Raw genomic sequence first — 64,870 nt, forward strand, 5'->3', positions numbered from 1 at the left:
TCCAGCCGCACATCAGAGCCGTATTTGAGCTTAACTATCCACTACATGAGCAACTGGGAGCTACAGAGTATTTTGAACAAGTTTGCACAATACGTTTGCAATTGACATGTTTGCACTTTAAATATGTTTACAATATTAATTTATGTTAAGTTACTTGAAAAACGAGAAAAACTGATTTTTGTAATTGTTTCTCTCAGGGCTTCTATCATCTCTGGTGTGAGTTTAAAATATAAGTGTGTTAGCACTGTGCTGATTATCCCTAATATGAATAAATGTTTATTTATTCAATGTTTCTCTTCTTTAATACGCAGTTGAAGTTATGCTATTCATGGATAAAAAATCGTGATAAAATCGAAATCGTGATAAAATATTGGAAAAATTGTGATATTCTATTTTTGCCATATCGCCCAGCCCTACTGATTAGTTAGAAAGTGGGAAATCTAGGAAACAGTTTTTCTGGAAGACGGAGAAAACATGCAGCATGCAGGAAGGTTAGAGAGAGAAAGGGCAGGAAATTATTCACATAAAATCAAGAAAACTAAATAAAGTGCTTGAAAAGAAAAAAAGTAGGTAGCTTTATCCCCAATACACATTTTTACCAGTGAAAAGCAATAATATATAAGCATTTAATATTTATACATGTGATAGAATCAGATCACCCCAGAAGTCAGTCCCACATTCAGGGCCGTATCAAGGCATTTGGGGACCAAGGCAAATATAGGCTTGGAGCCATCACCACCTCACTTCCTGCTCAGTTAATATGAGATGGCAGCGTGCTGAGAGTACAGATTGTTGTTGCTTTTAGTTAATAAACAATCATTTTAAAGCACTGTTATTATATCTGACTGTTTTTAGCAGCAGTCCTAGCTAAGACACCACATCACTTTCCACTTATATGTCATGAGCTCACTGAGCGTCACATTACCAGATTCATATTGAAGTTGTATTGGTGAAAGTAACTTAAAGTAATGCAAAAGTAGTGTAATGCCTTACATTTTAAAATCAGTAATATTGTAATGTAATCAATTACTTTAAAATGAGTGTAACAAGTAATAAACAATGCATTACAGTTTTGAAGTAACTTGCCCCACACTGGTAAGTTAAAATGTATTATTGTTTCTGAGTTCTTAAACAGTTATTACCACGTAACTCAGGTTCAATTCTAGTTTTTATTTTTATTAATCATTCCCAGTAAATCATGCTGTACACAACAATTACACTTTATGACAGTTATACACACTTGATTACACAACAATATACTTTAACTTACTATGTAATTACCATGTAAGTACTTAGTAATTAAGGGAACGTAAAAGAAAGCGTTACCAAATAGTCATCTACACATATTTCCTGTATTAGCTAGGAAGCGATTATTTGGAAACGTTTTAATTAGAAAAGTCTGAGAGATCTATGTCACACTGTCACTGAACATTCATGGACTCACCCATCTTGACTCACAACGCGGAAAGCTGTTGTTGGTTTAGCATCCAGAAAACAGCAGAGAATGTCTCAACTAGTAGAAGCTAACTGTTAGCATTAGCGACTCCACCAGACAGCAAAACTCCTCCAGGCTTGTGTTACTTGTGGAGATAAAACATCAACGTTACAAAGCAACAGGACCTTCATCTACTAGGAACCACTGCAAGTGCATTGAAAAAACAGGTGACTGTTGTCTATAAAAGACAATGACTACTACTACTACCACTACTACTAGTACTACTCCTACTACTACTACTACTACTACTACTACTACTAATACTAATACTACTACTACTACTACTACAGAAATTCTTCAAGCAACACCCTAACTTTTGTTCTATAAAGTTTGTTTAACCCTTATCAATATTATCAGGACAAGTTTTCTCAGTGATTTGGAAAATAAGTAATAAAAAGTCATTCACCTGCAGGAACAGTAGCTGTGTAACAGCTTGTTTTGACCTTTGAAGGCTTGACTGCTTTGAAATAATTCAAATTTATTCACAGTAAGTCATAAAATTAAGAAAAAAATCTGCTAGTTTAGAAAGCATTAAAAGTTACCATCAACTACATTTATTTAAATGGTGTAATTATTGAGGTAGTCATATTTGAGTTTAAATGATTACCTGAGATATTTTTGTACAACACTTGGTCTCTGACTCCAAAATGTCTTATTGGCGTTTTGCTTGCTGACATTTAATTTACACCAGCCCAGTCAATCGGTTCATACTGCTGTCTGCTCCAACAACAAGCTGCGTTCCACTCAATAAAGAGCGTGATGCCATTGTTGGCTTCTAAATGTCAGTCTCTGGGGCTGGCGGTACTGTAACGCTGCTCTGTCTCATACATACCAACAAGAGTGTTCACATTCCCGTTTCTGTGATTTTGTTCCTTTTATGACATCACTGATTGATTTGGACGGAGGTGTCTTGCAGAATAGCATTACTAGACTAATGTTTGACGAGCTGCACTCTTTTATTTGCTTAAACCATCAGCGTTTATCAGAATGAAGAGTTCTGTTGTTATAATAAAACATCTTGTGTTGGCTGTAGTAGTCTGTGTTGTGATTGGAGTGAGCTGTTTTGTTGCTTCTGAAATGTTTAGAGGGAAGTTTCAGAAAAAGCTGGAGTGGATTCAGACCATCGTTATCTGAGTCACATCAGCTGATTGGCAGCTACACTGATGTCATTTGTTTTTGCAGGGCAAGGACGGGTCATGCAGACTGATCTGTATCCTTTTTCTTTCTTTCTCTCCTTGTCTGAACTTCCCCCTTCTCCTCAGGCCTCAGATTTTAATCTGCTTGGATGTTCTGTATTTTTGTTTAGTTTCTATCATCTTTTTTACTGTCAAACCAGATAGAAACAAAGTCTGGTTGTTAGAACAATTGCATTTTACTGTAAAAAAATGATAATAAAATTACATCTCCCTTTAATACAAGTCTTTGTAGCCATAATAAAAGAATAAACAGTAGGAATGTCTTGTGTGAGAATAATAAAATCCAGCCGTTTCAGAGGCCCATCATTCATTCCAACCACCATGTTTCTAAGCCTGAATCTAAAGCTAAATTAACAACACAAACAACACGGCTGCCAACAACACAGTCACAGTTTCACATGTGATTGTGTGAAATTTGCCACTTTTTGGCGGGTGGCTAATAAATAATGCATCAAAAGCATGACAGCACTCACGGTGGCCAAGATGTCTAGACAGTTGGGTGCCATCTTGATCGCAGTTGGATTTATTTTGCGTTGGATTAGCTGTACATATAAAATCAAATTTGTCAAAAGCCAAATGTTTTCATTTATGATTGCCATTTCAACCTGCACCAGTAGCCACTGGTTTGGTCATAATCTGCTAAATTCAGTTTGATATTGGGGTGTCTCCAGTCCTTCTGTGGGCTGCCAGCTCAGCCTCTTGTCTAATCACTCCTGACCTGTTTTGAAATGAGTCTGTCCTTGTTTCTGTGTGGTACTGTCAGTTCTAGGGGAACAAAAAGTGCCATTGTCTTTGATGGCTGTGGCTGGGATAGAAGTAATCTGTGGGCGTAAATCTGCTGCAGGATTGCAATAATCCAGATTCGGTATAGATGATAGCTAAATCCCTGCATTTCTGACCCTCAGGAGAGGCTGACATGGCATTTCTGCTATTTGCTTGTGTAAAGGCATTGATTTTAAAAAGGAAAGCATTTTCTTTCTGCTTATGTCATACGAGAAACAAGATTGGCTTTTGATTTTGTGTGTCCTGCTGCAACGTATTCAAAGTCTATTATCATCATTATAATAATAATTATTATTATTTATTAATATTATTATCATCATCATCATTATCAGCTGTTAGTATATTTATCCATGTCCATAGTTATTTTCTTTTGCTGGTGCAAGTATTCGCCACATGCCTGACAAATGCAGTAATCTCATGCTAAAGAGCCATGAGGTGCGAGCAATCATGCACACCGGGCTGCAAGAGCCAACGATACGAATGGTGATCCTCCGTGGCATGCACTCAAAAGGTGCTCTTTGTTACACACTGAGGGATGCAGAGATAGATAAGATGTATGTGAAATCCATCACACAGCTGCTAGCTTGGCACGGTGATCACTAAATAACGCCCCTCATCCTTGCATTACCCCTCCCACGCTTTCTTATCTGTGCTCCTCAGAGCGGTGCACGTGCAGTCTTTGTTTACAGCTCATTACAAAGATCCACAGCAGTAATCCTCATGATACTCAGATGAGCTAACATCCTTTTAATAATGCTAAGCCTGATTTTCAATATACTGAGGTTGCACTGACGGCCATGTGCAAGAGTGTTTCTCAAAGAATTTGCATCACAGCAGAAATTGGGGGCCACTGCAAATGTTCCTAATTTAAATTCTGAATTAATGTGCATTCTCCAAAAGTGCATGAATAATTAATCAGAAATTATATTCTACAGAAAATATGTAAAAAATCCCCAGTTATTTTTATACAAATTTGTTAGATTTTTCTTGGTTTGCGACATGTATATGTCTTATGTATAAACATTGTAAAAGTAGTAATTACTATTGTACGCGTTGTAAATGGTTCCTAAGTGGGTTTTGTTAGGAGAAACAGAGTTGATATCAACTGATATCACCACTAAATGTAGCACTTCTGATGTATGTAGGGGTCAGATCAAGCAAGAATTTCCCATTATGTCTGCAGAAATAATCATGTAATTAAAAGAGCAGTAGGGTGAAAGTGTAACATTAAGTCACCATGTTTCTGAGTTTAGAAGATCAGAGTAATTTTAACACTGTAGCAAAACACTTGGCCAAGATCAAACTAGTCGTTTGGAAGGATGCTGTCTAGGGATGGGCGATATGGCCCAAAATTTTTATCGCGATAATGTTTGGTATTTATTACGATAATGATAAATGATATATATATATATATATATATATATATATATATATATATACATATATATATATATATATATATATATATATATATATATATATGTGTGTGTACATATATATATATATGTACATATATACGCCTCTCTGAGGGTGTACTAGTGGCAGGGATGCACAAGTACTTTTTGGCTAAACGACTGATGTTAGGGAAGTTCACCTCATGTACCTTTCACCACGCAAGGGGATTGCTTTCACCATCTGCAAGTGGCCCATGCAGGTAGCTGTTTAATTCAGCCTCAGGTTTCTCTGCTTCAGAAAGCGTGTTCAGCTCTGCAGCTGGTTTCTTGAAAAAACCTCCAAGACCCTTCTTCTGTCTTTTACATGCATTCTCAGCTTCTTTGGATGATTCAGGTGACATTACCTGGGTGGCAAGGCCAGCTTCCCATGACATGACTGAAGGGGATTCCACCTCTCTGACCACTCTGGCTTTGATGACCAGGATCACTTCTTGGCTCATATACTGAGTGCGGAAGCGTGGATCAACAATCGTTGCCATGTTGCTCAGTTCCTGAAATTCTTGGTCACCATACTTGGTGTTCATGTAGTCCACTATTGATCTTTTTATTGTCTTTGTGAGATCTGTGTCTTCTTCTTTCCCTTGCAGCAGCTCACTGTTGAACAGGTGAAGGGTTGGCTTCAAGCATGACACCGTGACAAAGTTTTCAGAAGAAAGGACATCTGTAAATTCAAGAAGAGGCCTAAAGGCTTTGCTGACAGAAACTAAAATGTCAATATCCTGCCAAGAAGGCACCAGATGCCTGATTGATCTGTCAGCGGCCAGGATTTGTGAAATGGCTTTTTCTTGCTCAAGGATCCGCTGGATCATCTTTTGCCTTTATCCCCATCGTGTTGGTGATTCAGTCACAAGTTTGTGCTGTGGAAGGCTTCTTCTTGAGCATTTTGGAGTGCTCGCTGCTTTTTCCAGCTGTGCAAAAAAACACTCACGATCTTCTTACAGGCTCCCACAGCTTTGCCAATCCTGGTGTCCCTCATGCTTCTCGCTATAAAACAACAAAGAAACAAGCAAAACAAAACAAGTTAAGAAAAAACTTAAGGTTAGTTTAAATTAAAATAGATATAACAAAAAATGTTTAAAAATTGCATTTAATATTCAATCTTACAGGGGCATTATGGAAGTTTGGCAGCCAAAACATGTAAAGAAATAATAAATTTCTTCTTCATACATTCTCCTGCAATGCCCTGGTCCTGTAGAATGAGTCCTGGCATTTTTACTGTGATTGCCTGTTTTTCTGTAAAATCACAGAAAAAGAGAGCTGCTCGGGTCGAGCAGGCTGCTTCATGCGCGTTCACGCTCAGGCATAGCCCTCTGAACCGTTCTTTGAACGTTGTTTCAGCTGTGATCAAGGATATGTTACAGATATGGAAGACATCACTTGCGCTTTAGCTCACCTAGTAAGATTTGGGGCTTTCGTGCAGAAGACCAAGGTTTGGTTCTGGATGTGAACATGGTTGTTTTAGAATTTCTTTTTTACATTAATGACATATTTTTTTACAGTATGATGCCCAAATTTTTATTTGAGACTCGCCGAACGGCATTCAATTCACAGGTAAAAAAGATGTGGGTTCAACTTTCATTTTGGAACAATTTTTCAAACAAGGGAATGGAATTATCTGAGCATGCAGGATTGACCCATCATAAACCTTTGTCGGCTGTGCTGAAGAGAAAGGTACAGAACCAAATTATTTAATCAGTTAGCTGCGCGTTCTCCTGTCCTCCGGGACACACACACACACACACACACACACACACACACACACACACACACACACACACACACACACACACACAAACACACACAAGGGACTGTCAGCTTCACAGAGCTTCGTCTCAGCTGTTATTTTCGTTAAGGAGTGTGCACGTACAGCATGCGCGCCTCGTGCACGAGCCTCCTATTGAAGCTGCCGTTACGCTTTTGGCCTGAGGGGGCAATCGCAAGCATAAAAATTCAAAACTCCGTAGGTCCCTTTAATGCACATAATATGAAGTTTATATGTGCATTTAATATTAAAGGTTAATTTATTTAAGCCTTCACACCAGTAGTCGATTTGGATTAACATTCAGCTGAGACAAGGTTCTTGAAATAGTAAATGTGGATATCAATTAAAAAAACAACTCTCCAAGTTTGCAAAAAATGTTAACTGTTGCATTTGACTATTGAATAGATTTACTCTGATTATCATAGTATTATACATGAGAAAGGTCAAATGGCATAGTTTGGCTGTGGCACTGCCATTTTCGAGACTTGGCCTGAACTTTATATATAAAAACCTATATGGTCTCTGAAATTGTTGATCCTCAGTTTATTAGAATTGAAATTTATAAGTCAAGATGAGCAAGCCTCCTAAAATGAAGCTCAGGAAAATTGCATTATATATTTACATTGGCTCATGTCTACTATAAACATTAGCTAAAAGAAATAATTACTGTTCAAAACACTGCCTATTGTCTTGTCACATTACTAATCCAGAATACAATTCATAAACACAGTTAATATTAAGCTCGTTTGCTCAGTGTGCTTGCATTAAATATAGAATAAACGTACCAATGGCAATGTGTAGACAATGGCCACATTGCTGAATTTATCATCACAAGCTGCAAAGCCTATAAAACGTAACATTATCTTGAATCAGCAGTCTTCGGTTGCATGAGGAGAAAATCGATGGTGTCACTACTCAAGTGTGACCTGCCATCCATCAGTCTGTGTGCTGACTGGGTCAGCTACTGTAGATGATTGCTGAATGGCCAATTTCCTGTTACCTGTTAAAGATAGAGCAGCACGTCGCCTCTCTCAGCTGTTTGAATCCTGATTTCCCATCAGGGTTACTGGACATGGATTAAAACAAACCAGCATTACATTGCATCTGTAATCCAAGTCCCTGGATAAAATGAGATCTAGGGGGAAATCAAGATTTTCTTTGCTTGTGAAAGCTTTTCATTTTTAGATATATTCAAAATCTGATACTTTCATCCTCCCAGTTAGGCCTCCAGTATGTTTCACTTTTCATGTCTGCAAGTCACACAGCAGAGTATTTACACAACTGCTTCCTGAATGAGCATAGGGTGGAGGGAACAAATACTCTGATGACTAGATTGGAGTTTCTACTCATGCAAGTCCTGCTTTTAGATCAGATGAAATGGAGCCTTTGAAGAAAAATGATACAAAGAGGTCTTAGTTTTTATTTTTATTTTTTGCAGGCGTGGCCAGCTGCTGCTTCTAAGCTCAGTGGATGTTGCCCTGTAAATCATCCACATCCTGTTGATTTAGGTTTACAGCATGTTCTTCCTATGAGCCACTACTTCCGGTCCCAGACAGACGATGTTCAGAAGGCAGATCAACGCTGGTCATCCTGTTGTTACATAATGGCCAGCTTGGAAAACTTGTGTCCTAGCTTACACGTCCATGTTGTTAAGCACACCACCTACCTGAACAACACATGGCAGCAACAGAAAACGCAGGAAAAAACAGTGTGGGAGTGGCTCAGGGGACACAAAAAGGATCACATTTATTTGACCTTCGGACCAAATGAGACAGATCTGTAGGAACAGAGATACAAATGTTCAGAACCAAACTCTCCAGGCTTACAAGCTCAGAACAAATGTCAGTGCTGATTAGTATATTTCAACAGAAGGCATAGCCTGGCAAGCCATCCTATATGTGAGTATATAGTCTGGCCCTGACCCAGTGATGGCTCTGAGTCGTGGGGTGGAATCCGCGGTTGTCTTTCAAACCGTCTCTGCATGCTATTGGACAACAAACGTACTCACTGCTACAGCTGTCAGTCAACAGGCAGTCCACCATACACTGTTGAAGAAGATGCAAATACATAATTTTTCTGAATAAAGACCCAAGTAGCTCTACCTACTCTTGACTCAAAGAAAAGCCCAAGTCTAAATGATGCTAAAGCTGTTTCACACAAGCTGTCACCATCTTAGTTTCACTCAGTCGCAGTAGCATCCTGCTTACCAAACAGTAGGTTTGCAACGATTATAAATTTTGTTGGTACAATTATAGTCTGAGAAATAATCACGGTTTCACAATTGCCACAATTATTTTACATTAATTGATTTCACATCTACATATATAAATCACACACACATTCTATAAGTTATTGATGAAAGGCATGATTACGCTCTATAAAGATTTTGAGCCCCTGAAATATCTGTTGTTCCTTTTCAAGGATTTTGCTTAGAAAGATTCACTCTACTACTGATTTGCAACGCTGATATTTTACCTCCACAAATAACACAAGCTTGGAGGAGTTCTGCTGTGTGGTGGAGTTGCCAATGCTAACAGTTAGCTTCTACTAGTCAGTACGATCTCTGTTGTTTCCTGGACGCTAAACCAACAACAACCTTCCTTGTCGGGAGTCAATATGGGTGAGTCCATGAATGTTAATTGACAGTGTGACGTAGATCGGTCAGGCTTTTCTAATGCTAGAGTTTCACCGTCTGTTTCTATCAGAAGCTAATGCAGGAGATCGGTGTAGGAGACTATTTTCATGTTCAGCCTGCATGAAAACCAATGATCAATTATGATAGAAAATAACTCCTAACCCTAACCCTACCAAACAGATAGAGCACTGTGATTGTTGGCGGCTGTCAGTCAACAGGGCAGTCCGCCATACACTACAAATACATTATTTTTCTAAATAAAGGACTTAGGTATTTCTATTTGCTATTGACTTACAGTACAAAACTGGTGCCAAAGCCATTTCAAATGAGCTGCTGCCATCATAGTTTTGCTCAATCCCACTAACACCCTGCCTACCAAACAGATAAAGCACTGTGATTGGACCGGCACCAGACTGTCGAGGGCTGTGGAGGTTCCAATGGAGCGTGGCTAGACCCAGATGCAGAGCTAATCCCTTTTGCTTCAGCAACTGAAGGTCTAGATTCCTAGGCTACAGAAGACATGGACTTAAAATATATGAGATTTCAGATGGTGAACACAAATCCATGCACACCACTTACAAGTCCCAGTTTTAAGGATGAATTTATTCATGGATTTTTTTTATTTTCTGTGGTCATTTTAAATCGGGTGGAATAAGTAGGACACACTTGATACACTTGCTTTAATATGTTGTATGGTAATCAGATAATCCAGCGCTCTGTTGCCAGGCTGTGATCTGTGGTGAGAAAACAAGCAGGGTCTGGTGAAGTGCAGGAAGATACCGCTCCCCTTACTGTAGGTCCGTTCGGACCGGAGCCTCACACCACACGACTAGCTTGGTCCCCTTTACTTTCTGTTCTTATGTTAATTATGCATAATCGTTTTTGATGCATCCTACTTTTTTCACTTGCTTTACTTGAATGTTTGCCCCACTCTGCCGAAGCAAATTCTTAGTAACGTGAGAGTCTCACTTTCTCGTCAGTAAAACCCGATTCTGCCCGTGATTTAGTGGAACGCTGGCAAAATAAATATGGGACAGGGGCGCTTTCTCATTGGGCAGTTTGGATCCATTCACAACTTTATGTATTTTTTTACTGAATGATGATATTTGGATCCTTGGAAATCCCCCCCCCCCCCCCCCCCCCCCCGCACACGCACACACACACACTTTCTAAATGAAAATAGCTTCAGTTCCCTTCAGTAACTTAGCTCACTGTTTTACTTTCCAATGCACATATGTGTATTAGCTGGAGCTTTTGTGTTCACAAGGAAGGGACCTGCAGCTGTTCTCAGCTGTTCTCATTATGGCTCATTTCTACATCGGGATCTCTTTGTTTTTTGGAGTCAGCCTGCCCCTTCTCTCTGACTTCTAGTTCTCACAGTCCTGCTAATTTTATACCTTCACGTTCGTCTGTAAGCCATGGTTTGCACACAGGATGTGATCTAAACTGTTTCTCTTCCTGGCTGTTGTGTCTTCTGAGTCAGCTTCACACAAGGACAAACCTCTGAAGTGGGAAGGGACCAGTAGGCAAAGGAGTTTGATTTACAGGAGTCCAGGCCAAGTTTTAGGTGATATCAGATATATTGTTCTTGACACATGCTTCTTGTTCAATAAAACACCATGTTTACATTTAAATACGCTGATAAGGAAAGCTTTTCCCAGTAGAGTCCTGCTATCACAGTTCATAGCTCAGAACTGGGTTGGATTTCTTACTGTGGTTTCAAATCTCCACAGTTTACTTGCGACATATATTGGAAACGTTGGTGGGTTTCTCATGAACGTGCGAGAACTCTCACTTCCTGAAGTTGTGCAGACAGACATAACATGCTGCTCTGGGTTTCAGCCAAATATTTACACTTTTAGCTTCAGAAATCCAGTTTTTGTGCCCTTTTGTGGGTCCACATGTTTCCAACATGTCCATTATTATCAGTCTGTGTGTCTTTTAGTGGGTTGTAGTAGATGCAGATGCTTGTGTGTGGAGATGTTTCCTCCTCCCTGATTACCACAATTTTCCTGTCATGAATATTTACCACGAGTAGAGAGTGGTGGGGGTGTTCATAGAGTTGGGACGTTGGAGGGAATCCCCGGCTGGAGGCTTGTTTAATCCCAACTGTCGGTCTGAGCAGCTCCAAGGCGTCTAGGAGGGAAAGCTTTGGGATATGATGTGAGAGCAGGAAGGGAAGGGAGACTTCAGCGCTGAGGGGATGTGCAACGGATCACTGGATGAAGGGTTGTATAATATCTGTGTTCCCACACAGCACTTCTAATGAACTGAGGATTTTTTACTGCTTCGTAGCTAGCTATATGTCATGTCTGGGTCTTATGACTGAGAATTGGATTGACAAACTGTCTACACTGATCCTTTTTTTATTGTTGTTGTCAAACCTGGAACAGTGTATAATCCAAAGTTTAGCCTAAGGTGTGTAGGAGGAAGGATTATAATAGGCAGTGGTGGGCCTCCTGGTGCTATTGACATATTGATAAGCCACAATTTGACATCATATTTTTGCTTATGTCTGCATAAATAGGCTGGAAAAAGAAATAAGCACTACCTTTCCTGTTATTTGGGTCCTTTATACAGGAAATCACATAATCCTTGAGTCACACTCAACTGTCAAAGGTATGGGTCAAGTCTTCATACCTGTTAGGAGTTTTTGTGTCCACATAAGTGTGGATACTTCTATTACTCTTAATAAGGGGAAGGGCTGGGTGATAAATAGAAAATTTATCGTTTCCGACTGTAGCCAATATTATTTTTCCCATGTCAATAAATTCGATAATAAAAAAAGAAAAGATGTGTGTAGATTGTCAAATTTAATGTGTCTTTAAAATGCTGCACCACCTCAAGTCAGCATGAGTGACAGCCCCATCTAGTGGACAACTTTTGTGTATTGTTCATACGTGTAGTTATCGTCCATTTATTGGTATCAAGGTTATCTCCTCAATATACCGTGATACTGATTTTAGGCAATATTGACCAGCCCTATTAGGGGGTACCCCAAGGCTCACACTTTGGGTCCCGTTCAAATGTCTTAGGTGCTTTCACTGCGATTCGTTTTCAGAACATTGTTTTCCTTTGTTGTGCTGATAATCTTCAAATCTGTCTGTACAATAGTCATTTAACTTTTCTGATACCTGTCTGACTGCATCAGAGATGTGCAAACACATCGATGATTATAAAATGACTTTTTTGGTTTTTTAGATCTCAGTGATTACGTCAGTGCCGATGACTCATTAGTGTCCTATCCATCAGCAGGAACATCAGTTCACTTTTTATTCCACTTTTAAATATGATAAACGGCTTGGCCACCTACTCTCAATAGCGTAAAGTTACGTTTAGCAGAACATCAGTCTTGTTTTTTTGCTTTACAAATGGACTTTTTCTGAGCTCATCGGCATTTTTTTTAAATGCATGTGATTGTTGTGAATGCATCTCACTAAAAACAAACAAGAAAAAAATACTACTGTCTCTATGGAAAATAACACAAAACAGGAAATGTATCGTTGCCAAAGGATTTGTTTATGATTGTATCCGATACCCAGTTCTTGTTGTTTACACACGTCATTTTTGGCAAGCCAACCAAGCAAACACTAGAAATAAACGTAAGTGTCATCAAACCATTGTCAGGTTGTTGCTCACGTCCCGAGCAGCAGATTCTCGGTATTCTTCCTCCATCACTGTGTTAATTATAGATCTGAGGAAGCCTTGATGAGTATTAAATCAGGCTTTCCATTTGTTTGACCTCAACAGAAATAACACCATTATTGCAGAGTTTTAGTAAATTAGCCTATCTTGCTTGGGTGCTTTAGAAAATGTCCAGATACTTGATTGATGATGATCTTGAAGACAGATTATCTAGTCAGGATGAGCGGCATTATGATATTATCACACTAACACCTGCTTGTGCTGACCAGGACCCAGTCACTGAAGCTCACTACCCAGAAGCCAAGAAACACCAGTGTGCTTCTACATCAAATGAACAGACAGGAGATCAATTTTGGCTGATGAAATGCTGTTGCTTTATGCACCACTTGTCCTTTAGCTGAGGACATAAACCTCAAAATGGTGGTTGATCAGAGACACAGCTGAAGCAGTCCACACACACATTTCCCTCAGTGTTATTTATCATACTTCCTGCTGCGGTGGTTTTCTTTGAGAGTCAGATTTTTCCTCTGCTGCTCAAGTTTGGCCGTAAACACCATTAATCACAATGTGTCTCAGTACTTCTGTTGCTGCCACATATCTGTGGCTGCTGCTCAGCTCTAATTAAAGCCTCCATCTCTCTTTAACCGAAGAAATTATTTAATGCAATCATTCTGCATTCAGGGTTCAGTCACAGGCTGGGATCATTTTATTGTATTGTATAATCCAGCGCTTACAGCATCCAAATTTTTTGGTGATGTTGATGTTTGAGGTCCGAAATAAAAAAATTAAAGTTTGTCGGGAAAGATTGGCCACAGCAGGAAAGAAAAACAATTTTGTGAAACTCAGCTGTGTTTACTCACCCTGTTAGTCATCTCTGACTTCTCAGATTTATCTTGTGACCCCGTTTAGGAGGTCCTGAGCTTCTGGAGATGTTGTGGGTCTTGGATGTTGCACACAGTGACAGGTCACAGCATGTCTGTAAACACTGTTCCTCTGAACCGGTGCTGGGGCCCGATAGGGACTCGCTGGTTAAAGTAACATCTTCTCTTTCTAAAATTTGTGTGTGGGAGTTTATCTCGGTGTGTGGGAGCCGTTGCCCTATAAATGGATTTGTGTCGGTGTGCTTGGAGATCACAGCGTGATGCTCTAATCTGATTGACCACAGAGATGGATGTGTCAAAGAGAGGTATGTTTAAGTCTGTCTGCACATGCAGGTGTAGGAGGTGTCCATCCGTCCAACCGTCTGCTGGAATGTGTCACTGTGGTGTTATTTGAGCTCAGCAAGGAGGCTCAGTGACGGTTTTAGACGACATAATCAACATTCAACGAAATCCATAGCTTATTAAAATTTATTTTATGGAACTTAAACTGGTCGATTGACATTCCAACCCTCATCTATGGTCATGAGCTTTGGGTAGTGTCCAAAAGAATGAGATTGCGGATACAAGTGGCTTTTTCTCTGCAGAGTTGCTGGTCTCTCCCTTAGAGATAGGGTGAGAAGCTCTGTCATTCGGGAGGGGCTTGGAGTAGACCCGCTGCTCCCCCACATCAAGAGGAGCCAGTTTAGGTGGCTCGGGCTTCTAGATAGGATGCCTCCTTGATGCCTCCCTGGTGAGGTTTTCCGAGCACGTCCAACTAGGAGTAGACCCAAAGGAAGACCCAGAAATGTTTTAAATGGGTGGTCAGATTAGGGCCAATAATAATTATGGTAGCTCATCAGCCCCTCTGAAGTAACTCCTTGTAACTTTGCCCATGAATGAGTGCCAATTTTTTTTAAATTTAAAATAACAATCAGAATGTGTAGCTTTAGCAGGTTTCCCATTCAAGCTTTTTGGATTCGTTTGGATTTTCTGCAACAAAATGAGAAAAAGTACCTGAATAGTTTTCTTGCCTAACACATAAAAAAGCAATGCAACATAAATTGTCGCTCAAATTTGTGGTTGTACAGTTTAATTAACAGGTGACCTGGTGAAACTGTTACAGACACTTTTTTACTATAAATTAACCAAAACATTTTTTGGAAGTTGGTATAACTCATGTAAGAAATTCCAATGATGTAAGAACAAAAGGCCATTTGTATACAAAATGAAATATTCTTTAGAAACTTTAAAAACAGCTTATGTGTGTAGCAACAATAGTGAAGTGATCAGTTTTTGTTTACAAAAAGCTAAAATGTAGATTAATTTTCTTTTCTTTGATAAATGTCTTGCTTGTAGAATAAAAATAACCTCTTTTATTCAGACTCATAAACCACTGACATGAGTGACTTTGCAGGTGTGATTACCATATTTTTATATAGGTTTAGATTAAAAGGAAACCAAACAAAACTCTTCCTTTTCAAGTGTAAGATATTAGGCATATTTCATGCATTAATTCATTAGACTCTTATTTATTTCACTCAAACAAAACTTAAATGTACTCACCCACACTGTTCACTCAGCGGCTTTTATGTGCTGTGATATATTCCTTTGATGCTTTCAACTTCATCGGATTGCTTTAAAGGAAGGTCTTCTATTATTCACTAGTTTACTTGATCTGACTCCGCTCTGTCAGACCTCATATTATTTATTGATGAACTTTTAGATTGTATCTGATTTCAAGAGCTTTCCAGGAAATATGCTATAAATCTAAAACTCTATCACTCTGGATTAACAACATCTTCATCCCACGCTATCTTCTCAAAACGTGGACTTCCTGGCTCTGTCTGTTGTAAGAATTGGTGGTAATCCTCAAGAATTACATCTTATTTAGTTTGATGACACAGAACAAAAGCTGAGTTTCTGGTGGGGAACGTGTGTGTGTGTGTGTGTGTGTGTGTGTGTGTGTGTGTGTGTGTGTGTGTGTGTGTGTGTGTGTGTGATAATTGGGTGGCTGCAGGAGATTTGTCCATTAGTTTATCTTTGCAAGCTGCAGCCTAGTTAGGAGACATAGCAGAGAAACACGCGTGCACACACACACACACACACACACACACACACACACACACACACACACACACACACATCTTTCTTTAGCTGGCCCGATAAAACGGTCACCATAGCAACCACGAGGCATGCTCCACATTGCTGTCAAGTGAAAAACCTTGAAACTCTGAAAATGGCAAAGTTGCAGAAGCAAACAGCAGCCCGTGAACGTTTAGAGTTACAGTTCTGGAAGAGAATCCGTCCTCCACAAACCTCTGCTGCTTGGATTTCCCAGGTAGATAAATCGTGCTCCATGTCCCCATTTTCCTCCTCCCTACCCTCTTTGTGGTCTCCCGTGGTTAAGTGAGAGCTTTATTTAGTAGGTGGCACCAAACTGCAGTACCTCCTGCAGCTAATTCCCAGTTTATCAGTGTTCATCATACAAATAGACTCAAAATGTTTGTTAAAAATAAGACATAAACAAAATACTTGCTGGCAAATGGACAAGAAGTGACATTATTTAAATGATGAAGAAAATCATTCTGGCAGATTCATTAATTGAGGGGGTGGAGGCTTTTTAAGTCAGTAAACAAGGTTGGCCTGAATACAAAATGTTGTGTTTGATTTGGAGAACGGATTTACATTTTAGGATCTCTGAAAAACTGTAACCCTCACTCCAAATTAGCTCAATTTCTTCAGTTTCCTCATTGATCCTTTATGTGCTGCAGCTTTTTAGCATGTCCTCCTCTGAGAAAACTGGCCCCTTAATCTGAACTGTTTTCTCTTCTGCTTTCTGCTGTGTCCTAAGACAGGAAATACAGCACGTCTTTCTCCATCTTGATTCTTCTCATCGAAATAGACACGTCATGTTAATTGTCTAACATGTTCTCCTCACTGTCTCCTAACAGGAGGTGAGCATCTCTTTAAGGATTCCACCGCTGCTCCTTGAGAATTCCGACTGGCTGCTGCTTGATTAACTGCAGCCCGTGAAGCACTGAGACCCACTCTAGGATTCTGGGATCATCCTCTCCACACACTGGGCTCTTGGAGCACACCTCCCTCCTCCCAGACTCTGACCAACTCTTTACTGAGGAAAGTGTGAACAATGTGACCGCTGGATTCAGTCAGAGCCATGTGATCTGCTAATATGGATGTCCGAACCACCACACACTGAATCAACACTCATCCAGGTAATGTAACATACTCCCACCCTCCTCAAACAGCAGCTACACACTACTTTTCCTCAGTCTTTGGGGATCTCCCTGAGAATTTCATTACTTTAGAGTTTCATGAAACTTATATTAGTTGTACTTTGAGGAATTTATCTCATGGTTTCCTTTTTAAGCCATTTCCTCATTTTCTGTATTTATAGCTCCAGCTTGTAGTCAGAACCGGCTGGTAAAAAAAAAAAAAAAATATATATATATATATATAAATACAGGAAGTGGAATAGTGAGATGACATGGTAGTAAAAACGCACTGATAAAATGTTACCATGGGAATCAGAGGATTTTATGGCTTTTGGTTTGCTAATAAAACATAACCACAATACTACAGACGTGGAAAAAATTGTTTGTACCATTCCGTCAACGAAAGAATAACTCACAATTGTCACAGAAATAACTTGAGTCTGACACTAGTAATAATAAATAAAAATCGTATGTTACCAATGAAAGTCAGACATTGCTTTTCGACCACGCTTCAACAGAATTATTTAAAAAAAATTAATTCATGTTACAGGCCTGGACAAAAATGATGCTACCCCTAACTTAATCCTTGTTGCACAAACCTTTGAGGCAGTCACTGCAGTCAGACAATTCCTGTAGCTGTCAATGAGACTTCTACACCTCTGCAGCTTGAAGTTCACCTTTAATCTCCTTAGAAGTTGTCTAAGCCTGTTTCATGAGTTTATTTTTTTTAATAATTCCATTGAAGCATGGTTGAAAAGCAATGTCTGACTTTGGTTAAATTTCATAGAATTTTTATTTATTATTACTTTTGTCTGATTCAAGTTATTTCTGTGACCATTGCGTGTTTTTCTTTCATTGACCGAATGGAACCAACAATTTTGTCCACATCTGAATATAAGACCTGAATGGCTATGGGTGCATTTATAATGGAATATTTCAACAAATTTTGTTTTTCTTCAATTTATTCAATGTAACACAGCTGCATAAGATATAGCAGATATGAGCAGATATGAGCCTACTCCCTGACGAAGGCTACATTGCTAAAACGCATTGGAGTTTTTTTTAAAAGGTCATATGTCACCTAGCCGTTACAATAAAGGCTTGTGAACTTTTTCTATTTGAGAGTGCCTAGGAGTTTTTCTTTTTCTTTTTTTTTTTTTTCAAATGAGCCAAAGTGAGCTTTAGGTTTTTGTTTAATGCTCTTTCTTAACATTTAACACTGAATAAAATTTTCCGCTCTGTTTAGCAAGTTTTGCATACAGTTTGTTGTTTTTTTTTTGTCCAACTGTCCCTACAGTCTTTATGTCACTATGACTGAGATATTGCAGCCTGTTGTCTAAAGTTGATAATGCATTAACATAGCCAAGGGCACCCCCAAATTGCTGGCCCCCCTAGCAAAAGCTAGTGTTAATAAATCATATTAACTCATTCACTGCCAGCCGTTTCCTGATTGCTAAAGGCCTTCGCTGCCAGGGTTTCTCGCCGTTTTTACAGTTTTTTTAAAGAGTCACAGAACGTTGCGCGCTAGGATGATGTCGACGCCAAAACAACGAAAACAACCAAAACAAAGCGGAGACTCACCTCTTACATCAGGAAGAATCCGCGTGTTTCAAGCGTGATCCGTTCTTTCATAATCCGTTGTCGAATTGTGATCAGCAGACGCTCTTCCGGTTCGTGCCTCACCTTTTTTTTACAGGAGCGTCCCAAAACGATCTCCTAACACATGGATTTTCTGCTTCCTGATCATGTGACGTGTGGCGTATGCAGATGAAGATCAGCTTCAGAGCTGAGATGTTTGTTCTCTCAGCGCGGGGGCTCGTTCCGATGCCCAAACAGTAAAAAAATGCAAATTGGCAGTGAACGGTTGGATCTAAAATGACGACTTTAGTCGTCAATGGCAGTGAATGAGTTAATGTTCACTCCAACCATGAATTGATCCTATTTATTCAAGACATAATTGTAAAACAAAATAAAAATAATGCAACTAATGAGTAAAGAAATAATCAGAATAAGAAAAAATACATATGTTTCTGCTGCTCACCGTTTTAAAAAAGTTTTTATCTCCATAGTTTTTTTGTGAACATAACAGGTGAATTTAACTAAAAAAATACATTAAATTTTAAATCCAATTTAAAATAACTTAAATGTATTTTTCTGAAATGTTTGTATGTAAAATTTTTGTTAAATGTTTGGATACGTTCTGTTTTAAAAAAAATAATAAAAGCGAACAAAGGAGCAGTGCAATACAATTACATGTGCCACCCCAAAAATGTCTTTGGCCCCGTCAGGTTACCGCTATCAACATTTTCTGGAGGCGCCCTGACAAATCCAGTCATCCGTAAAAATATCTCATCTAATGAGGGAATTAATTATCCAAAAGTCATGTCAAATGATTGAAATGAAAGCTTTTATCATCCACGGATGATTCAGCTTTGTTTGTGAGATAAGAAGTTATAATGTTTAGCATTTAGCTTCATCAGGTGTTTTTGTGACACCCGATATTAGCCTGGCTTAGCTTTGCAGTTTTGTAACATTCCCAAATATTTTAGTGTCAAATTTTAAAAGGCTTTACTATTATTGGTGTTCTGATTTGAGGCCACATGTGACATAATTTGTACTTTTTAAATACATTCTGAGTAGTTTCTCTGCCTCATGATGCATCAAAACATGGATAATTACCATGACCCCCTAGTCTAAGGTGACGATCTTTGTTCCCTTTTTGCATTGTTTTACAAGGACATTTTGTCATGAGTAAAAATCGTTGAAACCAGTTTCAGCAATAGCTTAAAGCATTAAAGGCTCTTTATTGTTGCATTAACATGCGTTATCTTTTTGGCCTTTTTCTCCTAATCTAGACTATTAAAGCTTTACGGTGACACTCCTCCCTCCTGAGGTGACCCAGGTTTGAACAGCATTTTTAGTGAAGTGATGTTATGTTAAAGTTTTTGGATCCAAGGTTTCTTATTAAACTTTTAAAACAGTCCATAAATACAATGTTAAATTGTACAGTTTGACAAAATTATACATTTAAAACCAAAAAACTCAAATTATTATTATTTTTTATGAATATTATAGAAAACTGAAGAGAAATTAGAAAGAGAAATAATAGGGAAAGAGAAGTAAAGAGAGATAATGAAATGAAACAGTGTCAAGTGTACAAAAAGCAAGTTAAACCCACATCTTGTATCAAACTTGACTCATTATTCAGAAAGAAAAAAAATATTTAGTCTCTACCATCTTGTTTAGTCATCATTGGAAACTTGTGCCTCTAGAAAAAGAACCCAGGGAAAATGTAGATAGATGCATAGGAAACAAATCGTTAGAAAAGAGGAAGTAAAATGTTTTCTGATTGTATTAAAATGTGTGGATAATTGTCCGTCCAGCTGTTTCTGTTTAAATCTTGTTCAGGGTGTTTGTCAAGAGTGTGTTGGCTGTCTTGCTCCCATTTCCTTTCTGGAGCAGAGCGGTACAGGAAGGCTGGCTGCAGAGGAAAGGAAACGGTCTCTGTCAAACAGCAGATGGAGGACAGCATGTGCTTACACGGCAGAAACACGCACATGAACAAAAAGGAGCATGTGCACTCTAAACACGTACAGTAGATTTTACTGTGAGTTTGTCCCAGATCATAATGTCAGCTGTGGAGAAGTTTTCCTCACGTTTGGTTAAATCTGTTGACACTTTTAGTACTTATCTCGGTTTAAACTTTACTCCCCGTATTGTTTTAATACCCTGCATTCATTTGCTTAGTGGTTTTCAAACAATTTTTAAATATTTTGTTTAGCAAAAAAGTGTTATTGTTCTATTTTTAGTATTATTATTGATGTAGTTATCTCTTCAGGTTAAAAGTTAAACAGTGTTGGTGAGATTTAGTAAAAGCCAACATGACATCACTTCCTCCTGTTTCCTTAGTCATGATTTCTGATGTCCTGCCTTGCCTCCATAGCCCTGTCAACAGCTTTTACCACCAGACCAAAACATCTTCCCAAGCACACAAGCAGCTGTGTACTAGGGCTGGATGTTACACATTTTTTCTTCCAAGCGGCCGTCGAGTTGGGCTAATCATTTGCTCTCTGTATGGCCTGTGTGTGTGTGTGTGTGGGTTAGCTTTTCATTTTTTTCCCAATTCATGAAACAAGGCTGCTTAGGAGAGAGGACAATGGGGCTCGCTATGGAGCCCATGGTTCTACTGAATGACTCATATTCTTATAGAATTGAGACAAAGACCCAAACGACAGGGTTACGCAACGTTAATCAACAAAGTGCTGCTCATAATGTGCTCTGCAGGGGCTGTGATCCTGCAAAAGAGGATTGTGAAGAAAGTGCGTGGTTGAGGTTTGTGTAGTGTAATTACTGCGTTTCAACTTCCAGCCGCTTCCACAAGGAATGCCGTCGTTCAAACTGGTTGTCAGTGGTTCCTCTGTGCATCAGGATGATGCAAGGGGGAGATAAAGTTGTTTATGTTTTTTTTTAAATAGTTTTAGTTTGTTCAACCTGCTGTCGCCTGGAGTGTGATAAGGGAGCATAAAGGGGCTGTCATTCCTGCCGATAAATAACCGTCACTGTGAAGGGCCGGTTTTGCTATGGCAACTGGAGCCGCTCGACAGTAAAGTTCCCTGCAGTTTGGGGACATGTCACGAACCAGAAGGCACAGACTCATTTCAAAGAGGAGGGGTTATAGTTTGCTTGCGCGGAGCAGACCTGTCTGCAGAGCAAACAGCAGAGGCAGACTCCTCATCCTCACAGCATGGACTCATATCCCCTCTGGTCTCTCATCTCTTCCTCTCTTCTGCCTCCTCTTCTTTTACTCCCTCATAATCAAGTGGCTTTTTGTTCTCCCGCAGCGGTGCTTATCGCTCGTTTCTCCATGGCTGCCCTCCCCACCCTTCTCTTCTGCAATGAGAGGATGTTTTGGGTGATAGATTTTGTCTTCCTCCTGCAGATCCCTACCCTAGTGAACTAGACCAAATTCTTGCTTTGCAAAGTAAATAATACATTTATTTAGTCTGGCTTGCCAGGCTAGCAGATCCCGCCAGACCCCCTTGTTTTTTTATTTTTATTTTTGGAAAGCTCTTTTTCACCCCAGTCTTCATTTAAGTGCTGATGTTAAATTGTTTTCATGTCAATAGACAAAATAAGAAATACTTGTGGATTGTTGTGATTACAGGGACTGACACAGAAGTGTATTTAAAATCACTGGAGTGAAGTGGGGTTTGTTTGCACCGGAGGATGTTTCAGTTGCCTGTTATTTCTTTGCTTGGTAAACATAAGGAAGAAGGAGACATGGTGGTTGGCTGTAAAGCACTCTGCAATTACAAATTGAAAAAGGCATCTAAATTACCTGTTGTGGTTGAGTGTATATATATTCATCTGTGTAATTATGTTTACTATCTGTGACAGTATTACAAATGATCTCGTGTCAACTTTATGATCAGCTGAAGAGACGAGTCTGTTTATTGTGTCACACTTGCTTTTATGATGAAGAGAGTGGTTTCTGTAGTTTATCCTGCCTTTAACTTCTCTTTCTAGCAAGAAATTAATCACAATTGTGTAACTGTAACTATTTTCACAGAGCCTAATTAATTCACAGTTAAATAAGACGTAGTTCACTCTACGCAGGATGTTCTTTTAAAATGGAGCTTTTCTGCTGAGAAAAGCTGTTTGACACCTCCGATCACAGACTCGAAATGGCAGTAGAATGCTAACAATCTGAACATGCTGACGGATGTAATGACCTCATATATTCTCTTTTGCGAAAAAAAAATTGTCACCACTACCAAGCAAATAAAAATACACCCAAACAACAAAAAGTGGATCACAAAGGAACGTAAAATGTGCCTGGTGGAGAAGAAACGGGCCTTCCTTCAGGACCATGAGCATGTGAGGGTGCTGGAGAAAGACTTTCAGAGGAAAGCCATCCTTGCAAAAAGGAAACAAACACAGAATGTGGAGCACCAACTCACATCTGGAAATGCTCGAAAGGCATGGCAGGGCCTGAACATCATGATGGGAAGAGACCCTGAGATCCCGCAAGTCAACTGCCATGACTCCATCTCTTTGGCAGAACAGCTGAACGTCTTTTTTGCCCGCTTCAACGGCGTTCGCCCTCGTTCCACCTGGGCCCCCCCCCCCAGGGGCCTCACTGAACCAGCGCTAACAATCAGCGAGGAGGAGGTTACCACCATCCTGTGCTGCATCAACCCATACAAGAGCTCTGGCCCTGATGGGCTCCGTGGCAGAGTTCTGAAAGAATGCTCCACCCAGCTAGGTGGGGTACTCACCAGACTCTTCCAGCTCCTTCTGGACTTTGGCTGTGTTCCAGAGCAATGGAAAGAATCTGTGATAATTCCAATCCCCAAGAAAGCTCATGCAAAAGAACTGGGGGACTTTAGACCTGTGGCCCTTACATCAGTTCTGTGCAAGTGCATGGAAAGGGTAGTAGGAGGACATCTGACAAAATTCATCTCGGACCAGCTGGATCCCCTACAATTTGCTTACAAGGCAAGACGTGGTGTAGAGGATGCAAGTCTCACACTTCTAAATGCTGTCACTAAACACATGGACTCTACACAACCATACACAAGAATCTTATTCATGGATTTTATTCTGCATTTAATACAGTAGACACCAGCATTTTGCTGGAACAGCTTTCAGATCTCCATCTCCACACAATGCTGCTTTTATGGATCCACAGCTTTTTGAAAGACAGGCCACAACAAGTATTTTTAAGAGTATTTAAATCCACGAAAAGTGTCAGTAGCATTGGACTGCCACAAGGCTGTGTTTTGTCTCCAGTGCTTTTCTCAGTCTGCACAAACAACATCCGGTGCCATAGTGAGAGAATGGCCCTGTATAAGTATGCAGACGACATGGCACTGGTGGCATCAGTAAAGACATCGGAGGACCTGTCTAAATATCAGCAGGCGGTCAGCAATCTGGTCCAGACATTTGAAGACTTTCACCTGGGGCTGAATATCTCAAAAACTAAAGAAATGTGCTGTGGGGCAGCCAGTGAGGCAGACACATCCCTGTTCAAACCCCTCAGCATACAGGGTCAGCCTGTGGAGCAGGTTCAGTCATTCAGGTATCTGGGAACAGAAATTGATGACCACATGTCCTTTTCAAATCACAGCAATGGTGTCTACAAGAAAGCGCTGCAAAGACTCCACCTGCTAAGGAAGCTAAGAGCACTCAATGTGAACAAGGACATCCTAACAATTGTATACAAATCACTGATTGAATCCATTCTAACTTTAAATATTACAGCTTGGTATAACTTTCTTACAGTTAAAAACAAAACACAACTCTCTCGCATTGTTAAACTAGGCAGCAAAATTACAGGCTCACCTCAGATCCCACTTTCTGTTCTTCACGAGCGAGCAGTGCACAGGAAGGCAACCCTGATCAGTGCAGACTCAACCCATCCATTGAACCCACATTTTCAGCTACTTCCATCAGGAAGGAGGCACAGAGTTCCATTGGCCAAGAAAGTTGTCTATAAGAAATCATTTGTTCCCACTGCAATTACAATTTTGAATTCTTAAAGTTTTTTTTTTTACGATGATAACATTTTAATACCTTTTAATTGTCTTTTATATATTTGTGTGAATGCGATATGCATTGTATTGTAAGGTGAGCCATGTCAAAGGCGAATTTCTGCCTCAATTCGAGGTGGACAATAAAGTCTATCTATCTATCTATCTATCTATCTATCTATCTATCTATCTATCTATCTATCTATCTATCTATCTATCATCTATCTATCTATCTGTCTGTCTGTCTGTCTGTCTGTCTGTCTGTCTGTCTGTCTGTCTGTCTGTCTGTCTGTCTGTCTGTCTGTCTGTCTGTCTGTCTGTCTGTCTATCTATCTATCTATCTATCTATCTATCTATCTATCTATCTATCTATCTATCTATCTATCTATCTATCTATCTATCTATCTATCTATCTATCTATCTATCATCTATCTATCTATCTATCTATCTATCTATCTATCTATCTATCTATCTATCTATCTATCTATCTATCTATCTATCTATCTATCTATCTATCTATCTATCTATCTATCTATCTGTGCTCGGTGTTCTAGCGGTGTTTTCTATGTGTTTTTGTCAGAAATAAAGAGTCAGGCAGGCACCTTAGTAAATGAGTGCAGGGAAAACAGTAATAAATACACCAGAAAACAACTCATACCTTTAGTTTACCTGCTAGCATTGTTAGAATAAAACCTTTTAATGTTTTGATGGTATGATGGTCATGTTTACAAATTGTTATTACACATTATGCAGATGTGTGTGTGTGTGTGTGTGTGTGTGTGTGTGTGTGTGTGTGTGTGTGTGTGTGTGTGTGTGTGCGTGTGTGTGTGTGTGTGTGCTCTGCCTTTTCCATCCCCAGTGAGTCATGGCGAATAGCTGCTTATATTGGAGCTATCTTCCTGTTAAAAGGGAGTTTTCCTCTCCACTGTCGCAACATGCTTGCTTAGTCTGAGGATTGCTGTAAAGCATTGATCACCAACTCTGGTCCTCGAGGGCCACCATGCTGCACATGTTAGCTGTTTCTTTGCTCATACACACCTTATTTAAATAAATGAGTAATTACTAGGCCTGTGCAGATTTGTGGTAACTAAGGAAAGTATTCAGTTACTCCATTCAGGTGTGGCAGAGCAGGAAACATGGAAAACTAGCAGTATTGTAGCCTACAAGGACTGGAATTGGTGACACCTGCTGTAAAGTATCTGACACTAAGTCAGTGTGTTTAAATGCACATCAGAAAACCAAACTATCATGTAATGCATGTAAACACATTTGTCTGGCTGAAGGTGAACTGGTTCTAATCATGCACTCAGTAATGCTTAAGCAGTAGGAAACGGACTGCATCTGCATGTAAATGGGTCAGTCAGGCTGATATCGGTAACTTCCACAAGTAACAAGACCACGGAAGTTGTCTTCTGATTAAATCATTGTCACAAATTAACACGCGTAACACCATCAAACAGTACAGTATGTACCACATAAGCTGTGCTGCAGTGTACTTGTTTTCCATTCCTTCAGCCATTATGCAAATCCTCTTCTTACTCTGCTTCACTTCCGCCAGCATTTGTTTACTATTTGTGTTGCTATAGACAACCAGAAGAATACTGACACGCAAGGGCGCTTGTCGCCACCTACTGTACCGGAGTGGAACAAACGTCATTTGAGAGTTTGTTATCCAAATGTACGTGTAAACTAGGATAATGGCTCCCATTTTATTACTTTAGATCAACCTAGATCGACTGTACATGCATGTACATGTATTTGTATGTATTTATGTAGCACTTTCTTAGAGTTCTACAACCCCCCAAGACACTTCACAAAACAATCAGCCATCCACCCACTTTTCTGGACTGAGATGTCTGATGTTTATCCTGGGATCTGCTTTAGCCACTTCTCCAGACTGGAGGTTACTGCCCCGAGTGCTTCGATGGCCACGGGCACCACTGCTGTCTTCACTCTCCAGGCTTTCTGAAGTTCTTCTTTGAGGCCCTGGTACTTCTCTAGTTTCCCATGTTCCTTTTTCCTGATGTTGCATCACTTGGTGTTGCCACATCAACCACAATGTTCGTTTGGTTCGCCATCACCATTTTGTTGGTCTGGATCTGGAACCATCATGCTGGTGATTATGAGCTACAATGTAGCCACAGCTGCCCTGAAGCGCACTGACAGAGGCAAGGCTTGCTGAACACTGGTGCCACCATTACCTCCAACCACCACCAGCAGGTGGGTTAAGTGTCTTGCCCAAGGACACAACATTAGCATTCTCTGATCAGAGCCGGGATCAAACCTGCAACCTTCCGATTACTGGCAGGCTCTACTTTCTGAGTTACTGCTGCCCCACTGAGTGACTCAGTGCAGTCTGCCGGGGTTTCTTACATAGGAAGCTTTTAATTGATTGGCATAATAACTGGAACTCAGTGCACTGATAAGTAGGTTCAGTTGGAATGTTTACTTTGTAAAGTGCCTTGAGACGACTCTTGTTGTGAACTGGCGCTCTATAAATAAATAAAATTGAAATTGAATTGAACATTGTTCACTGAAAGCATTTTGGTTTTCCTTGTCATAACATATAGTTTTCCCACTGCATGGCTGTTCTCTACTGTTAGTTTAGAATTTTTCACCCCAAAAACAATTTTACAGATTTCAATAAAAAAAAAAATCATAATATTAATAAAACAAGAACTACAACTTCCAAACATCTCCATTTCTGCAGGGTATCTTCCTATTTGTAGTCCAGCCACATGTTAAAGAACGTGTCATTGAGTGCTCCTCGTGTACCTGTCCAACCCATTAATCTCTTTGTAACACACCTTTCAGATGAAGTGATGCATGACAACAGTAATTCTGGGAATGAAATAATCTCTCCCGTCGTAAATCATATTGTTGTCAGCATCATGCAGCCAAAGGCCGATGGTGTTTGTGAACAAACAATCCAACAGAACCGGTGGCTTTTCCATTAAATGATACAACTCCGATAGTGTTTTAGCCTGCCTTGGTATTAACTTTGCATAGTCTGCAGGGATAGGCGCCTTATGTCTGTAGTTTTAATAAGCAATAACATAAAGCCCAGATTTATAAATTCTAGGATTAAATGTGCAGGACCAACATATTCTCAGAGCTTAAACAAGTGGCTGCTTCATACATAATAATGTTTACTCTTGGAATACGTTACTCATTAAGCAGTAAAAGTCACCTTGGTGGCCGGTTTTCATATTTTCAATGAATTTTCATCCTTCCTCTCTGTTCACATCCATATTTTCTCCCAGTGTTATCTGTTGCTGGAGCAGAGTGCTAGACGATAATAGGACGTGTCACAATGCTGCTTTCGTCATTTTGAGCCCAGCTGCCGTGCATTAGCCCTGCTATCGACGCCTCAGTATCCAACCCATAATTGCTCTGCCTCAGAATAATTGAAAAAGGGAACAACGTAAATCCCAGAGGTGCCAAGAGGGGAGAAAGATGGATATCACAGCATTCCATGGATTCAGTTTAGGGCTTGAAGGACATGGTGATTCCCTCACAGGAAGAGGGACTAATAGCTCCTCAGAAAACACTCATGCTGTGAGTTATCCAGGGGCACTAAATACATAATCTACTATCTGATTTTATGACAAGTTTAAGTTTGTTTCTGTGTTGAAAATTTTAAACAAATAATATCTAACCCATTGCAGCTCCCCAAACAGCCTCAGTTTGGATAAATAGTTTGTCTAACAGGACAGATAAGCTAATAGCTAGTCCTAGCAGTCAAAACCAGAGCAGCTTGCTGATGTCTTAAAACAAAAGTCTTCAGGAACTTACATGAACTCATTCTACTGTTAGCTGGTTCAGGCTAGCTGTTAGCTCATCTATCCTGTAGGACAAAAACACTATTTCTCTAAATAGAAGCTGTTCAGGAAGCTATCTGCAACAGCAAAGATAACTCTACATAGACAAATACTTCAAAATCAACCAAACATCTCTTTAGTCTAGCAGTTTGAGTTTGGAGGCATAGATTGTATATATGTCACTGTGCGCATTTGCATTAATTTCATATTTTGTGTTAGTGCAAATGCATGAATCTGTTCGTCATAATTAAAAGATTATGTGACTGCTTTGAAAACGAGGTTCACACACACACACACACACACACACGCACGCACGCACGCACGCACGCACGCACGCACGCACACACACACACACACACACACACACACACACACGTACGCACGCACGCACGCACACACGCACACACACACAGAATAAAGCAAATACAAGCTAAATTAGATTAAACACGCTGATCAAGCGTAATCGCTTATGTTCCTTTTGCTTATCGGAGCATCAGACCACAGTTGTGACCGTACTTTGTAAGCTCTAAAGACATTAGGTTACACTAAATAAGAGATGCTTAAAATGTTCTGACTGCTTTTGAGAGGATTATGAGCAATGGCGTGTGATTTTTGTACTGATTTTTAACTAACATGCAGCCAATAAATACTCTTATGTTCAGGGATTGCTGCACTATGGTGGCGCTTTCAGTGTCCGACACGGAAGCCAGAAGGATGATTTAACCTCAGGAAAAAAAAAAGATTCCTTTTTCCCTCTGCATTAGCCAACATCTTTCTGATACATTTTACACAGTAAATGTTTATTATCGTCTGCATTTAACACCATCCCACAATACACAGGCACATATACATTCACACGCAGAGCTTTGATCTCCTTGGGAGATGCTGTATTTGTTCAGAGGTGGAGGGGTTTACACTGTGGAGCTGTGCTCGCTAGTCTCTCAGGTCATTACCATTGCCACAGTGCCTGGGCACCCTGAGAGGAAGGCAAGAATTGATAAATCACAATGCCGGTAGCACAAGGGGAAAGAAACGGCATGGGAGCAGCTCTGCGGTTGTTCTAATGAAAAGGTGGTGGGAAAACACGTTGTTACCTATCCTTTAATAAAAAACAGATTATCATGTTTAGTCATATAACCAGGATATGTAGTTAAATGAACTTATAAAATATTGTCTACACAGAAACATATTTTAAAATATTTTTATTGCTTTCCTAAAATAAATTCTCTTTAACTAACAGTGTATCTGGAAATAACTTTTTGTACACTAAAACACATGCTGCAAAATGCTGCCGTAAAAATGCCAGATTGGAATGCAATGCTCTAAATTAGCAATAATGAAGCATGACCAGAAAGCTTGTGCCCTTGCGTATGCATCAGGGTCAAGGTGAGGCCATGATTTTGTTTGCAAAAGGGTGGGTTTTAGTTGGTACCACGAAAATACAACAATGGCATCTGGAGAATTCTCTCTCTCTCTCTCTCTCTCTCTCTCTCTCTCTCTCTCTCTCTCTCTCTCTCTCTCTCTCTCTCTCTCTGAAATCCATGGTCAAAAATAGATTGGTTGGTGCTCATACAATTCTATTTAGTTTGAAGGCAGTATGACTTTATGCTGTGAGTTGTTCTCTATGGAAAAAAAAAGCTCTGGCGCTCTTGTCTTGAGGAAGAAGAAATTAGTCGGAGGAGTGGAGGGCAACGGCAGAATTTGGAGTCTTACTCATTATTATTTATGATAGTCAAACGTCTTGCCTCTGATTGGCTAACAGCAACATGACCCTTCCACTTACTTTTTTTTTGCTCTGCAACACTGATGATTTATCTCCATAAATAATACAAGCCTGAAGGAGTTGTGCCATGTTGTGGAATGGCTAATGCTAACGGTTAGCTTTTACTAGCTGATATGTGCTCTGCTCCATCTGGGTTGCTAAACAGCCTTCCTCGTCATCAGCCAAGATGTATGAGTCCATGAATGCTAATTTAGATTGTGACGTAAATCTGAGTGTTTTTTTCTGATCTGAACGTTTCCTTGTCTTCTCTTTAGGCAGCCAATACAGGAAATACGGGTAGATGACTACTTTCACATTCAGCATGCATGTGAAACTCAGGGGGACCATTTCTCAGTGAACCTCCACTTTAAAATGAAAATAGTTCCTCTCTGTTTGCATATAATTAAAATTAGTTTGAATTAATGCCTCACTTATATCCTTGGCATCATTTTTATTACTCAGCCCGGGTGAGATTTGTTTTCATTAAATGAGAGGATGAATGAGTATAGTTCAAAGGACTTGGCTTCTAGGCTGAGTGTCAACAAAAAGTACCAGCATTTTTTAAAAGTTATTTCCAATAAATAGAGAGTAGATGTGATGGTATCCTGTCAGGTGAAGTTCAAGCTAAGAACATGGGATTGTTGATGTGCAGGACGCGCTCCAACATCGAGACTCTAGGCTCCGCTGTGATGCAATTAAATTGTTGCCATTCATTACCTTGAGAACTCATTTTGAAAAAGACAAGAAACTGTTCTACGCAGAATGTGGCACTTGGTCTAACAACAGATAAACTTATTTGGTGTGACAAGTGCACCGGATCCTTCCACTTTTATTGTTCTTCATATTACCAGTTGCATGTAGCGATCTGCACCGAACAAAACCTGATTCACTGCACCACCACAGCACTCTGAACACACAGCTTCAGGGTTACAGTAGGTTGGGGTTGGCTGTTGCTATAGACACACTCTAGCATCAACCTTATGGGAATACCAGCTGCTCTCCTTCAGATTATGCAACAAGCTTATACATGATTTGCATTAATCCCCTGCACTAAAACCAACAGTATTACATTAACTTAATTGTTCTGGGAGACCCTAAATGAGAATCTCATTTTACCTTTTACATCATTCCCTCAGTTCTCACATTTTACAGGTTTGTATTAAGGGCTAAGTGAGTCCCGGTTGTAGTTCTTTTATTTATTTTTTGGTGAAAACGGAGAAGGATGGAGTGATAAATCCATTGCTCCTTACAAATTGAAATTTTATTAAATAATGTCTAGCTAGATTTGTACAACACACACACACACACACACACACACACACACACACACACACACACACACACACAATAATTTTCACGTTTTAAGTAATTTTAGTTGAGATAATAATTGTGGGGCTCCACAGTTAGAGCTGTTGCCTTGCATCAAGAAGGTCCTGGGTTCAAATCCCAAGCTGGGGTGTTTCTGCATGGAGTTTGCATGTTCTCCCTGTACATGTGTGGGTTCTCCCTGGGTACTCTGGCAGTCCAAAAACATGACTGTCAGGTTGATTGGTTTCTCCAGATTGTTGTTAGGGGGTGTGCGTGCGTGTGTGTGTGCGTGCGTGCGTGCGTGTGTGTGTGTGTGTGTGTGTGTGTGTGTGTGTGTGTGTGTGTGTGTGTGTGTGATTGGTTGTTTGTCTTGTGAGTCTCTGTGTTGCCCTGTGATGAACTGGCAACTTGTACAGGGTGTGGTCCGCCTGTTTGCCCGGAGACTGCTGGAGAATTCCGACTTTAATAATCCTGAGGAAAAAAGGCAGAATTCTGACAACAAAAAAAAAGCCAGAATTCTGGGGGGAACAGTCAAAATTCTGAGGAGAAACGCTGGAATCCTGAGATTGAAGTCGGAATTCCGACTTTAATTTCGGAATTCCGAGATTGACGTTGGAGTTCTGGAATGAAAGTCGGAATTCAGAGATTTAAAGTCGGAATTCTGAGAAAAAGTCTGAAATCTTTTTTTAATATTAATTTATTATTTTTTGCTGTGGCCCTACTTCTCTTCCGTACTTTAATTTAGTTACCATGCATGCATAAAATATTCTATAAACCACCTTAATGTAAAATAATTTTCATGTTTAATGTCACCCTTTCTCCACGCCTCATTGTAGCAAACATCTCTGTGCTGCAGGAGCTTTAGGTCTGACAGCAGCTCCTGCACTGGCAGGCTGTAGGGTTTGCATACTGAGCTTTCCCCCCCATTTTTTTCTCCTTAAATAAAACAAACCTGTTTAACATCCTTCAAGTGCCATGTTGCTTGCAGCACTGTGTTTACGCACAGTATCTCCTGTAAGGCTACTGGGTCGACCTTCGAGCACATACATAACCCGGTCTCTGATTTAGAAAGTATATAACATAATCATTTATATTTTAGAACTGTTAATAAGATCCTAAAACATTAGGATCCTGGCTCATTTGGCTTTTTAACAATGATATAAGTCAGGACTATTAGGTAGTAATGATACATAAAAACCATCATCTGCCCTTTTTTCACCTTCAAACCGGTGTTGCTCAGCAAATATTTAGAAACATGGCATTACACCCAACCACATCGTGGCCCAGTCACTTTTTGCAAGATTGCTTCAATAGAAGCGATTCAGAGGAACAGCCACACTGGCCCCATGGTTAGTCAGTCTTGCCACTTCTATTGTGGTTTTTGTCATCTGTTGTTGTCGCCCACAACCACACGTGTGTCACACACAGAAACATTAGATCATTATGCTAATGAAATAAATGTGAACTAAAATATAGTGTATAACTCACTCATACTATTTAATATATATTTTTCAATAGTTTTTAGATTCCACTTTCCAAACCAAAATGTAGCGTTTTTCATAAATTAGTCAGAAAATGACTAATAAAGAACACATATTTATTTTAAAAAGTAAATGGTTTGCTTTGTGTGTGTGTGTGTGTGTGTGTGTGTGTGTGTGTGTGTGTGTGTGTGTGTGTGTGTGTGTGTGTGTGTGTGTGTGAGTTTTCTTAATTTTTTTTGAGAATATAAACGACTGAATAGGTTTCGTCAATGAGTCACTGGTTTTTGAAGGAGCTGAAGTTGTAAGTGACATGTGGATTTACAGTTTGTTTATTGTTGTTGTTTCAGTCTCTTTTCTGATCCACTAATTGGTTGTGCTGAACAGCCAGTCACAACAACCTCTCTGACAAATCCAACACCAATTTGGCTAAATGTCAGGCTAAGACAGTGTGAACACCACGGTGAGCGAGGTCACAGAAAGAGAAGGACCTTTAATAGTTTTCAGCTCCTATTAGCCACGTGGCAAGTGTTGGATTTTCAAAACTCTCCTTGCTAAAAGGGTAAACAGCCCTTTTGCTCTTAGGACATAATATTTGTCCTGCCTGTCATTCCTATACTCACAGCTCATTTTTAAAATGTCCTCAGCTGATTTGTTTGAAAGAGACAATGCCTAGCGATACTGCTCAGAGGAAGTGACTGAACCGGGAACACCGCATTTCCCATTAGAGGCAGAGGCACCCTGCATCGTCTTCTAATTGTAACCAGCTTGTCCTTTCTGGTGGTTCTAATCTTATTAGTAAGACAGTGATAGAGACCTGTGGGATCCCTGGTGTGTGTGTTTTAGTTTTAAATCCAAGTGTAAAACATAGTGAAGCAGGGAGAACACGACAAGGACAGCTCAAACCCTCAGAGAGGAATTGTTCATCCTCTGAAACTAAACTCTGTGGGTCACTATATATATATATATATATATATATATATATATATATATATATATATATATATATATATATATATCCTGTATGCCTCGTCTTCTTCCACCTATCCGAGTCGCAGGGGCAGCATCCGAACTGGGGAATTCCAGACCGTCCTCTCCCCGGCCACCTCCACCAGCTCCTCCGGCAGGACCCCAAGGCTAGTTCGGATATATTTTCTCCAACATCTCCTGGTCGACCAGGCGGCCTCCTGCCAGCAGAACATGGCTGAAACACTTCCCTCGGAAGGCGTCCAGGAGGCATCCTAACAAGATACCCAGACCACCTCAACTGACTCCTCTCGACATGGAGGAGCAGCGTCTCTGAGTCTCTCCCAAATGTCCGAGGTCCTCACCCTGTCCCTAAGGCTGAGCCCAGCCACCCTGCAGAGAAAACCCATTTTGGCCGCTTGTGTCCTCTATCTTGTTCTTTCTGTCATTATCCAAAGCTCATGGCTAGGTGAGGACTGGGCAGTAGATCGACTGGTAAATCGAGAGCCTTGCTGTATACTCACTCTCCTTCACTCACCTTCAGTTCAGTTCATCACATTAGGAACACCTGTTCAACTTCTCCTTTAATGCAATTATCAAATCAACCAATCACATGGCAGTTGCTTCAGTGCATTTAGGGGTGTGGTCCTAATCAAGACAATCCTCCAAACTGAATGTAAGAATGGCAAAGAAAGGCGATTTAAGCAATTTTGTGCGTTGCATGGTTGTTGGTGCCAGACAGGCCGGTCTGAGTATTTCACAATCTGCTCGGTTACGGGGATTTTCACGTACAACAATTTCTAGGGTTTACAAAGAATGGTGTGAAAAGGGAAAAACATCCAGTATGCGGCAGTCCTGTGGGCAAAAATGCCTTGTTGATGCTTGAGGTCAGAGGAGATTGGACCGACTGATTAAAGCTGACAGAAGAGCAACTTTGACTGAAAGAACCACTCATTACAACCGAGGAATGCAGCAAAGCATTTGTGAAGCCACAACACACACAACCTTGAGGCACATTGGCTACAACAGCAGAAGACCCCACCGGGTACCACTCATCTCCACTACAAATAGGAAAAGGAGGCTACAATTTGCACGAGCTCAGCTAAACTGGACAGTTGAAGACTGGAATAATGTTGCCTGGTCTGATGAGTCTCGATTTCTATTAGGGATGAGCCGGTACGAATAAAGCATTTTTGACGAATATGAGCATGAAACGAGTAAAACTCGTAAAAATCCGTAATCGACTGTCTTCACGCTCTGTGATTGGCCAGTCACATAGAGCGCCCGCCCTTCCCTACACACAAAACTCTGCAGCCGGGAGCTCAGTCCATCCGGCTCATCTACGCACACACACAGACAGTGACGGATCTCTCTGTGCTTGCTTCACTGTTGCTCACATGTCTTCAGTACTCTGTAAGTTTTCTTCAGCTCGCCTCTTTTTCGGTTTAATATTTAAAGTGACTTTTTTCGTAACGTACGTGGAGGATTTGACAAGACAGAGCTGAAAATGGCTCGTGCTGTCTATCTCTCTCTCTCTCTCTCTCTCTCTCTCTCTCTCTCTCTCTCTCTCTCTCTCTCTCTCTCTCTCCCTCTTTTAACTCATGCACTTAAAGATTAATGTTCTGATTTTATTGAAAAACTTGTTCTGTAATAGTTTCTTTACTATTGTGATCAAAAATATTTAATCTCAATTCTGAGGCTACTCTGTAAAGTTTTCAAATAAACAATACACATAGCAACTTCTGATCAATCCATATCAATTTCAGACTTAAAATAATGTATTGATGTAAACCACACCCACTTCCTCTTAAACTACATCCACTTCCGGGTTAGGCCACGCCCACTCTGAGTACAGATACAGATAGTGGTGTACTCACTCATCCCTAATTTCTATTGAGACATTCAAATAGTAGAGTCAGAATTTGGTGTAAACAGAATGAGAACATGGATCCATCATGCCTTGTTACCACTGTGCAGGGTGGTGGTGGTGGTGTAATGGTGTGGGGGATGTTTTCTTGGCACACTTTAGGCCCCTTAGTGCCAATTGGGCATCGTTTAAATGCCACGGGCTACCTGAGCATTGCTTCTGACCAGGGATGTGTATTTTTGAAATTCTGGTGATACGATACATATCACGATACAGGGGAGACGATACGATAAATCACGATATATTGCGATACATTCAGTCAGATGTCACAAGCATTTTTTTTACTGAATTTATTGTAAGAATGTTCAACAAACAGTCCAAACTGATACATAACATGTTTAACATGTGGTATCTGAACCATGATGGAGGGATTTACAGTTAAATGGTGGAAACAAAACCCGTTGCACACTGCTGCCAACTAGTGGGTGACGATTAAATTGCACAAAGCGAAAATAAAATACACAAAAGTTTGCATGTAAATTCTTTCAAGAATTAGATACACGGCTTTTGAATATCGATGTAATAATCGCATGAAAAAATATCACGATATATTGCCATATCGATATTCCCGATATACGGCTTTTGAATTTCGATATAATATTGCTGGAAAAAATATCACGATATATTGCCATATCGATATTTTCGTACATCCCTACTTCTGACCATGTCCATCCCTTCATGTCTATCATGTACCCATCCTCTGGTGGCTACTTCCAGCAGGATACTGCACCATGTCATAAAGCTCCAATCATTTCAAGTTTGTTTCTTGAGCATAACAATGAGTTCACTGTACTACAATGGCCCCCACAGTCACCGGGTCTCAGCCCGATAGAGCATCTTTGGGATGTGGTGGAACGGGAGCTTCGTGTCCTGGATGTGCATCCCACAAATCTCCACCAACTGCAAGATGCTATCCTGTCAATATGGGCCAACATTTCTAAAGAATGCTTTCAGCACCTTGTTGAATCAATGCCACATAGAATTAAGGCAGTTCTGAAGGTAAAAGGAGGTCAAACACCGTATTAGCATGGTGTTCCTAATAATCCATTAGGTGTGTGTGTGTGTATATATATATATATATATATATATATATATATCGTAAATCCTCTAATACAGGCCTGGGCCTGTATTTGACTCAAGCTCATCAAGCTCCAGGCCTTTATTGGAAGGAGGACCAGAATTAGAGGCAGGCCTCAATTTCTATATGAGCAAAAGGAACTAATGGTTCGCTGGAGTTTTTGACAATTAAAATTGCGCCCACATTTTCAAAGTTAAACACATTTCTTTTAACAATGGTAGTTTCTGCCCCCCCCCCCCCCCCCCCGCGCTGCGGCCGCAAACTAACTGATGCGCCTGCAGCCTCTCGGAGTTCCTGCTGCTCTAAACACTAAAATAATTATTTCATTTTCTGTTCCTTACTTCTGATTACCTTCAGTGGTGTCTGTTTGTTGCAACCACCAGGTACAAAAAAACAAACTTGTTTTTATTTGACTATTCTTCTGTCCTGTCTGTTTATTATCTTCCTGCATCTCCTCTCAATCCTTAAGAAAAACTGCTACCTAGGTTCATATATATTCACCTTATAAGTTACCTTTGAACTGCTGTTCTAAAAGAACTACCGACCGCAAAAACAGCGGAGTGCTCGCTGCTTGGCGGCCGCATCAGTGATCGGTGCGTCACCGGATGACAAGGTGATGCGCCTCGCTCCACAGCAGCGAAACGCATCAGGCGCAAATTAAAGACAGAAAACATTAAAGGAAATGAGCCGACATTAACGATTGCGTGTCAGTACCGACGCTCTGGCACAGCGCGTTGCCCCCCCCCCCGAGCGCAGGAGCTTGTCACCTGCTGACAGCAGACTGCTGTCTTTTCCGAGGGCTGCATCGTGCCGGTCATTATCACGTGACAGCGACTAGTCGATGACAGGCATAAAAAGTCACTATAGTGAAGTTGACTAGTGACTAGTTCATACAACCCCTGCTACTGCTCCCCAGAGTGTTCTGCAGCATAATCATCACGTTCTCTTTGAACTTGATATCAAATTTTCGCCTCCTCTTCGTCTCCGCACGGTTAAAGTTACCCTCGCGGTCTATCACTGACAAATCAAAAGTGAGACGGATGACATAACTGCCCCCCCCCTACTTGCTTGTTACCACATTCCACCCGGCCACAATAAAATACCGGCCATTATTCACCTCCGCCGACTCCGACACCGGCCAAAATATGATACCCGGCCGTTAATTGAATACAGGCCAATATTAGAGGATTTACGGTGTATATATATATATATATATATATATATATATATATATATATATATATATATATATATATATATATATAATTTTTTATTTTATTTTTTTCATTGGAGATTAGAGGAACAATGACTCAAGAATTCCCTTAGTGTCTTTAGTTCAAGTGTTTCAACTGCAGATAAAGAAGCTAAATTAGTGTTCTGTTTTATTTCTGTCTTCCTGTGAAATATGATCTGCTTATACGACCCAGATTATTGTTTGCCTGCTGTGCAGGTTGAGAGGAGGGAGGTTGTAATTAGTGTAGACAGAGCTGTGACTCGTACACAGCAGGCCAGATGCTGGGCACCTGGGTTAGTCTGTAGAGTGTGACCGGTGTTGGTGAAGTAGCAGAGATCAGACTTTAAAGCAACTGTTAATAATGCCCCCCACTGGTTTAAAGCAGATTTAAAACTGGCGAAACAACCCTGCAGTTGCTCACACTGGCTTTGCAGATAACCATATCATCAAACAAGGTGTTGCATCTTGCACGTTTTTATGAATGTAATGATTACTGGCAGTTCACAAACAAAGACACGAGTTAAGACTTTGCGCGCTATGATTTTAGATGTTTTGAAACTGAAACCAATGACTGTAGACAGCGCCAATGTTGATGTCATTCCACCTTGAGTTGAGTTTTACAAGAGAGAGAGTGTTCCAGCTGCACCTGGTCTGCACTCAGCAGGTCTCCTATATAAGATGGATGGAGAACACTGCTCGACGCTGGATGATTGCTAAAGCTTGGTAGTTTCCAGCCTTCGTCGTCTTTTTCTAGGACTTTTTGAGACTCTGGTGTTCTTGTGAACTCTCTCGTGACTTTTGGTATTTTTGGTTACTCACCTCCAGGTTCTCTCGACACCTCAGGGTACCACACTTGTGCTCCATAGGATTTCCGGACCTCACTCAGGCACGTTCTCCATTCAACCTGACCGACCTGCTCTCTTACTCACCTCACGCTCCCTCTCCTGGACTCCTCTACTTGGAGACACCCCGGCTCACAACCTCCCCCCTCACTCCAGATCTTTTCCTGCACCCCCATTAAGTCTTTGCACCTTCCTAGTTAAGACTTGCATCCCTGGACTCACTTGTGTTTGCGCTCCTCCACTAGACGCTGCACTCCCGTTCCCCATCCCACTGGACTTCCCAGTGCGCCTTCAGTTACCCCTTTTATAATAAAATATATTATTAATCCATCAATCTGTGTACGGGTTTGTGATTCTGTATGTCTTGGGTTAGACGTTTTCCCCAAACCATGACAGTCGACTCTAGTTTTAGCTGTTTGCTTCTCCTCCAAAGACATTACTCTTACTTTTACTTCCAGGATTCACCATGATGCCAACAACAAAAAAGCTTTTTATGGACAACCGACAAAAGTAACTGAAAGAAAAGATGAAAGGAAAATGATCTTTCATATCGCGCCTCTCAAGATAAAAATCACGAGGTGCTTCACAAAAACAAAAATCCAAAGTATAAAAAAGATTTCTAAAAATTATTAAACATATGTTTAAAATGAGAAAAAAATATTTAAATTGTCATTAAAAATTGTAAGGAGAGAAAATGAATTGGGAAACCAGTGCATCCGGGGACAGGCAGAATAAGAGCAGAATAAGGATAGGGTGGAGCAGCTAACCTTTATATGAGCCACCGGCAGAGTAAACAGCTGTTGACATTGGTCAGCAGAGGGCTGCAGGCTACTCTCTAATGGGAAGTTGCTCAGGTTTCTGGTTAAAAAAACAGAAACCAGTTTGAAAGCTATAGCTTAACGTGTTAAAATGTCTTTTGTCTTGCTTTAACTAGGAACTCTTAAGGTTTGTTCATCTATTTTTGTGAAGGTGGGGAAAACAATGATGCAGTTGATACAAACAACACAACAATTAAGAAAATAATTAGATATTTGACAAGATGCCTTAATAAAGTTGTATAAGATGTCTGTGATATTTCAGTTGAATTGTACAGTTTAGAAACAGGAAAGAAACAAACTTTAATTTAATGTTTCATCTAATGCGTCAGACAGAAAACATATATAAACAAACTAACAAACATTTTAGCAGGGCTCTTTCTGACTTACGTGAAACTTCATTTAGAAACATATGAGACTACATATGATGTATGTCATACGTATCATTACCTCTGTGTGTAACATTCTGTTAATGTAGAAGGGTGGTTCCTGTTGCTACGGACAGACCTACCAGTACGTCACAGGCAAATTCTACAGCTGAGTAGCTTGTATCTCTCTCTCTCTCTCTCTCTCTCACACACACACACACACACACACACACACACACACACACACACACACACACACACACACACACACACACACACACACACACACACACACACACACCACTGAAATAGCACTCCCATAGCTGGCCAAGACAATACCTTTCCCCAAAGCTACTTGCAAATGTTTTCTGCTGGAAAATAAGGACGCTCTACAACTTCCCCCAAGCTGACATCTCCCATGACCCATTTTCATTATGGCTGGCCTTAATGGTTGGTGACTAGCTGCTGAGTGCTAAATGGAGAGAGAACAATATACAGATGAGAGGCCAGACATTGTGGTGATAGCTGTAGGTCCAGAGTCTGACCCGGGCTAAACAATGACTAACAGTCACGCCTGAGACTTTTAGTCTAGACTGGTTTATGTTACGAAGGGAGAAAATATTAGATACTTAGAGAGGGAGGGAGGTTTTGGTGAACTTGGTGGCATTCTCCGAAGGTGAGGCGACACAATGCTGCAATGACAAAATGGAAAGCAGGAGCAAAACGACCTTGAGTCCCACAGGAGGAGTGGAGAGTAAAAGATGATGGAGTAATATTTTCAGAGGTGAAGGAGGAGGAATGTGGGCGTCAAGAAGTTTGAGAGATTAAAAACAAAAGCCCTTAAAAGTGAGTTTTAGCCATGAGGCTATCTGGGAGGACTCTGCTAAATGTCCCTGTTGGATCGTTAAAAACAGACAGACAGAACACATAAAACTCAGAGCAGCTTGTGTTGTGGAAAGTCCCAGACGTCGCCACAAATGCTCCCACATCACAAACAGCTTCGTTCAATATCCGCCTCTTCATCCAGGCTTGTGACATTTGCAAAGAAACCCTTGGGGGGGGGGGGGGGGGGGTCAAAGGGGAGAGCTGCCCTTCTTTCATTACGATCCCTTCATCAGTCTTTCCCAGTGAGCGTAGGGCTCATCATGTCGGGGTTTATTAATTGTACCATGAATTATTATTGACCTGGACCTTCTGCTCCCTGCTGCAGTGAGTCTCCGCTCCACCGCCCCCACATTCCTCTGGTGTCCAACCTGGGCAGGACATCATGGCACAGCGTGGAGCCTTCAACAGTGTCCCTATTGACTCTGCACTTGGCCTGAGATTTCTTTTTAGCTGCAGCTGCAGTGAAACACACACACACACACACACACACACACACACACACACCACACACACACACACACACACACACCTGCAGTCGTGAGGAAGAAGAACTCAATCTGCACCTCTTCATCGGCTCCTGTGTCATAATTCAGAATTTTAGAGTTAGAAAACGACTTATTTAAAGCTGCAAATGCATCGAAGCATATTGGTTTTTGACTTTTAGTATTTTTTCTCTTTGTGTTGCGATTTAAACATTCCTAGAAACCTTCATCTGCCGTCCTGGAAGTCCCTTGTGTTTCGGCGTGGCCTTGTTACACAAATAGCTGAAAGGAAACAGCTGGTATCGGCTACATCAGTGCAGTTTAGTCGAAGTGGCAAGTTCTCTTTCCTGAATCTGATCATGCATTTAAACTGTTTTAGGTTAGTCTGGGTTTGTGGTAAATGTCACAGATTTACTTTTTGACACGTAATTATAATTTAACCAGCAAGTAAAACATATTTAAGGTAAAATAAAAATGACAACACATTTCAAACGTTTCCTTTTTCTCAATGAACCCATTGAGAATCATGTTTTGGTGAGGCTGGTCTTTAACAGTGAAAGTATGCTGCCACCATGTGGACATCCTTGCTATGACACTTGTTTTACAACAGTCGTAATAAGCAACCAGGATACAAGTGTGTTGTTCCACCGTGAACTTTGCACCATCGAGCACATTCCTGCAAGCAGGAGTCACGAATAAAGAAATGTGTCTCAGATCTGTCTAAAGCATTGTTCAACCTGAATAGCGACGCTATCCTCACAATCAGACTTGTCTGGCCCTAAACTTAATATCCGTCTTCATTTTGTTCCCTTGCAGTCACAATGGTTCCCCTTCTGTTTTTGATGACAACCACATCAGCTTCCAATAACTCCAGCAATGAGACCCAAGCAAAAGGTAACAGCAGCAATTTTACTTGGACATGTGAACGGTGCAGAAGAACGTGCAGTAACAACAAATGCTTATTCCTACATGCTGCTGTCATCACTTTTGTCGAATATATGATTATTCTGCATCATCTGCTGCGAATGCATCTGCTGGATAACAGCCTTTCCACACAGGTTTGTTATTACCAGATCACAGTGAAGCTCAGCAGCCACACACACTAATTTACAGCTCATTGCACAGCATCATGAACACATCTAATAGCTCACTGTACAGCGGTGACTCTGGGCCTGGTCTAATTCTTGGTGTCTCTAATTTTCTGATGGGTATTCCAGCAGGATTAAATAAGCCAGTGATTATCTATGTTGGCTAAATTCTGCTGAGGCCAGGTATCGCCTCTTTGACCAGGACAGAGCAGTTATTTTTCATGCATCGACTGAACATTTGCATACATTTTTATACTGTTGGCTTCTGTTTCTTGTTTGTTTAGTTTTGGTGGTGCTGCTGCTGCTTGACCCTTCAATCTGTCTCTGCTCCTTCCTTAGAAAATGCCTCCCACCCCAACCATCATATCCTTTCCACTGTGCTGGTTGTACTCCTGCTGCTGCTCGTCATCACACTGCTGGTCTGGTACTTCCTCAGGTAATAAAATAAATAATACAACCCTCTCCACCTTGGACAAGACGGAATGTGCGCCCTCCCTCTCCTCAGTTGACTGGCGCTGAGCCAGGCTCAGGGGCAGAGCTCGGGGTGACAAACACTTCCTTCTTTTAGTCACTGAGGCGGAGCCCAGTCAGGAAGCACTGCAGTCTAACTCCCTCGCATGTTTAGTGAGAACAGAGCAGGCGGTGACAGAGGAGCTACAACTATAGAGCGATTAAATAAATTCTGTACCGGACTCTGACTTTACCAAAGATATCAGCTAATGAGAAAAAATAGCTTCTCAAGCTTCAAATGGTAGGATGGATAGGTTTTTGTTTATAGGTACGGTGTTGGATTAATATACTGTGCTCTCATTTAATCTCATTTTTTCACCTGCAGGTTAAAAAACCAGAGAAAAGCAGTCGTCACAACAGTTGACAAGAAAATACCAAATGGCATCCTGGAAGAACAAGGTACTCTTATAAAGTGCACGCTGTTAAAAGGCAGATTTTAGAGTGTTTGACAAGCTGGTTGCTAGTAGATGCTTCAAGAAAATAACAAAAGCAGACTGAAGATGCAAAGAAATTAGCACCAGGGTGGACAAATGGAGATGTCAGATTTTACACTTGTATGTATAAGTAGTTAAACCATTTTCAGTGGGGGTTTTTCTGCTTCCTGTGGTTCGTGGTTGCAAAAATAAATAAATAAATGAGCTGTCTTCACCACTAGGTTTTGACGCTTTGTTTGAAGTTAATAGATCAGGAGCGCAAAAGTAAGCTTGATCATTATAATCAAGAGCTGGCTTGTGTGAAATTGAAAAACAGAAGGCAGATCTTACAGGAAACGGAATACGTTGAGGATATGTGAATGTTCTTCAGGAAACATTTTCTTATCTACAATTACAAAGAAATGAACAGAGGAGGCCACAACCGTGCAGAAACAAACTATAACAGGAAAGTGGAAAAAATGAAGCCACAAAGGGTTCAAACATAGAAAAGGCTGGTGAGTTTCAGTAACATTCTAAGTTTTGTAAATGAGAAGGTATGATTGACTGTGATGTATTCATTCATTCATTCATTCATTCATTCATCTTTTTATGAGCTAAAACAAGCAAAAATCAGTTTCAAGAAAGTAGGCCAATCAAAATGCATTCGGAGCTCTGATAGTGTAGATATTTGAATGTGTTGATGTGTGATATGATTTTTGTTTTAGAGCTTGGCTACAGTACCGAGTCGGTATACACCGTTGTACCACCAGGTCAGGTATTCAGGGTGGCAGCACAAAGGTTGCATGTTACTAACACTCTGTGGGTACCTTGTTAGCGTGTGTTTTCTAAACTGATAACCAAATGCAGAAACAGGGTGCTGTGGTTCCTCAGTGGGTTCTTTTGTTTCTCTAACACCTGTGGATGTGCGGTGATCTTTGTGTTCTACTGCGATGCTGGTACACGCATACCACCTTGTTAAAAGATGGATTAATCAGTCTGTTTATGAAGTGTGGTTCGTTATAAAACCGATCATTCCAGTGATTCCCAACCAGATCGTCACAGGGTCGAGCTGAGGTAGACTTGTAAACCTAACGGGACATTGAAGGAGAAATACCTAATGAAGCTAAAAAATGCAATAAAAGTGATTAAATGGTTGGAATACAGAGTTTAGCTAAAAGTACGGGATAAATAACGCAAATATGTAAAAAAGTCAAACCACATGAACAAATAAACTTTTACTAGTGATCAAAAGCATTAGCTAAATATTTGAATGAAAAGTTCAAATAGCTAAAAATAAAGAAAGAACTACTAATAAAATTGATTACAGAAAACTAATTAGTTAAATTCTCTGTTGGCCAGTGATTGATGAATGTTAAAACGGATTAAGAGTTAATAAGTGAAGAAGTCGTAAATTGATTTATATCAATTTAGGTTTCAATAATACCTAAATTAAATTATAAAGCACAGGGGTGCGTAATGCAAAGAATGTGATGATATGATCCCTAGAGAAGTGTCCTCCCCTTATGCTCATGGGTCCCTGGGACAAAGAAATAAATAAATGCAAGTCAACGGGGCTATTAAAGCAATTTTTTAATCTGCATTGCCTTACGCCCAGAATCACACATATGTTGTACTTTAATTTTAATGAAAAGTATTGATGTGCATTTTGACCATCACCTACATTTAAGATTCATTATCTTGTAAAAAATCGTAATCAAAACAAAAACAAATCAGAAGTTGCATATTTGACGTCACAGCAGAGTCTCTTCTCCCCTTAGCGGCAACTTATTACATAACCACAGATCTTGTGTCAGAATGAAGGCGGTAAAAAGGCTGCCACCTAGCAGTCGGAGTTTGAATTGCACCACACAAAAGAACAGTAAAAGTAAAGTAAATTAAAAAAAATTGATACATCGCTTTTAAATATTGGTTCTGTGTCAATAAATGAAATTTTGTGACATTTCAGTTTGTGATATTTTCTTACATCCTTAATAAAACATGTTATTAGCAACGGAATAACATCAGTGTTTAAAGAAGTCTGTTGGGAACCGCTGTTCTAATTCAACCCAATCCTAGATGGTTCTCTTTGTTTTTCTTTTTCCATTTTACCTCGAGCAGGTACCGTAATACAGCAAAGAATCACCATAAATGATCCTGATGGATGAAGTTATGTAACCTTCAATCATCTGTCGTAATAAATAAAAAATCGCCAACAAGTGATTCAACAACACAAACAAATTAGACGAGTAAGGATGATGGACTTACTTGGAGTTTTTGTCCCACAGAGCAACAGACGGTGGTCCTTCTGCCCAGATCCCCTTCAGCCTCTAAGACCTACTTTCCCATCCCGGTTGATCACCTCGAGGAAGAGTACCGGCTCCGCTCAGCTGATGATGGCAAGCTCTTCAGGGAGGAGTACAATGTAAGCTTTAAATGGACCTAAGGGAATTTTCTCCCCTCAAACTGAGCTCCATGGACCTAAATTGTGACTTGTGGATTTTTTATTTTTTACTCAGGAAAGTTACAAGGGTAAAGTGTGTCACATTGTCCATGAGCCATGTTGGTCTCATACTCACCCCCACATGAATGAAAAGTACCGTTTTGACTATTTGTGTCTGTGTTTAGGATCTGAGTCAAAATATAGGCTTTGACTAATGGTTTATAACCCAAGCGATATTTTTGATTAACGGTTGTGATCACAGACAGAGGAAGTTGAAGGTCCCTGCCTAGGTTGCAGAGGAAGTGCCGACAGGCAGCAGAACACAGTGCACTGGCAGGCCATTTCTTATCATGCGAGGTTATGTAAAATCATTAATTTTGCTGTTGCAGTCGCTGCCCGGAGGCACTCCTCAGGGGACGTACGAAGAGGCCAACAAAGATGAGAACAAGGAGAAGAACAGATACCCCAACATCCTGCCCTGTGAGTCTACTTTCTGTTTTCTAGCTTTTCTCCGAGTCAAAAACAACTTTCAGTTTCCTGTTTGCGTTCACACACCAGCATCTCTGACACGAACGGTAAACTATTTATTCACAGAGACCGACTCAGGTGCACTTTCAAGTTTTAGCTGTTTGCAATAGTTTTATTTTTTAACTGTTCCTTTAGCTGAACCAGTGTGTGTTTTAATGTGGTTCATTGAATAAGCAAATGTCCTTTTTTTCAATAAAGGAAAAAAAAGCATATACCAATCTGGTTAAAATCAGAAGCGTAGGATTTCAAGCACAGAGGCAGATTGTTTGGCTCTGTCCGATATTTTGTTTGACTCTAAACCCCATATTTGTTCAACTGGAAGCAGTTGCCAGGTAACTAGAAAACTCCAATAATAAATCGCTTACTCCTCTTTGTTCACAGATTTTAGGCCGCATCAGGGAAACCGGCTGCTGATAGCAGCTTTGTGTGTTTTACACTGACAGGTGTGATTAAACAAAAGGCTCCTTTATCAGAAGATTAAATATATGTATTTCTCTCATGTCATTTGTAAATAATAGCATTTTATTGAACCTTAATGGTGGATTTTGTAAGCTGATTTGATTAATAATAATAATAATAATAATAATAATAATAATAATAATAATAATAATGCACATCTGTATAGGGGTTTTCAAAATCAGAGACTTCAAAGTGCTTGTGAAGATAAATCTGTTGAAATTGTCTTTTAAATTCTAGATGACCATTCCAGGGTGGTTTTATCTCAGCTGGATGGAAAGCCGTGCTCAGACTATGTGAACGCTTCTTACATTGATGTGAGTCTTGGAATCCTAGCTCAGTCTGAGATGATGAAAATTAAATTTAAATTTAAAAATTATTCTTTAAAAGAGACAGTTTACATATCACTCATTGCAGCTTCAATGTTTTCTGTCGTCCAGGGTTACACAGAAAAGAACAAATTCATTGGTGCACAAGGTAAGCTTTAAAAAACATTCCAACAGCTGCACGTTTTACTTTTACAAATTAGATTTAGATTAATTTATTTTGCATCTCAGGTCCAAAAGAAGACACAGTTGCAGATTTCTGGAGGATGATATGGGAGCAGAAAGTAGCAACTGTTGTAATGCTGACAAATCTGAAAGAAAGGAAAGAGGTTTGTAAATCTATTCCTGTTTACTTATGGAATATTTATAATTTATGAAATGTAAAATATTGTGTTTTGCATAAAAAGGGTTGTACGTTAGAACATAAATTATTTCTTTATCCATCAGAAGAGGTTTGAAGAACAGATATTATGTTGAGATTGAATATTGTTTAAAAATAGCAAGAAGATATACCACTAATGAATATATAACAAAATTATTATTGTGTATCTCTTCACTGAACACATTGCTTTAAGGTTGTTTTTGTATTTGTTCACTCAAACTTTTGGCTATCAGCAGGTATTGTTAATATTATGCATTCTACTCCTCCTGAGCTCCCTAACATCAGTTTATCCGTTCGAATTGTAACCTTTTATGTTGAACCATCTTTGAACCAGGAAAAAATAGAAATTGAAGAAAATATCAATAGTGGAGGACTGGCGAGGACTTAAATCAGCCTGCGGATGTGTTAAAATCAATAGTCATATTATGTGTAATAAAGTCCTTTAGGGCAGCATCACAATGATCCAACAGCGTTGGTTATTGACTGATTCCACCTTTCTCTCAAACTCTGAGCTGTACTGAATTACTGTGAAATTGAAGCACATGGGGTGTTAGTGAGGCTCTGACTTGATTCAGCTCACAGTTTTTTGAATGCTGCTGCAGGACAAGTGTTACCAGTACTGGCCGGACCAGGGCTGTTGGACGTATGGCAACGTGCGGGTGGCAGTCGAAGACTTCACAGTCCTGGTGGACTACACAATACGCAAGTTCTGCATACAGTATGTAAGTTTCAAATGGTGCTTGGATGGTTTCCTGGATTTATAGTTATTTTTCCTGTCATCAGTTTACACAATATTGTTCCATAAAATATTTCTGGAACCTCAGCAGGTTTATAACTATTTTGAATATTCTTTCTGTGTAAAAGCTGCATGAACATATTTATGTTTGACAGTATTGATGAGCTAATGGCTAGCCCAGAGTAGGGCTGGGCGATATGACGATTTTAGACCGTTTTACGATCTACACATCTGACGGTCTGCCATTTTTGAGAGACCTTTTTATCACGATTCACAGCTCTGTTGTTGAATTTCTGCCTCTGACTGAAAAGGGAACTTAGCTCAGGCGAATGCCACTCCTTTGTTTGACCCTTAACCAATCAGAGTGAGTCATAGTAATATATTAGTGCCCCACTTGTTTTCACCTGTGTGTGAACAAACATGGCTTCGGCCGCGGCTGAGAGCGACAACGAGGTTTTCATTCCTAAGAGGAACGCCTCGTCCATTAAATGGAACTGGTTTGGTTTTTCACCAGATGACAAAGAGCAGCGAAACGTCATTTGCAAAGATTGCAAGGAGAGCGTCAAGGCAAGTGATGGCAGCACCACAAACTTGTTTAATCACTTGAAAAGAAGGCATCACAAACAATACAATGAGGGCCAGCTGGCAGCTAAAGCTAAAAAGCCTGCGGCTACAGCGGCAGCGGCTAGTGCTTCTTCCAGGCAGCAAACACTAACAAACACTCACAAAACTCTCCCTACGACAGAGACAGCAGACGATGGAACAGCGTGACAGATGCAGTGACGTACCACTTGGTAAAAGATTTGTGTCCCGTGCGAACAGTAGGAGTGGGATTTAAGAAAATGATAAAAACATTGGATCCGCGCTACGAGTTTTCCAGCCGCAAGTATTTTTCGAACACCGCCATTCCACGCATGTACGCTGAATGCAAAGTGAGAGTTGCAGAAAATATTCAGAATGCGCAGTTATTTGCAACCACAAGCGATCTCTGGTCCAGCCGCACATCAGAACCGTATTTGAGCTTAACTATCCACTACATGAGCAACTGGGAGCTACATAGTATTTTGAACAAGTTAATGTTTGCACAATACGTTTGCAATTGACATGTTTGCACTTTAAATATGTTTACGATTTTAATGTATGTTAAGTTACTTGAAAAACGAGAAAAACTGATTTTTGTAATTGTTTCTCTTAGGGCTTTTATCATCTCTGGTGTGAGTTTAAATTATAAGTGTGTTAGCACTGTGTTGATTATCCCTAATATGAATAAATGTTTGTTTATTCAATGTTTCTCTTCTTTAATACGCAATTGAAGTTATGCTATTCATGGATACAAAATCGTGATAAAATCAAAATCGTGATAAAATATTGGAAAAATCGTGATATTCTATTTTTGCCATATCGTCCAGCCCTAGTCCAGAGGAAGCTGAGACAAAGGTATATTGTTGCCATCTTAAAACAGCTCCAGTTTTCACAGAATAGAATAGAATAAAATTGAAAATCTTCATTTTGTAAAATAGTTTTGAAAAATTGCTCTCTGCACGGTGCATCATACATTAAAATGTCTTTCAATTAAAAGGACTTATAGAAATACCCAAAACAGTGGCCTTAGTCCACTCATTCACTCAAAGCAGACATACTCTATTTAAATAAAACCTGCTTTGATTAAGACAGATTTCACAGTGTCCATTGTTTCTTCATGCATTCATGCAACATTATTTTATAATCTTTTACGTAACATAACTTTAGTATTACATGGTTATTTTGGCAGAAATGATGAGAACGGTTTGCTGGGCTTAGATAAATAAACTTTATTGTTCCCAAAAGGCATTTTGTCTTGCATTCAATAAGGAACACTTACAGGTTAAATATGAACACAACAAAAATATTTACAATAAAAACCACAACATCTATACTGCAATCCTACATTACCACAATTAATTAGCAATTAGTGTTTCAGATAGTTGATGAGGTTTACACTAACTGGGAAAATTGTTGGTCAAAATCATATGTCTCCGACAGGATTTTCTGTTATGGTTGGCTATGCTTCCTCAGTTAAAACACCATTGTCCTTCAACAGTCCTCAGGGTTCAATTTTAGGCCCATTACTGTTTTCCTTATATTTAATTTCCTTGGGAACTATCTTAGGCAGACATATTGTAATGTACACTTCCGTTGTCATGCTGATGACATACAAATCTATATGCCGATGGTGACAAACAGTTTTACTACCTGCACAAACACTCTTTTAAAGTCCATCAAAGACATACAGGTAAGGTTATCGGTCATTTTTTTGTATCTGAACAACAGTAAGTATTATGTTCTTTGGGCTAGCACCAATCTACTGCGGTCCACAGTCCATTGGCAGAATATATATATTTATTGCTTGGGCATGCAGTAAACTTTGGTGTTGGTTATATTTGGGCTAGCAGTAAAAAATTCTGTTACCTTACATCTGAGCTGTTCAGGAAGTTTTCTCTCTGACTGTAACTAATCTTTAACTTTCACGCAGAAACATATTTCTAAATGGTCGGCATGACCCTTTAAGTCTGCTTCTGGTTGTTTTTAATGCCTGTCTGCCTTTTATGTTTTTGCATAGCAAGCCAGCGATGCTGCTAAAACCACCCGCTTGGTCACTCAGCTTCATTTCACCAGCTGGCCTGATTTTGGAGTTCCTTTCTCTCCGATTGGCATGCTCAAGTTCCTGAAAAAGGTCAAAGCAGTAAATCCACCTTTTGCTGGACCTATTGTGGTCCACTGCAGGTACTGGGAACAAACATGTGTTTACTTGTAATTTTACAATTCCTGCTATTTTGAAAGACATGCTACTTAATGGTTTCAATTACCCAGCTTGTTTCTATGGAGATAAATATATTTGGGTAATAATCCTCTCTTTGTACATCTGTGAGTAAACAAACAAATTGAAGTAATTATAGCAGTGCATTTGTTTACAAGCACAGACGTCCCTTTGTTCCCCTCATGTTGTCCATTAACATCCAAGTGTCAGCTGAGGATTGGTGGCTCACTGGCTGTGGTTTGTTTTCCAATTCCAGTGCTGGAGTTGGGAGGACTGGAACCTTTATTGTAATTGATGCCATGATCGACATGATGCATGCAGAGCAAAAAGTTGATGTGTTTGGCTTCGTCTCCAAGATACGAGAGCAGCGTTCCCAGCTCATCCAGACTGATGTGAGTTGGAGACATTTCCCAAAATAATCCAACAGAAACATCTGGCATGTTATTGGAAGGGTTATTTACTCCTGCATAGAATAAACTGCATATGTTCCCAGGCGTAGTGTATGAAACATTTATGTTTACTCCCAGATGCAGTACTCATTCATCTACCAGGCCCTGCTTGAATACTACCTCTATGGAGACACCGAGCTGGATGTGTCCTCCCTGGAAGGACATCTGCACAAGCTGCACAACACCTTTGCTGATGGTGATCGGGTGGGACTGGAGGAAGAATTTAAGGTTGGGTTTTTTTTTTCATTTCACATTGCAACCTGTACAAGATTAACTCCGTCTGAGAAATTACTAAAGATAAGCAAAAGCATCACAGTAGTACTTTTAATTATCAACGTTTAAACTGTTTATCTGGGGAAGAAGTTCAACTATCCCAATGATTGCTGGGAAATCTTTCATTCTAAGATTAATTGGAGCCTGATTGATTGATAGTAAACATACTTGTTTCAAAGAAAATCATTACAAACCTTGTTTTTAGCAGAACAATGTATGCTACATACATGTCATGCAACCAAATGTTTTCAGTCCCCAAAGTATTCGGATCTCATTCAGACAGAAATGATGTGAGATAGAAGGTCCAGCCCATAGAGACCCTAGCATGAAACACAATACAGTCACTGCTGTAGGTGGTCTGTCCATTCCAACTAATCTACTGTATTTGGGGTTTGGTTTTATTGTTGTGTCTGATAGGTGTGCTTACTTATTGAAATCCCCTTGATAAAATGTCCTATACATCTATCATCTACATAATATTCTTATCACATAAATAAATGACCTGTGAAAGATGCTGAAACTTCTTGTGCAGAGGTATACGATATAAAAACCTGAACTCCTAGGTTGAAGCATCATTTTAATTGAATTACCTTGTGTTTAGAAACTGACCAACATGCGAATAATGAAGGAGAACATGAGGACTGGGAACCTCCCTGCCAACATGAAGAAGAACAGAGTTCTTCAAATTATTCCATGCAAGTAGCAAATATTGTTACAGAATCCATTAGATGCTGTCCTCATTTACCAATCTGAACAGAATGTATGTGTGTAACACTCTATTGGTGCTCCATTTCAGATGACTTCAACAGAGTCATTCTTTCCATGCGAAGAGGACAGGAGTTCACAGACTATGTCAATGCAACATTTATAGATGTAAGCCTGTGTCTTCCTGTTGTAATAGTTAAGCCACTATTTCTGTGTATCCAGTTGAATCTAAAATTAAATTACTTCATGTTTTGCGGTGATTCAGGGTTACAGACAGAAGGACTACTTCATCGCCACACAGGGCCCTCTGACTCACACGGTGGAGGATTTCTGGAGGATGGTTTGGGAATGGAAATGTCATTCCATTGTAATGCTCACCGAACTCCAGGAGAGGGAGCAGGTGAGCTGGAAGAAAAAGTCCCTATAACTGAACAACAATGTGAACTGTTTTAGTTTAGGAATAGATATTAACTGTATTCAATTTTGCAGGACAAATGTTGCCAGTACTGGCCCACAGAGGACTCTGTCACCTATGGAGACTACACTGTAGAGCTGAAGGGAGACACTCTGTGTGAAACCTTCAGTCTAAGAGACTTGGTACTCACCTTTGTTCCGGTAAGTTTATGAACTTTGCACACAGGCAAATGTAATGTGGCTTTCTACTTCAGTACCTGTTATCATGACACAGCGGCATTTATTGGCCTTCCTAATATAAAAATCCTTCCAAAAAAAGCTGCCACCTGGATAAGCAAATAGGTAGGAGGCTCCTGTTGAATCATTACTGCATGGGCGATTATCTGGCAACACGTTTTTTTAACCCCAACTAGTGCAATAAGTTGCTTCTCATTTATTAAACATCCATGTGGAAAGACACATTTGTAGGTCGTGGAAAAGTCTGTCTGAGAAGGGTCAGACAATTGGCATGCATCAATTCAAGTTCAATTCAATTCAAGTTTATTTATATAGCGCCAAATCATGACAACAGTCGTCTCAAGGCACTTCAATTAGTAAACATTCCAATACAGGTGAGTTCATTAAGCCAATCAGAAAAAATAAGTTTCCCATATAAGGAACCCAGCAAATTGCATCGAGTCACTGACTAGTGTCAGTGACTTTACAGCAATCCTCATACTAAGCAAGCATTTAGCGACTGTGGAGAGGAAAACTCCCTTTTAACAGGAAGAAACCTCCAGAGGATCCTGGCTCAGTACAAGCAGCCATCCTCCACGACTCACTGGGGATCGAGAAGACAGAGCACTCACACACACACATAGACCAACACCAACCCACCCACAACACACATCCACACACACAATCTATATGCCAAGTAGTGTTTCTATGGTTACATTGTGATTTCTTAGTAAATATTCTATTTGGTGAGAGATAAACTTTATTGTAATTATACTAGTGAATCTATAGTTAAATGGATAAACTAGTAGTAGCACATTCAATATCAAAGAAAGTAAAATGTTATTATCAGGAGAGGGAGAAAGTTTAAGTGGTTAGCAACAGTGTTCAAGCCGATGACCCCCTCCATGAGGGCACCACAGCTCAGGAGAACACCATTGTAGCTTCTTTCGGGGAGAAAAACACTTAGAGAAAAAATAAAGTTAACAGCTGAAATAGCAGGAAATAATAGAGTTAAAGAGCAAATTCTAGAAGAAAGTAATCGAGTGTGGAAAGTGGTCAGTATGTACTCCAGCAGTCTAAGCCTAAAGCAGCATAACTACAGAGATAACTCTGGATAACCTAGCCTTTTAGATGGAGGCATGTTGGAGGCAGGGCAAGGGAGAGTTGTCTTTACCGACAACTCTCAATCAGAGGAAACATCTAAGGAGATTGTAGAAACGACTACAACTAGGTTAAGAACCGTCCAACACATTATTAAAAACTGGTCTGATGAGTCCAGATGGACCCTGTTCCAGAGTGATGGTGCATCAGGGTAAGAAGAGAGGCAGATGAAAGGATGCACCCATCATGCCAAGTGCCTACTGTTCAAGCCTGTGGGGGCAGTGCTATGATCTGGGATTGCTGCAGTTGGTCAGGTCTAGGTTCAGCAACAGGATGTGCTCCAAGAAAGAGGTCAGCTGACTACCTGAGTATACTGAATGACCAGGTTATTCCATCTTTTCTGATGGCACGAGCATATTCCAAGATGGCAATGCCAGGATTCATCAGGCTCAGAGTGTGAAAGAGTGGTTCAAAGAGCATGAGGCATCGTTTTCACACATGGATTGTCTGGTGGCACTGCAGAAGCTTATGGAAACAACGCCACAGCGAATGTGTGTCGTAATCAAAGCTAAAGGCGGTCCAACGAAATATTAGTGTGTAACTTTTTTTGGGTCAGTGTATATTGGTAATTATATACTTGTGATTATAATATTGGTAAATATCAGTTATTGGCCATAAGTAAGTATTAAGTATTAATAGTAAATATAAAAATTGTGTATATTTGTGCATCCCTAATAGTTTTATATCAAAAATAACTATCCCAAACTCAGAACAAATTTGATTTTAGAAAAAGATCTTTATTGTGGAAATAAATGTGAAGAATAAGATGTGTGTACGATCATCAGTGGTGAGTCAGCCAGGGAAGCTCCCATCAACTTACTATTCCTAAACCGTACACATACAGCACACCTCCCATTAGTCATTTTAAACTGCTAATGAATCATATTTCAGAGGTATTATGAGCTCTCATCTACCTCTTCATTTCCTGTCAAAGGAGAAGCAGACCAGGGCGATTAGACACTTCCATTTCCATGGCTGGCCAGAGGTTGGCATCCCAGCGGAGGGGAAGGGTATGATTGACATCATTGCTTCAGTGCAGAGACAGCAGCAGCAGTCTGGGAACCATCCCATAGTCGTACACTGCAGGTAGGTGTCACAGTTAATACATAAATCTTAAATTACCTAAAGATTCGTGATGAAAACATTACTTCTATGTGCTGCAGTGCTGGTGCAGGGCGAACCGGTACATTCATAGCACTGAGCAATATTCTGGAGCGAGTCAAAGCAGAAGGCCTGCTGGACGTGTTCCAAACTGTGAAGAGTTTACGCATGCAGAGGCCTCATATGGTCCAAACTGTTGTAAGTATTAGTAGAGCTAAACTCTCATGAAGCTTTGCAGGTACAAGTTTGACAGATTACTAATTAATCTCTGTATTATCTCACCACAGGAACAATATGACTTCTGCTATAGGGTGGTACAAGACTTTGTCGACATTTTCTCAGACTATGCCAATTTTAAATGAGACTTGCCTTAAACATGATTTATAATGTTTTCTAAAACAACTTTGTCAGGTTTGTGTTTCCTTAACTTGGTCAAATGGTCTTCTATTTTGCTATGCACTTGTCCTTACCATTAACCCGGGTTCTTTTCTTGCTGTTAGATACGGATGAAACCTGTAAATGGAGAAAAAAAAGGATTATTGTATATTTCACAACATGTATGGCAATTAATTCCATTCTCATTAAGTGTGGCACAAAAAGTCACCTCTGATTTCAGCTTTGTTGTATAATATTTTTATAGCAGTTTAAATGTCTATGCATATGTTATTTTGAACTCATGACATTTTTTAAAAATTGTAGTTATTGTAAATGTATTTATGTATTGACATCCTGTCTTGTGTTTAGAGAAGATATTAATCTTAATTTTTTTATTTTTGGTTGGTAATGACAATAACTTCTGAGATTAGAAGACGTACTGGAGCTTTTTTATTTATATATTTTTTGGCTGTCCTTAAAGCTGCAATAGCAATTATGGAAAACAAATTAGCTTAAAACATTTTTCTCATACCTTTTAACAGCAATCTAACATATAATAGCTATAAATAAATTGGTACTCTTGCATTTGTCTAAAAACCTCCACCTAAAGACCAAAAGCAGCTATTGGACCAAACAGTTGTCGGTCTTGCCGAACCGTTGCACTTCCCTGGATCCTCCACTCATTACATCCTTGTGTATTTAGCAACAGAACACCACTGGTGTGAGAGGTTGTCCTCTCAATAATATCAGAGGAGGAGAAACAGCCAGCTGCTACTACTTCAACTTTGGGACAAACTACCAGTCCCAAAAAGAAAAACACCATTTGAAGTCACGGACAACAAAGATGTTCAGACCTAGAAAATGGTTACTGGTGTTCAGTGCTATCTCGGTTCATCAGGCAATGTGGGTTTCTGGTTCCGGCAGAAGCTTCTCAGTGAAGATTCGAGTGCAAGGGGGAGTGTTCCGTGACCACATTTGTGTTCAAAATCTAGTTTGTTTGCAGATTTGCCATTACAGCTTTAAGGAAAAAACCCATCTAAGGTGTTAAAGATTGTCTAACAGCAAAGACTAAGGTCTGCTCTATACCACAAAAATGGAACAGATAAACAGAAATTATACCTCAAAAGATGGTGTGCAAGAGCATTTAACTTTGATGTAACGTTACTACGTTATAGCCTTTCAACAGCAAAAAATAGTTTGCTAAGATCAATGCACATTAAAAAAGCACGTAACTAAGTCTTTTTAGACCAGTAACACAGAACAAAACGTTTGTTGCTTCATTTGTATTATAGATTGAGTTTTGAGAAATGAGTGCCATATGTGCTTTTAATTAAAAAGAACAACCCTACGGTAAGGGAAGACTTAGGGGAGTTGGCTCTAAATTCAGTATGGCTGCTAAACGTTGCTCAGTACAATTTTAGTACACAAAGTCAAAGCACAGGAAATGTAATACATGCAAGTCCAGAGTCACAGTACAAAAATGTGGTGCAGAATGTTAATACCGGTGCATTGTGCATTCCCCCGAAGTGTTAACTCTTCCCATCTGGTACTTCAACATTTTTAACTGTATGTAAATACTAGATAACAAAGTGCTAATATTGTGCAAGTTGCTAAGCAGCAAGGATCTGTGAAGTGAAGTGGTCATATTTGGTGTGCTACATGCATGTGTCTGTGGGAGATGTGAGGTGCAGCACAAGATGAAACAGACTGAACAAAACCTGAGTATTTTCCTGTGGCTTGTATTCTGTCCAAGTTGTCATTTAAACAACATTGTGGAGGGCCTGTTTAAACTTGATCTATTTGCCTTAGCTCTCTGTTGGTGGTCTAGCCTGACTGTCAGTGTCTTTAAAATGCAAGTTGCAATATTAAATTGATCTAAAAGGCTCTGAGTGTGGGTATAGATTTTGTCTTAGGTTCTTGACGTTTTACTTAAAAATAATACAAATTGTGTTATAATAAGCCTGAGAGTGAAACTAATAAACATGTAGAATTGACAGCAGTTCACTTTGGGGAACATGTTTGTTCCTTGTAGATAGTTGGGACGACTGTGCCACTATGTTCCAACAATGTGTCTGAGGTAATCTGGTTCCCCTTTTGTCCTATGAGCTATCAGACCTGCTGCACAGTTGGTAAAATCAAACACTTCCATGGTGGGTTTTGAAGATCTTTAGCGGTGATGATACTGTATTTCGCACTCATGAACAGTCAATGAAAGCTCAAAACAGCTATTTCATTCCCTTGTCTGAAAAATTAAGGTTTATTGTGCTGCGAGTTCAAGCACCAGCAAAAATCCAGAGGTTTAAAATAACTTAGCAGCCAGACCTCTGGATCTGTGGGGCTTGGATCTCCTCCATTTTCTGAGGGTCTTTGGGGACAGGTCTGTGGCCCCTTACACTCACTATTGGACACTCCTATAGAGAAGCCTTACATACACAAGCACGTGTACGCACACAGGTGTTCACATGGTGCTCTCACAAGTATGGATTTGGACGTTTTTGACACAACCTAAGGCTGTGGTTGGCACTAAATGCACCATAAATTATTACTGTGTGCTTTTCAGTAAAGGCTTGTCGTTGGCACTCAAGGCATCAAATCTGATTGCTTTTCAGCCATACAGGATGCTGAGAAAGAAACTGCCTTGTTTGATCAACAGTCTAAAACCTCACCTGTTGTGTATTTTTTCAACAATTATCTTTTACAAATTTAAAAAGAGAAATTTTCTGTTTTAATTATCATTTGAATCTCAAAGAAATCAAAATAAACTAACCTTACTGTTAATCTTTATCCCTTCACATGCATGTTACGCATAGCTCAGTATTTTACTGTAACGGGTCTACATATATAGAATAAGCCACCAAAGAGTTTTCTGCTCAAAAGACAACAGTGTGAAAAGGCTCATTAGTAGTTCTGCCCATTCTTCATGATCGTACCTTACTGTGCAACTCTTCAAGAATAAACAGAATACTCCTGAATTATTTTAAATCTTCAAGAAACAACTTTTTTGTTCATACCAGCAACCTCTAAAATGTTACACTTCAAAAACATGCATGACTAAGAGAAGCAAGAAACACTTTGAATGGAAAGAAATATTAATAAAGGTTTTTAACTTAAGGAAAATAATGGTCAGGTCCTTCCAATATATTCAGGATTACTCCACTTACCTAGACCTTCATATACTCTTAATAGTAAAAAGCTTTTTCTTCTACAGCCTTAACTACCAGACGTAACTGGCTGCATCTGAATCATCATCTTCCCTTCCCTGTTGACTTCATTAGGCCCTATTGTGTTTAAACTGTGAGCTTGGCCCAGATACACACCCCACATTTCCCAGTCTAACAGGGCCAAATGGGACGAACCAATCCTCAAATGCAAGCCCACCTAATTAACATCTAACTGCAGTATTTAAGATAGACTCCTATATTCCAGTTTGAATTAACAAAGCTCAAACATCAAGGGATCAGAGAAGTCCAGTTACCATCATTCAAACCTGATGAAGGCTACTGGGAAAGGAGTTCACTCTGTAATTGGGTTGCCAGTTTGAATCCAGGCTCTGTCTTTGTCAGCTTTTGCGTCCTTGGGCAAGCCACATCACCCTCCTTGCCTATCGGAGGGCCTGGCGGTGCCTGTATATGACAGCCTTGCTTCTGTCAGTGCTCTCCAGGGCAGCTGTGGCTACATTGTAGCTCATTATTGTAGCGTGTGATCGTTGTGCTATAAAGAGGTTTGGATTCCTTGACTTTTTTCTGAACGAATGTGCATGAGAATCTTCACCAGCATAAAACTGATAATAGTTTATAGGCTATAATGAGCATGTACTGTACATGATTAGTTGTACCTTTGGAGGTAAGCCTATAATTTAATTTAAATGCAAATGTGTATATTTTGAAAGGGAAAATGAATCAACAAACTGAATCTGCAAAACAAAATGCGCAGAAAAGTGAAACTTGGGCTTTATTTATAACACACACTGAATGTTAAGGAATTTCTAAAACCATGTCTGCCTGACTCATAAACTAAATGTAAAAGAAAAAATTAAGAGTTATGAAAATCTAAAGTCCTTTTGGTGCAGAAAAAGAAAGAACAAACCTTACCTAACAATAGTCACAAAGAAGCTTAGTGATGCATTAAATCAGCAGGTGGCAGTGCTCTTCAATCTATATTTAAATGAGCCAGTTTTGGATAATTGAAATATTCCCCCACTAACGAAATGTCAGTTTCATTTGTGTCGCTGTACAAAGGAATCATCTGCTAGCTGAAGACAGTCCCATATGGGTGAAATCAGAATGCAAATGCATGAATCATCTAATAGATGTTCTCACAAAAATATACATTTCTGACTGCTTTAAGCACTACAAGAGTAATTTTTATCCAATATCTGGGAAAAACTATTCAATCGAAAACTCTTTAACTATTTCCCAGAAAATAACATTTATATAAAATCACCACGTCAAGAACCAAAACACAATGAATGAAAGTCCATTATGAAGAAAACATAAGTATATAATTAATGTACAGAATGTGTGTGTTCAGACAGCTCAAGCTTTCAGCCTTGAGACCGTCGTCTGTCGATAACCGGGTGGAAATGTGGTCTATTTTTGTCACACACTCAGCCCCAAGTGACAAAAAGCCTCTTTGTTGACAATTTTCACTTCCTCTGTGACCTGACGCCATAGCAACCCCCAGCCCTCCCAATGGCTACAAAATAAAAAGAAGAAACGACTCAGGATGAGTGAAGAGGTCACATGAATTATGTATTGACACTAACTGACATATTTTTATTGACCGGTGGTTAATTTTACTTCTTTCCTGCACACAAAACCCTCCATTTTCTTATCAAGCACAATCTGGAACATGTACCACAAAGCCCTGAGTGGTGACCTCTATACTGAAATGCTTTTATGTGTAGCAGTGGAAACTATTTTCTGATTTCACTCAGCAGCTGTATGTTGAACCAAGAGCTATGGTGCTTAGTTCAAAAGAAGCTGCAAAATGTTCAACAGGATTTATGATTAAGCATTTTCTCCTTTATAAATGGTGTATAGAATACTTTTCTTCAGTCAGTAAACCAGCCAACCGCGCCCCTTCCTTTCATTAAAGTTAAAAGTGTTGGTCTTAAAAAATGTTCTTGGAACAGAGTTACTTTCAAAGCGGATCTTTACCTGAAAGATAGTAGACAACTACAGTTGGAACAAATTTGTTGGGCAAAAAAGTGACTTTTGAAAAATGTACTAATGAGGCTTCCATAGACCAGAAGAAAGATATTTGGCCGGGTTAATAGAAATGTTTAAAGTGTATTCCTTTGTGACCTTAAAGAAATTGAAGGCATTTTAGACGAGATGTCTTATTTTATTTTATTTTTTACCATGTCCTGTCTGGCTGTGAAGCAAACAGAATTGATGTCTGAATGCTGAAGACAAGCCTTGCAGTTTTATTCTCACAGGTGGAGCGTTAATTTGTTTTAGAGCTTTAAGGTTTGTGCTGTAATGCCTATTTGGACTCCAAATGATCACCATCCATCCATCTGAGTCGCTTTGCCTTTTAAAGGGTCACAGAGAGTTGGTCTCATACTCCAACATTCATTGGGCAACAAGCAGGGGACACCCTGGACAGGTCACCAATCCATCTCAAACTGTGACACACTCACTCACCAGTGGCGTGTCCAGACATTTCTCAATGGGGTGGCCCAAGTGGGGCACTTGTAAATGCACAGGTGGATCTTATGGTTATGCCCTTTTTTGGGGAAAGAGGGTTGTGGCGCTAATTATTATCTATGTCAATATGAAAAATTAACAAAGCAAAATAATATTATACAGGATTTTTATGTAGGCGGGGCTACAAGCCAATGCTAAAGTTTTATGCTTGGGATTTATAAACCTAGGGTGGCCAATCAGATTCCATGGTTGTCATGTGCTACCCCTGGGCCACCCCCTGTACATGCCACTGTCACTCACACCTAGGGACAATTTAGAATAGCTAATTAAAAAATTGCATGCATGCTTTTGGTCTGATGGAGGAAGCTGGAGTACCTGAAGAAAACCCTTTTGTGCATGGGGTGAGCATACTGTCTCCGTGCAGAAAGGCTGCAGCTGGGATTCAAACCTGCCTTCTTAATGCAAGGTAACCTTGCTATGTGCTCCGGCCTCCAAATGATCACAATGTAATTAACAAATACAATTATTACATGTAACTGTTATTAATTTTGTTTTAAATTGTCAGGGCAAGCAAATATTGTGGAACATCTACGAAACACTCATGGTGTAAAAACATTCTCCATTATTTGCAATACAGCTCTCACACGCTCTGTGGAGTGGCCTCCTGCATAGTTTACAGTTTGTACGTGAAGGCCTCAGTGAAGTGTCTTCGTAAGATTGATGTGGTTTATCCTGTCTTGCTGAGGTTTATTACTAACTGTACAGCATTGACCCATCATCTAGAATTGCATTCCCGAGTGGGATGGCCTTTGTTCACCAGAAGGTTGGGACAGTGGTACACTTTCATTTCTAAGGCCATGCTTGGACTACTGCCCACTTAAATCTGTAATTCAATCTATGAGAGAAGAGTTTTTTCTCACAGTCTGCGTGCAAATAAGCAATTGTTACTTTGTGTTCCTTTAGCTTACACAGAACTGGGAAAAAGAGCTTTTATTTACTCTGATCCTTCATCGTGGAAACTGGAAATTAAACAAACTTATTTCCTTGAAAACAAACTGAGAACAATTGAGACAGACGACTTGTTATTGTATCTGCTTTTAGAATTTTGTATAGAACTATAACTGTGTAATTGATTAATTTGGTCACTTTATCTCTTGGCCAGGAATCGCTTGAAATGTAGGTTTTTAAACTCTGCAGGACTTTCCTGGTTAAAGAATAAATAAATACAATTTCCAAGCATTGATTTAAACAGCAAAACCTGCTGTTTTTATGCTTTCTTGGTATGAGTAAATAACTACGTAGAGACTTGAGTTGAACTGGTTGGTGTTGAGGTGTGTTTAGTGTCTGAATTGTTTGATATATTTTTCCATTCCTAAAATAGCCTCTCTTATGATAGATTTGAGTTATTATTAAAGTGGATAATCAGCACAACTGTTTGCTGCTAAAAAATTACCAAGGCAACTCTGAATAGTGTCGCCTAAGTTTTTGATTTAGATGAAAAATAACTGATTATGACATTTCTCCATAACTGACGTGCTCTGATTTGTTTGGTGTACACGTGTTTTAATGTCTCTGACTTTAATCAGGCTCTTCTGTGTAACTAGTGGATGAAAACAGGCAAACACAGTGTAGAGCAGTGCGCCATGAGGAATGTACCAGAGATTCTTCCTCCAGCCTGTTTCTTTGAAGCCTCACTTGGTTTACAACAACTTGTATAATTTATTCTCTCGCTCCCTTCTTCCTATCTCTTCTTCTCACACAGCACAGCATCTTATCTCACTGAAAACATTTAGGTTGGCCCTAATTTAATCAGACAGCTCTTACTGAAACGGTAACATGACACAATGGCGTAAAACCGCATTACAAGTGATGTTATCCACCTCCATTGGATTATCAAGCAAATGCACTTCCTGGGCCTTTTCTTTTTTCTTTTGATGACACCCAATGGATGATCAGATGAACACGATAAAAGCTGAACAGCGAAAAAGAAACATGGCCTGACTGAAACAGAAAAAGGAAGGAAGGAATTTTCTTTGGTATTTGTCAAAATTAACTGTATAAATCAGTTAATCAGATGTTTATGTTTATGTATTTAGCAGACAGTTTTGTCCAAAGCGACTTACAAGTGATAATCGGCATGTTGCCCTTGAGGCTAACAACAACAATAACAACAACAACTTGACATCAATCATGGAGAGGAGCAGGGGCGGATTTAGGACTGAAGAAGATCCGGGGCTTAACACACACGCGCGCGCGCACACACACACACACACACACACACACACACACGCACGCGCACTCACACATGTGACACGCACTAGTCAACATCATACATATTTGTCTTGTACCACATAATTTTTAATCTGAAGCTACATATTAAGCATTTTCAGGGCAGAGTATTGTTCCTGCTAGTGTTGAGTGTGAGATGATAGTAAATATTCCCTTTCTTTCTCCAACAACGTTACCTGATAATAAGCTAACTTTAGGCAAACCAGCAGCACAACAAATATTTTCAAATAAGACTCACAAACCTGAGTCAACACCAGTCTCATCAAAGCTGGGGTTCTGTCGTTGTACTTTTTGTCAAAAAAACGTCCTTATGTCCATCTTCACTCATGCGTTTCAGGCAGAGACTGTAGAAGAAGCCGGCTGCTGAAGGGCTTCTTCTTCAGTGGTGGAGGCTCAGGCAGGCTGTATACAAACTACTGCCAGCTACTCCCTCTCTGTTGGACTTTGGTACTGCATGTTACTTCCGCGATTTAGATCCGGGGCTTTTCATAAAACATCCGGGGCTTCAGCCCAAGTAGCCGGGCCTAACTCCGCCCCTGGAGAGGAGAGAACAAGGAGTGGACAGTAGAGATGGTAAATGGTAAATGGCCTGTATTTGATATAGTGCCTTCTAGAGTCCTGGAACCCCCCAAGGCGCTTTACAACACAATCAGTCATTCACCCATTCGCACACACATTCACACACTGGTGGGGATGAGCTACAATGTAGCCACAGCTGCCCTGGGGCGCACTGACAGAGGCGAGGCTGCCGAGCACTGGCGCCTCCCTCCAACCACCACCAGCAGGTAATGTGGGTTAAATGTCTTGCCCAAGGACACAACGACAGCGACAGACTGAGCAGGTCTCGAACCTGCGACCTTCCGATTGCGAGGCGAGCACTTAACTCCTGTGCCACCGTCGCCCCATAAGAGGGGGGATGAGTGCAGGGAGGGTGCTCGTTTAGAAGATGCTCTCTGAAGAGCAGGGTCTTCAGGAGTTTCTTGAAAATTGAAAAGGAAG

At 40.0% G+C, this 64,870-nt stretch overlaps 1 protein-coding gene across 5 annotated transcripts; it reads left to right on the forward strand.

Annotated features, from left to right (window-relative positions):
* Positions 1-16,843: 16,843 nt before the first annotated feature.
* On the forward strand, positions 16,844-56,404 carry ptprea (protein tyrosine phosphatase receptor type Ea). 5 transcript variants are annotated; one of them, XM_015962948.3, is made up of 21 exons: positions 16,844-17,063; positions 42,378-42,455; positions 42,989-43,085; positions 43,485-43,558; positions 44,298-44,342; positions 45,858-45,994; positions 46,402-46,492; positions 47,237-47,313; positions 47,437-47,473; positions 47,554-47,651; positions 48,307-48,426; positions 51,040-51,203; positions 51,494-51,629; positions 51,765-51,914; positions 52,561-52,654; positions 52,756-52,832; positions 52,930-53,064; positions 53,154-53,279; positions 55,390-55,541; positions 55,619-55,754; positions 55,844-56,404. In XM_015962948.3, exons 2-21 carry the CDS (start codon positions 42,383-42,385, stop codon positions 55,916-55,918), a joined length of 2,094 nt encoding a protein of 697 aa, XP_015818434.1. In that variant the 5' UTR covers positions 16,844-17,063; positions 42,378-42,382; the 3' UTR covers positions 55,919-56,404. The 5 variants fall into 5 exon arrangements, with proteins under 5 accessions (XP_015818434.1, XP_070401800.1, XP_070401801.1 ...); XM_070545699.1 differs by lacking the exon at positions 16,844-17,063 and adding an exon at positions 34,992-35,343; XM_070545700.1 differs by lacking the exons at positions 16,844-17,063; positions 44,298-44,342 and adding an exon at positions 34,992-35,343.
* Positions 56,405-64,870: the final 8,466 nt, after the last annotated feature.

Source organism: Nothobranchius furzeri, chromosome 16, assembly GCF_043380555.1.
Source record: "Nothobranchius furzeri strain GRZ-AD chromosome 16, NfurGRZ-RIMD1, whole genome shotgun sequence".
Classification (NCBI taxonomy): Eukaryota; Metazoa; Chordata; class Actinopteri; order Cyprinodontiformes; family Nothobranchiidae; genus Nothobranchius; species Nothobranchius furzeri.

Bases quoted from the DNA above. Each gene is read 5' to 3' on its own strand.
- ptprea (XM_070545699.1), top strand. From the start codon at position 35,133: ATGAGCATGAAACGAGTAAAACTCGTAAAAATCCGTAATCGACTGTCT. The intron at 47,314-47,436 runs GTGAGTCTTGGA...TCTGTCGTCCAG, and splicing joins TGAACGCTTCTTACATTGAT to GGTTACACAGAAAAGAACAA. The intron at 53,280-55,389 runs GTAAGTTTATGA...TTCCTGTCAAAG, and splicing joins TGGTACTCACCTTTGTTCCG to GAGAAGCAGACCAGGGCGAT.